Here is a 72,089-nt window from a genome sequence, read left to right on the forward strand (position 1 = left end):
ATCATCAGACTAGAAAGAGAGTCTCATTAAGGCCTTTAACTTCTTCTAATCAATGTTCCTGAAAGCATTTTTTGAATAAATGAATTCATATTTTACTGTGTGCTAAAATTATTTCTCCCTTCTACTTAGAAGAAATGAGTATGTTTTCCAGATTTTCCACTTTGCATTAAGTATATAATTGCTAATAAATTATTGTTGCTATCCTCTCCTGGTCATTTAGTTATAGATGTTATATGTTACATGTATTATATATTTTACTGATATCTTTGCATCATTTACTATATGTAATACACTGGAAGAGCTGGTACAATTCAGTGCAGTGTTTGATGCAAGAAACTGTGTATTAGCTCAAAATATTTTAGGAGATCAAAATACCAGGTAAGTATGTATAATATATGAAGAGATGGTAATGAAACCCAGATGAGATATACAAACATTAACTCATAAACTGCTACTGAGAATAGAAGCTGGCTACATTTGCTAGAATCTATTAGATTTCTATTATACTCAAACATAGCCATGCCATCCCTAAAAAGGACCCTCTCATCTGGGCACCGTGGTGCACACCTGTAATCCCAGCACTTGGGAGAAAGAGGCAGGCAGATCTGTGTGAGTTTGAGTGCAGCCTGGTCTATAGAGCAAGTCCAGGCCAGCCAAGGCTGCACAGAGAAACCCTGTCCCCTCCCCCCAAAAATGACAACAACAACAACAACAACAAAAATACAAAACAAAACAATAAATGAACAAACAAAAATAAAATACCCTCCCACTGAAACTGGAGAGAACGCTCTGTGTAGTTTTTTTCCCCCCCAAATAAACATTCTCTGAAATGATCATTAAATAAACAATATAGCTATAGAATATAGTATACCGCAATGAGAAGAGACCACTCCAGGTGAAAATATTGATGATTTTTCCAGGTGTGATGTTGACTGAAAGAAGGCAGACACAAAAGAGAACAAATACATCCACTTCTGTAAACATCAAGACTACAGTGTCCAATGATTCAAGAAGTCAGTTATGGTTGTGTTTCTAGGGACATCTCCGGCTTTCTGGGATGTTCTCTGACCTGCTAAGATCCTGGCTGCGCGCTAGTCTGCATAGAAGCTTAGTTTACAGAAACTGAACAGTTGATACTGTTGTGAACTCAGCCTGTGTAGCACATGCATCATACTTTTGTATAAAGTGAAAATACCCAGAAGGCATTGATGACTTTGTTATTGGTAGAGCTGGGTTAGAAGGCTCAGTACTGGGCAGTAGTTTTCTTTGACTCAGTCTGTGACCTTCAGTGTGCATGGCCACAATTCCATTTTTTTCCAGGCCGCTCCCTATTGTTCAGACTATGTATGTTATTTAAACTCATGGAGCACTTAGGAATAAATGATGGTGAGTGCATTCATTTACAAGTTCTTTACAATTAACTGGAGTTAACAGTAAATATCCAAGCCCTATGTGTGAGCAAGCTGTCTTGTGCTGCCGAAGCAGTAACTGGAAGTAGCTTCGGTTTACGTGTGGCATGAGCGGAGGCAGGGGAATGCTAGCGTTCAGGTTTTCTATGAGACATGCTGATGGTCAATGATTTCTATTGTTTGTGTTCAGTCTTTGCCTCCAGTGCCTGCGTTAGCATTTCCCAAAGTCTCTGAGCACATGATAGAATCAACACTTGATTCTTAGCATTTCTTGCTTCCTATTCTCAGGGTGACCGCCTTCCTTCTGGACATGCGCAACACTCCTGTCCCCCCGTTGCTGTCAGAAGGCCATGGCCATGTGCAGATTCAGGCCATCTGCAGGTGTACTTTCATCACATTTGCCTGAGACAGCACCAGATCCCCTTCTGAAGTGTTTGGAGAGTTTTAGCTTTTTTGGATTTCGGTCACAAATCTATTGATAATCTTCTCATGCAGATAATGGGTAGTAGTATCACGTGACTTCTGGAGTGTCCAAAGCTTCCTCAGTCCCCTTCTTCAGAGCCACTTTTAAGTCCTTAGGAATCTCTGATATTTCTGAGCTGTAGTTAGTCACAGTTGTATTTCTTTGTAACACAGATGCATACAACTGAAAAATAATATGAAAACAACGTGGCTTCTGTTCAGCTTTACTGATATGAAGTACCTAATCTAGATGAGAGTAATATATCTTTTGCATAAATATTTATAAGAAAAGGAATTCAGTTACTTATAAAGCCTATTTACCTTATGCCTGGCTTTGAAATAGAGAAGCGAAAGCAGTCTCACCCATTGTGCCGGCAACAACCCAATGAATGCTTTTAATGGGAGAAACTCAAGATTTCCACTTGTTTTGATAAGCACTTGAGAGGCTGAGAGCTCATGGGTGAATTACCTCTTGTCACCCATCCCTTTCTCACCAGCTTTTAATGTGAAGTCAATCTCGGGGTTAAGATTCAGAAAAATCACAGCCAAATGTACCCCGACGTGTTGCTGTTTTCTAAGTATTTGTCAGGAAAGATTCTTCACTGCAGTCCATCATCAGAGGCGCGCTCATGCCACGGAGCAGTCCCAGCAGGAGACATAGACTTGCTTTTCAGAACTAACTGTCCACACATAGAGTCCGATTCAGTGGGGGATGACAGAGTTATGCTCATGCCTGCTGACCTTGCTGCATTTTACAAGACAAAACTAGAGTACTAGTTAGAGACAAGTTGGAAACCAAGTCAGAGATGCAGCAAATGTGTAAGGAGCAGGCATGGTAGGTAAGGAGATGAAATATTTGCCTTTTATAGTATTTTCTTTTGAGTAGGAGATACTTTAGGTTCTCATGGAAGTTCATGATGGTACATGACCCTTAGCAAAGGAATCTATCTTAAATGTTTGGGTGCTGGAATACAAAACAAAATATTTAAATGGTGTATGAAATATTATTAAACTGATTTCCTGTTGGCTTGGTTATTCAGCTTGGTGGCCATGATTAAGCTACTGATGTTTGAGGCCATTGTACCATGAAAAAAATTCAAAGTATTGTTTGAAAAATATTTTATGCTTCTAAGAGTGCTGGACCTATAACTCCAGATGCCTAAAAAAAATTAAGGAAGCTTCACTTACTCATTTATTCATTCATTCATATACTCACTCATTCAGTGTTATTTTAAGTGACAAGATGTGTGCCACTGTGGGCAACATAGATGACTAAGAAACTATCTATGTGCTTTAGACACTAATGACTTCCTAAGTGATGCAAAGTAAGTTTAGAAATAAAACATATAGTCTAAGTGAAATTCATGTTGGAACTGGTACCTTGGTGTCCTGTAATGAAAGACAGTGCTACCAGGAAAAGAAGATGTTGAACTGAGTCTTGAAGGGTAGGTAATAACAAGGAAGATTCCAGTAGTAGTTTGTGGTCCTAAGGACATTCTGAGAGAGCAATGGCCAAGTGCATAGAGCCGTGTTACTGACATGATGTGGCCTCTAGAGGAAGCCTGAGGGTATTGAAGCTCAGTGCAGAATGAAGTGAGATGGCAGAGAGTTTCAGTTATCTGGTCTACCTGCTCTTTCTCTTTCCAACCAGAAGATCTCAGAGAATAAAATATTTTTGGTAAAGACTATACAATCAGGTTTGCTGGCTACGAGGCATCCCAGGCCACTATAGTTGATCTGTAGGTTCCCCCAGTTGGTTGATGTAAGAGTGGCTGCTACGTTGGGAGGCAGAACAGGAATCCCGGACAGAGATTATTGGTATGAAGAAGGTAAACATTTCCTAGTTTTGTAAGTAGCTGGTGACCTCACCTTGTGTCAAGATTCAGAGCAGCCATGGATGAGTGCACCCTGCTCTTTGAGTTTCTGTCATGCAATCCTTTTTCCTATAATGGCTCCTGCTCAAGAATGGACATCTGTCCCCACTGAACCAACATCAATTATTTTCTAGGTATGGAATTAGATGGATTTTAATGAAATCTTTGAGTAAGGGCCAGTGCTAGGATGCTGATGACTTAAAGCTAGCTGTAATAAGAAGTGGAGAGGAGGGCCTGAGGTGGCCCAGTTGCTGGTGAATTGCTTGAGTTCAATTCCTAGAATCTTTTTAAAGAAGCTAGACTTATGGTCCAGGCTTGGAATCCAGAGCAACCCTTGGTGATTGCTGCTCAGGCAACATAGTCTACTCAGTGAGTTCCAGGCCAGCGTGGGTAGACAGAAAAGAAAGGAATGACCTTCAGAGTTATGATCTGGCCTCAAAAAGTACAATTATATACATATGCCAGTGTGTATACACACACTACAGAGAGAGAGAGAGAGAGAGAGAGAGAGAGAGAGAGAGAGAGAGAGCTTAGTAAAGCAAAGGAAGAAAAGAGAAAAGAAGTGAGGAAAAAAAAAAAAAAAAAGGATACCCATCACCAACTATCTTCTGTCTTGTCCAGTGATGGCTCAGCTTGCCATGTCATGACAATGAGCTTGAGGGTCTATGATATGTGCAGTTGAAAGAGAATATCGCTGTGATGACTGGTAATTCCAAATTATGAATAACCTCCACTCGGCTTTTACTTTTGAAACAGCAAAAAGTTAAGTTCCCAAAGTCAAGGCATATCTTTTTTTGGGGTGTGTGGAAGGAGGAAATGCTTACTTTTTCCTTCTCACTTGGCTCTGCTGAGTCAGGATCTCTTCTTCTAGCAACTGCAGGTCAATAGATACTGTCAACAGATACAGAAGCATCCTTGACTCTGTCATGCAGCGGACAGATGGTAGGGATACCTCTGGAGCAGAGCATGGCAGCAACAAGGTCTCAGCAGCTTGCCTGCCTTCACTGGTTGCCAAGCCGCCTTCCAGTTGAATGATCAACTTGGAAACCTGGGTAGAGCAGTTATCCTTAGTAGTTTTCTTTGTTCCTTTCTGGCAGCCCATTATCATCCGAAAGGGTACTAGATCCTGACAGGTATGCTGAGATGAGCAAGCTCTGCCAGTAGGAAAAGACAGCTGCCAACACCATGCTGGGGCAGGTGCCAGGGAAACAATGTGCCCTCTGACAGGAACTTCTGTAAGGTAATGAAATCCCTCTAACTAGGAAGAATTTATGTATGTGGCTAGCCTAAGAGTAAATGTGGAAGAAGATGTGCATTTTCCTTTAGTAGCTCATGCCTTTTCAGACACATTACTAGATCATTGCATAAGCATGTTACTTGTGAGTATTGTACTTATAAGCCATAAGCATGGATTTAGGCTTTAACTTTCATGCAGATCATTTGGTTGAAGTAGCTTGTCCACTAAGAATGACCTCGGCTTCTATCTTTTTAAAGGTAAGCTTACATTCATTCTAAGTAGTGTATAAACAAATGAACAAGCGGGAAAAGAAGTTGATTTGGCGAGGACATTAAACAGTTCAGTGAGGGCTGGAGAGATGGCTCAGCGGTTAAGAGCACTGACTGCTCTTCCAGAGGTCCTGAGTTCAATTTCCAGCAACCACATGGTGTCTCCCAACCATCTATAATGTGGTCTGATGCATACTGTATACATAATAAATAAATCTTTAAAAAAAAAAAAACAGTTCAGTGAGCAGATTCCTCTTATTGGTGCTAAGATTTAGGAAGATCAGGAAACAGTTTAATCTAGTCATTGATGAAAGACCGTCTAAGGGAGCATCATTACTGGGGAGAAGGGAGGGTGCCTGACCAACACCCATGTGGCTCAGCAGCTCTGCCTTGTGTCATATAGGGCATGCCATGGGTTAATAATACTCAATAGCCCCTTTTTTCCTCTGAAGGAAAGAATCACCTTCAAGGCTCATTATCGTCATTACACTGTTGTCAATACCTACAGATCAAGGGCTTCCTATAAGCAGCTTTCATGAGAAAAATTAAAAGGCACTCCTGTAGAGTCCTGGAGCCCCATGGGCCCCCCACTGAGCTGTGAGTGATCTGTGTGGATGCTCCACTCTGCGCTCCTACCAGAACTGACCTCTCCCTGTTTCATTCAGCCCAGTCCCCCAGGTCAGACCTTTCATGTGTATCCAACCTGCAGCTCACTGCCAGAATGCCCCAGTATAGCTATGGAAACTTACTTAGAACATTACAAGTGTTTAATAATCAAAAAAACAAAACAAAACAAAACAAAACAAAATGACAACAACAACTCAGTAATGTGGTCGAGTGTGAAGATTGTAGGTAACATTGCTTTTGATGCAATGTCAAAAGTTTGGGCATGTCTACATGATCATATGCACAACTTTCCTTTTTTTTTTTTTTTTAATTCAAAGCCCAGCTCTTTCTGACTAGCTGTCTTTCTACCCTGTGCCATGGGGTGGAAGCAATGGAGGAGGGACTAGGCTTCAAATACTGACTTCAATATTTACCCCAATTCTCTAGGCTGTTGTTTATCCCATTGTGTTTCATTCTGTCTTTGGAAAGCAAGAGTGAAACTACATCAAGCGAGTGCTTAAGAAGTAGATACAATGTAGATCGTCTACATTTTGTGGATAGTAAGTCCCTTAAGTTTCTAGACATATGAACACAGGAGTTGAAGTTTGTTCATATGAGACAGTTGGTTTTTGGCTTCCAGGATGTCTATGGGAGTTCCTAGCTAAAAACACATGGCTTGGTTATATATTGGCTAATGAGCAAGTATGCCTGAAGAGTATATGCAAAACTCACCCTGGCTTCACATCCATTTACATAATTTCTCTAGATTTTATGGAGCACCCAAAATTAATCTCATAGAATAAGCTTGCTAACATGAGATTTAAAAGAATTATCTAAGAGCATTTGAACACACCCCACCCACTCATAGTTACAAGTACACCATGAAGTGACAGGCTGCTGTAAGGGACATTGCAGCCCCTCAGTTTTTTGTTGTCCAACAAAAGAAGCATCTGCCTTTCATGCTCACAGCATCTGCACTTGCTGAATACTAAAAACTGTAATTAGCAAACACTAATAATAAAAACACAACCCTAAGACTGTATGTCTTGTGGCATAAAAGGGAGTGTGAGTTTGTCAGCATAATGGAATTCTAAGAAGATAAATTTGGGTCAATTTAAAGTCACTTAGTCCTCACAAAGCTTTGCTTGGAATCTAATCTAACTCGGCCTAGACCTGCTGTAGATTCAGGGCTGTGACTCTTGATCAAGTGATTTAAGAGCAGATGGGCGGCTTCGATGGGCTTCAGGATTTATTATCCGAAGAGAGGTCTGCGGCTAATGGGAGAGAGATGAGCATTGCATTCATCTATCACCTTCCTTCACCTGGGGAATTAGAATCATAAATGTGTATGTCACAATGTCTCAGAGAGAACATGGTGTCCCCAGCTTGGGGAGTCTGAGGGACAGTAGCCTGGCTCGGGTTTCATTAATCACATATCAGTGATTTTAAGTAGATTTTTAACTTTTAGATTCTGTCATTTCTCTAAGAGTCTAGGAACCAATATGGGTTGAACTGCACCTCTCCCCAATTCACTTTTATATTAAACTAAGCCCCACCACCTCAGATTGAGCGTCTTAAGGTCTCTACAGAGATAATCAAGTCAAGGTGAAGTAATTAAGGAAGATCCTTAAGTTAGGAGAGAGGGAGCAAGTTATCCAGCCTGAGAGACAAGGAGAGAGGCTGAGGCTGATCTGCCCGACGTAGCTCTCGTCACAAACTAACGTGCCCAGCACTCAGACTAGACATCATCGATAGACTATGAGGAAATGCATGCCTGTCAGTTACACTCCCTTGTTTCATGGCTCTCTAGTGGCAACTCTGGGAAGCCAGCTGGACCTGGAAATATTACCTGTGTTCTTTTCAACCTTAGTTGCCTCCATGATAAGGTGGGGGAGCTAAGAGCAGAGGATTTGGCGTATTCTGGGGTGAGCTCTTAGGTTCGCAATGAGCTCTGAGCAAGTTGGCTGCCGTGCCTCCTTCAATGTTTTCCTTTGTGAAATGGGGACTGCCAGGATCACAATCCCTCAGGCTTGGTGCTGGGACCAAGTTAAGATGTGCAAAGCTTGTCAAGGTCTATCTGGCACTTGCTCGTGCTCAGGATGAGCGACTGTCTGTTTGCAGAGTTAGCTGACTGCTGTCTATGGAGCGCATAGCCATGCCTGATGCTTAATACTTGCTTACTATCCACCTCTTCATGCTAATCATCTTAGGTGGTTTGGATATTATAAAATGAAAAATGCTCCATTTAAGATAAAAATTTGAAAAATCAATATTTATAAAAGATGATAATGGTACAAGCTATCTGACACCTTTTGTCAATGGCATACTGCCTGGAAGTGTTAAAAACACTTCACACAATGTTTCCTTGTTTTTGAGCTCTTTCATGCTCATATTTTTGTTTTTATGTATTTCTTTAAACAAACATGCCATGTTTTTACATTTCATTAGGACTTCCTAGAAGTACTATTGCACTTAATAATGTCTTCAAAATTATAATACATGGAGGATGTTGGTTTCCATTGCTTTATTATTTTTACTTTTTCATCTTTTCTTAAATTCTGCTTCCCGAAAGTAATTTGAAAATTGAAATTTTTCTCGCCTACTCTTACAGGGTGTCTGGTGAAATTAAAATATCAAGACTTTCATGATTCATTAAAATGATAGTCTCTTTAATCAAGGCAAAATAGTTCTCAGTGACATCAGCTATCAAAAGGGAACTGACATTTAAGCTATTTCAAAAGCAACAGAAGACTATTGCGTTTGGTCGTTCAAAGAAGTTCCTTCAAAAATTCTCAGTTTTATTCATTAAGGAATTGTAGGTCTGGAGAGATGGCTCAGTGGTTAAAAGCACTTGGCTGCTCTTGCAGAGGACCTGGGTTCCATTCCCAGCAGCAAAGAATGCTGCCCACACAGACCTCTACTGCAGTCCCAGAGGACCTGGCACCCTCTCCTGGCCTTCATGGGTTCACATCTATACACTCAAGCACATACATATACATAAAATAAAGAAATAAGATCTCTCTTCTCATGCGAATGATATTCTAAGACTTCATAGTTCCAGTTCCAGGAAGTAGGCTGTGGTATAGTCAGTGGATGCTCAAGAGGATCACAGGCGCCACTCCCAAACACAAGGGGGAAGGGTGACTGTCCCACTTCCATTTCCTGTGCATGCACATGCTGGTGGCAGGCTAGAAAGCCACCTCTGTAGTGAAAAAGAGATAATGATTTTGTGGTTTATTTGACTGTGCACTGTTCTCATTATTTTAAACAAGGAACTATGATTAAGCAGGTCACAGTCTTAATAGCCATGAGTCACCTAGCGTCAGTATAGGTTGAAGTTGTGTTTCTAGGCATAAAACACCAAGGGGAAGGAACCCATTACCTGGCCATGAATGAAATACAACTAGAGTTGTGCCTGTGAACAAGGAGCCTTAAACAGTGCCAAGCTGCATTCTGGCAGGGAGGGTGCTGGGATAATGGCCTTCATCTGTTTGTGTTCCTATTTTCTGATGTCATCCCAAGCCCCCTAGTGGACAAATGCGGAAAGCCAGATAGCACAGGAGCCTAGTGACACTGTCCTAAAAATAAGGTCATCCTCCTGAGACACAAAACCAAAACAGACACAGTCAGGCTGACCAAGGGTCTTGAGAGGCAGCCCAACACCAAGTAGTTTGCGCAGGTTTGTATTAGGCCAAACTCAGGCAGATGCATAAGAGACTGGGTGACACGTTGCGTTGAGAAGCTATCGTTATCACTTAACGATAGAGGGCATTGGGTGCATTCTTTTATTCTGGGCAATAAATTTGATGCACAAAATTAATTTTTGTACCTTCTGTTAAAATGTTAGTCTCTTCATGGGCTATTGAATATAATGCAATGTCTGTTGCAACTTAGTGCTATGTCGGCCCCACATTTGCATGCTCCAAGTGGAATCACTCAGGGAAGACAGGAGAAGGCCACTGGTGTCAGCTCTACCACCCTCCTTGTGTGAAGTCAGAAGAAACAGAGGACGAGAACGATGCTTTTTTTGAGGAGGGAGAAGGGACATGCTGTTGAGTGACAGGTTGAGCATCGATATTGCATCAAGGCTTTCTGTTTTTTTAGTCATCATATTAGACTGATCATTCTAGTCTTTGTCGTTTAGCACGGAACTGCTGGGAACACTTAAATGTAACCATCCATATGGTGAGTGGTTAAGAGTGGGACTCCAGAGTCCCATTGTGACTATTTAGCTTGCAGCTCAGCTAGCTTGTGGCGCAGGCGTGGGCAGTGCTCATCAGTTTACAGTTTCTGATTCATTAGATAGATTTGGTACTATTGCCCTCATGATATCCAGTAACTACGTAAATGTAGAATACTTAATACAATTTTTGGTGCATAAAATAACTTTTTTTTTTCTAGTTTGGATTGTGATGACTAAGTTCCATAGACTGGATGACTTATAAACAATAGATACTTACTTCTTGCAGTTCTAGAGGCTAGCAGTCTGATATCAGGGTGCCAGAATAGTGGCATCAAGGTGAAGTTCCTTTTGTGGGTGGCAGGATGCTGACTTCTTGTGTTCTCACTTGGTGAGTATAGGACATGATAACTTCCTGCCCACTTCTTATGGGGATGCTAATAGTGGCCATGAGGGTAGCACCCTTATGACTTGATCATCTCCCTGTGACCCGTTTTTCAAACACTATCACACTAAGTTTAGGATTTCAACACAGAAACAGTCTGTCCATTGCAAGTGGTAGCCTCAAGAATGCACTAGGTTTAATCACTTAGACAGAGTCTGTGGTCAGTGTAACTAGAATTAATAGCTGGCCCGTGCTAGCTGTTAGGATACAGGCAATCCCTTGGCCTGCTCTTGGGACTTAGCAACTGTTTTGTCATTAGTGGCTGCTACGTGGTGTGCCAGGTGTGTGCTGTGGATTAAAGGGCCTGCTTGCCACTGCAGCTCTGTCTGTGTTCTCTCTGTCTCTGTCTCTCTGTCTTTGTTTGTCTGTCTCTGTGTCTGTGTGTCTATGTCTGTCTGTCTGTGTCTGTCTGTGTGTCTGCCTGTCTGTCTGTCTCTCTCTCTCTGCTATCATGACTCTCTAGCTGCTGTCTGTCTGTCTGTCTGTCTACATGCCTACTTGCTTGCCTCTATCCCTTCCCCAGGTCCCCACTCCTCCTCTCTCCCTCCAATAAACCTCTTTCACACCAGATCTGCTGTGTGGAGTAATTTCTCAGGGGTATACCTTGGCACAGGAATGCCGAAGGTACTACCCCTCTACCTGCATAGTTTTTTTTTATCCTAACACAAGCTATAAGGATATCTTTATATGAGATTATATGGATAATGGAAAGCTGTACCTATCTCTGTGACATCATGGAGTACAGTGGGAGGATGAGAGAAAAAAATTCTGGTGGGGAGGAGGAAGGAAGAAAAGGGAATCTCTCCCAATTAAAGAATTGCAGCTGCTGTTATTTACAAGATTCAACTCACCTCTCTATATGGATACAGAGATGGGCTCACAAGAAAAAAAGGGGCATGGAAATTCTTCTCCTGTAGGCCAGGCAGCTTAGATAGAAGGACTGGTTCCATTGTTACCAATGCTTCCACTAAGACATTTTTCTGAACTTCAGCTTTTTTTCATGTGCACATTGAGTTGTTCAGAGGTAGCACTTAAAAGAATGGAGTAAAACAAAAGGAAAGTGACTCTTTTTTTCTAATATTTTATTTCTTTTTCCTAATGAAATTAAAAAAAATTTTCATTTATAATAACTGGTAATATTTATGGTATGTGATTGATATATATTTATGTTGTATATTTCTTCATAAAGCCTTTTTTGATATCTATTAATATTCTATAAACTACTAATAATTTATTTGAGAATTTGCATCATTTCCATGTTTTAGATGCAGTCTTTGAACTTGAGCTTCATGACATGAGTTCTGGCTTTTACAAGCTCAGATTTATACACCAAGAGATTAAATGCTCTTGCCTCCTTTCTGTGAGTAAGGAGTAGATGACAGGACAACTCCTGAGCAGTTAATTTCTCTTCCTGTCCGAGACATTAAGAAAAATAAGAAGACAATTAGGTTGGATTCCATGAAGTGAAGCGGAACCCGTTTTTTGATGTTCTGCGGCTTACTGCATCAGATTCTTAGAAGAGCGTAGACCATGGAATGTGTATGTGTTTGAATAAATTGTCCTCAATGAACACAGAACACGTGAATAGCTAAACTGGTACTTAGTATTTGCCACAGTGTTTTAAAAACGTACATTTTTTTTTCCCAAGAACAGCTCTAATTTTCCTGGTGTGGGTACAAAATTGTTCCCGTTTTAGATGGCAACTGACCTGTCCATTTGAGAACGGCTCCTTTAATCAGAAACTGCAGCTGAAAGCATTCCTACTAATGCTTGATCCTGGGATGGATTCAAAGTCTCATAACGAAAGGAAGTAAGTTTATGGTACTAGACTTTTCTGCCTATTTTTTTTTTTTGCTAATAAGTAATAGAATTGTGTCTATTTGAAATAACTGATCTGAAACAGGTTCAGTGGCGTGCTCCTGCAATCCTGATACTCGGGAGGCTGAAGCAGGCAACTCCGGAAGCATTCCTTCATGTTGTGTCAGCCCTACCATGGAGTATTCTTTTGGCTCCATTGGTTGTCATTTTATCACTCAGGGAAGACACAGTGTTTTGTGCTAGTTGCTTAAAAGGCAAGATGAGTAGATACTAACAGTTGTTTCTGGGCATTCACAATAAGGTTAATTATGGTAGTCGTTAAGCATTGGATGGCACCTGGTGGTGTCAATAAAGTTCCTGGATGTAAATTAAAAAAAATATACCTTTGCTTATATCTAATTGTTCCTCCAGTTACGCAGAGAGGAGAACTGAAATATTCAACTTTTACACAGGTTTGGCATAATTGTCTACCTTCTTCAGTTCTGTGATTCTTTGCTTTGTATATTTTGGAACTGAGTTATTAAGTGCATATGAGTTTATAATTTTTATATTTTCTGATGTATTAGCCACTTTATCTTATGGAACTGACTGTTTCTTCACATGCTACTCAGCATCTACTGAAAAATTGACACCTACTGAAAAATTGACACCAAGTGTCCAGCTTATTCGTGGCTAGAGTTTGCATGTCTTTTCTTTTTTCTTTGTTTCATCTTTCTTTCTTACTTTCTTTCCTCTTTCTTTCTTTCTTTCTAAGTTTAGTTCAGTTCCTTATTTTTATTTCAGTAGTTTGAAAGAATAAGAACAATTTTATATTTATTCTTGGTCAATTTAATTAAGTTTTGTTCAAGCATCATTTTTTAAAAACTAATTAATTACTTTCAATTTATTGACCTCACTTATCAATTGTTATCCCCTTGCTTGTATCTTCCCATTCCCACCCTTCCTCCTTCTTTTGCCCTACTCCCCCTCCCTCGAGCTCTGACGGAGGGGCGTGGGGAGGGGCAAGGAGGCCTCCTCCCCCACTGTCTGACCACAGCCTATCGGGGTCTCATCTGGATAGCCTGCATCCCCTTCCTTTGTGTGCCTGCAGGGTCTCCCAGCCAAGGGGAAGTGATCAAATTGTGGGCACCAGAGTTCATATCAGAGGCAGTCCCTGCTTCCCTGATAACCCTGGAGAATATGCTGTCCATCGGTGACATCTGAACAAGGGGTTCAGCATCTCTGCATGCATTGTCCTTGGTTGATGAATCAGTTTCTGCAGGCCCCCCTGGGTCCAGATCCACCAGCCTTGATGGTCTCCCTGTGGGGTTCCTGAACCCTCTGGGTCCTTCCAAACTACACGCAATGTTCTGCTCAGAGTCTGAGTGGGAGTCCCAGCATCTGTCCCTATCCCCGCTGGGTGGAGTCTCTCAGAGGACATCTATGTTGAACTAATATCCACTTATAAGTGAGTCTATACCACATGTCGCTTTCTGAGTCTGGGTTACCTCACTTAGGATGATCTTTTCTAGACCCATTTGCCTGCAAATTTCAAGATTTCCTTGTTTTTAATATCTGAGTAATATTCCATTGGGTAAAAGTACCAGTGTTTCTTTATCCATTCTTCAGTTGGGAGACATTTAGGTTGTTTCTAGTTTCTGGCTATTATGAATAAAGCTTCTATGAACATAGTTGAGCAATTGTCATTGTGTGGTGGAGCATCTTTTGGGTATTTGCCCAGGAGTGGTATAGCTGAATCTTGAGGTAGTACTATTCTCAATTTTTGGGGAAAGCACCAGATTGATTTCCAAAGTGGTTGTGCCAGTTTGTGCTCCCACCTCAATGCAGGAGTGTTACTCTTTCTCCACATCCTTGACAGCATGTCCTGGCACTTGAATTTTTAAAAAAGATTTATTTATTTATTATTATGTATATAGTACTCTGCCTGCCTATACACCTGAAGATCAGAAGAGAGCATCAGATCACATTATAGATGGTTGTGAACCACCATGAGGTTGCTGGGAATTGAATTTATGACCTCTGGGAGAGCAGTTAGTGTTCTTAACCTCTGAGCCACCTCTCCAGCCATTCTTGTTCAGGGTTTTGTCTCCTGTGTTGCCATTTGTATACAGGAGGGCTATTGATTTTTTTTGAAGGTGTTTATCAGTAGGAGTTCTCTGGTGGAATTTTTGGAGTTATTTATGTATCCTATCGTATCATCTGTGAATAGCATCTCTTGACTTATTCTTTTCTGATGTGGATCCCCTTGACCTCCTTTTGTTGTCTTATTGTTCTGGCTAGAACTTAAGTACTATATTGAAGAGCTATGAAGAGAGTGGGCAGCCCTGATTATAGTGGGATTGCTTTGAGTGTCTCTCCATTTAATTCTAGCGTAGTTTAAAAAATAGAAATAGTTAAATCTTCATTCTCCTTTTCTTTCTCTTTCTTTTTTAAAAATATATTTTATTAACTTATTCATATTACTTCTCAATGGTTATCCCATCCCTTGTATCCTCCCATTCCTCCCTCCCTCCCATTTTCCCCTTACTCCTCTCTCCTATGACTGTGACTGAGGGGACCTCCTCCCCCTATATATGCTCATAGGGTATCAAGTCTCTCTATGGAATACTACTCAGCTATTAAAAACAAGGAATTCCCAAAATTTGTGGACAAATGGATTGAACTAGACATGATCATAATGAGTGAGTTAACCCAGAAGCAGAAAGAGTCAAATGGTATATATTCACTTATATCTGGACACTAGCCCAAGGGGCATATCACATGAATGTCTTCATTCTCTCTTTCTTTAATTAACTAATTTATTTATTTATACTTTCCTGTAGTAGCTCCCTCCATCCTCTCCTCCCGGTCCTACTCTTCCTCTCCCATATCCCCATCTCTGTTGGGAGCACGCCTTTTCTACTCATTTACTTTCTACCAGTTTTTGTGTACTTAGGAGGAGGCAAATAGTTAAGTCTTAGTCTTTATTTTGTTTGACAGTTTCTGCCATTTGAATAAGATATTTTTCCACTCATATTTAATGTAAGTGTTGCTATCTTTGAATTTAAATATTTCATTTTATTTTTTATGCATGTTTCATGCTAATGTTTCGCTCTTCTGTTTAAGAAGTATGTCGTTCTCTGCTATCTTATTCTTCTGTTGGTTTTTAATGCCACTGTTTGGTTCTGCTATTTATTATATATATTATATATAATACATATGTGTATACATACATATATGTATATATGTATATATAGTCTTATTCATCAGTGATGTTATTTTTGATAAAATATGTCAACTCTACCCAATTATAGCTCCACTTCTTTCCTTGTATTTTGTGGTAAATATAGCATGCCCTATCAGTAGCTCTGATACAAATATAATCTAATTGTGCTATAATTATTGTATTATATAAACTTAGGCATTTTTAAGAGCAACCAAAAGGCAAAAAGAGAAAATATATGTGTATGATATTTTATACTTACGTATTTTTCATTTGCAATGTTGTCTCTTTTTCTCTGTAGCTTGAAGTTATGTTGTGCTGTCATTTACTTTTATCTCAAAACATTTTTTTGGTGCTTTCTGTAAGGCAGATATAATAGAAATGAATCGTCTCCATGTTTATTTATGTATGGCTGTTTTTGTTTCACCTTCATATTTGAAGGGTAGTTTTAATTTGTTGACAGATTTTTTTTTTCTTTCAGCATTTTGAATGTGTCATTCCTTCACCTTTTTAGCTTCCAGTTTTCTAATGAGGAATCAACCATTAATCATATTGCTGTTTGCTGCCATGCTGTGAGACCTTTTTGTATTGCAGCTTTCATAATTTTCTCTCTTTCACTCTTAGCAGCTTGGCTTGGTGTTGTCGTCAGACATATTCTTTTGTGTTTGTTTCTTGAGATTCCTTGAAATTCTTGCATGTTTAACTTTTTAAAATTAAAGCTAGTAATTGTCCAGCAATTACTACTTTTTGTTTTTTGTTTTTTTTTTTTAAATTGTCTTTGTTCTAGTATATTTGTTTGTTTCTGAAGCAAGGTCTTAGTACATAGCCTGAACTGGCTTTGAACTCAAAATCCTGTCATAACTTCCTGAGGATTGAGATCACAAGTGTGGCTAACTGTGCTCAGCTCCAGCCATTGTTTCTTTAAAGAAAATGCCTTGTTTCTCCTTTTCCTTTCATTCTGGGGTTACTGTTACATTTATATTGGTACTTTTGGATTTGTTCTGCAGTCCTCTGAACTGCTCAACATCCCTCAAATGTCTTTCCTACTTGTTTATCAGCTTGGGCAGTTGCTTTGCACAAATCTGCATTATTGGGAAGCTAAAAATTGAGTTTCTCTCTGGAACCTGTATTTTCTTTTACTTCTTTCTTTTCACAATTTCTTTTGAAACTCAATAATTAGCGTTGGTTTGGAGATTTCCTAGGAACCTGACTGCCAGGGAAGCAGGTAGGTGGTGTTCAGACCTTCACTCTCCCTCTTTTTGTCCAAACCCAATCCCTAAGCCTCACCCACACCTCTACAGCAGACTACTGGCTGTGGTGACACCCCTTTCTCTGCTCACATCCCCAGTGAAGTATGTATATATAGATCCTGGTGCAACATTCTGCTTTCCACCTGTCTGTGGACCCCTTCATCCGTTCCCCTTCTAGTCCATCTCAATCACTAAGGGTCAGCTCCCAATAAGAAGAAACACATTCTAACCAGAACACCCTGTGACTATACCTGGCGTGATTTCAGAAGCATTCCACACCAGGCAACACAGCCACCACACTCTTCTAAGAAATAGAGAGGGCAACAGAAACCAAGGTACAGTATATCAATTCACCAATCAGCACTTATAATTATACTCTTCCAAACCCAGATATCTAGACACCAGCATGAAAACACAATCAGTAACAGCCAGGACAATATGCTTTCACTAAATCCCAGCATCCCTACTACAGTAGGCCCTGAGAAATGCACTGTAGCTGAATCAGAAGGCAAGACTTCCAAATAGCCTTTATGAATATGTTAAAGGCCCTTAAATGTGAAATAAATAAATCCCTTAAAGAAATTCTTTAAAACACAAACAGTAGAATTAAATGAAGAAAAAATTCAAGACTTGCAAGTAGAGATAGAATAAATAAAGATATAAACTGAGGAAAAACTGGAAATGAAATTTTAGGAACTTGAACAGGAACCTTAGAGGTAAGTCTGACCAACAGAATACAAGAGGTGGAAGAGAGAATCTCAGTTACTTAAGGTACAATAAATAATATGGATACCTTTATCAAAGAAAATATTAAATCTGAAACCATCCAAGCATAAAATATCCAGGAAATTTGGGACATTACCAAATGTAAAAATTGTAGGAATAGGAGAGAAGAAACCCAGCTCAAAGGCAAAGAAAATATTTCAACAAAACCATAGAAGGAAACTTCTAGAACCTGAAGAAAGAGGTACATATCAAGGTACAAGAAGCATAGACAATATCAAATAGACCAGAAAACAAAATTCCTATGGTGAAAACAATAAATATAGAGTATAAAGAATATTAAAAACTGCAAGGGAAAAAGCCCAAATAACATATGAATACAGACTTATTATAATAGCACCCAAATTTTCAGTGGAGACTTTAAAAGCCACAGGGCCTTGACAGACATTCTACAAACTCCAAGAGACCCCCAGACTAGAAGTTCAGAGTTGTACAAACAAACTGAATAAAATGTTAGTGTGTTGATTGCTTTTAACTGTCAACTGGATACAACTTAGATTTACTTGAGAAGAGGTTCAGTTGAAGGGTTGGCCCGTGGACATGCCTGTTGAGATGGCCTTGATTTTTAGGTAGAGGAAGAGCCAGCCCATTGTGGGAGATACCATTTCCTAGCCAGGCATTTCCACACGGTGTAAGAGAGAACAAAGCTATCAGCAGGCAAGAAACAGTTACTCATATTCTTTCTTTTCTTTTGACTCTGGATTTGACTAGCTGCTTGAGGTCGTGTCATGACTTCCCCTCAGTGATGGAATGAGGCATGGAGTTGTAAGTGAATGGACCACTCCTTTCCTCACCCAGTTGCCTTTTGGGTAAGATGTTTTATCACAGTAGTTACCTTAGATTGGTTCTCAGTGTAGCCTTGGGCTAATGTCATCTCTTCAAACTTGTGTTACCCTTTATGGGTGAATGGCTCCAGTGGAAGCTGCCTTGAGGAATCTTAACCACATTTAATAAGTAGTGACAGGAAGCCATTGATCAGAAGGCATCTCACTTTTGTTTAACCATGAGAGCGCTTGTAAGTTTATTTTGTTGTCTTGGCAACATTGTCATCTGCCAAATACTGACTTGATGCCAATGCTAACATATATGAGTTCTTATCAGCCATGTAAATCAATGCCAATGTGCATACATACCCACTCACACCCCCACACACATCCCCGCCTGCCCAATTTGTATAGTATAATGTTAGTTGTATATAGGTTTTGGGGGCTGACCATATTGGATAGCCAATCGGCATGCTCTTCCCTGAGGAGGAGTCTCTGGTTCTTTTTCTAGGGTGGAGGCTGAGTATGAAAGCCATATATTTTTAAAAGCACCAAGTTTCTGAATCTTTTGTTAAAGTCATTTGGAAACCCTTAGTGTGGAGTCCCTAATGTAGAACTCCCTCAAGAACTCTAATTAGAGGAGTTGAATTGGGTTTTACTCTGTTCGGGTTCCCTCAGAGGGTTTAATCAGCCTCTAGGCACAGTGCTCAAGTAACGTTAACATGTGATCTGTGTGTCAAAGGGCGTGGGAAAGACATTTCTCCTGAGAGGGACTGGCTTATCACAGGATGAGTTCAGAACCAATGAAGATCCAAGAGAAATCCCAGTTCTGTCTTAGTAGTTCCTGTGTCTTAGATGCTTCTGTCCTACCTAAACAAAATATTGGCATTATTTCAGTACACGCAGTTTGTAGGTCATGTATAAAATGCATGAGGCATAAATGATGTTTCATTTTTTTAAAAGTGTATTTGTATTAGTTCTTTGAAAATTTTGTATAACATATGTTTGTTCTAGTGCAATACTTCAAATCTTGTCACAGAATTACTCTCAAACATCGTTTCAGGACCACTCTCTTAGGTTGCTATAAAAATCAGAAGAATTACATCTTTTCCAATCGTGTTACACTCAATATTTGAAAATGATTACAAATAGACTTGTATATGTATCCTCATCTCTCACAGTCTCTGATACATCCATGTCTTTAGGCAGATTTTGTGCAGGTGCAGTTGTGACACTCCTTGGTAGCTGACCGGCTATGTGAAGTATATTCCATTTGGGGATTTGGGGTATCAGTATAGACCATTTCACAGAATTTAAACATTTTTGTTTATGTTTAATTTACTCACTTTACATCCCAATTGTAGGTCCCTCCCTCATCTCCTCACAGTTCCATCATCCCTCCTTCTTCCCTCCTCTCCCCTCCTCCTCGTCCTCTGAAAAGGGGGTGTCATCCTTCCCTACCATCTGACCCAGCCTATCAGTCTCATCAGGACTGCCTGCATCCTCTTCCTCTGTCTCATGGCAAGGCTGCCCTGCCAGGGGGCAGTGATGAAAGAGTGGGCAAGAGTCCATGTCAGGGGCAGCTCTCATTCCCACACGTTATGGAGCTCACAAGGAGACTGATTTCACAGAATCTTTCTCTACATGTTAGCATGTATGCCAACAGGAGTGAGGAAATCCAGAGGTTGAGTATTCGGCACAGATCAGCTCCTATCATTTGCCAGGAAGTCTTCATAACTAAGCCCACAGCCAAGAGAGGACTCATTCTGATTATCTGAGCAGTAATTGTTGGTGGTATATAAGACCTCTATCTGATTTTCCTCTTTCTGTTCTGACATAACTAGAGAGAAGGATTCGAAAATTGTTATTTACCCTTTTAAGTGTTTTGAAATTTGACCATGAATGAATAGGATCTCAGACTTCTTTTACAAGCTGTGTGTGTGTGTGTGTGTGTGTGTGTGTATAACTGTATGTGAGTGTGTGTCCATATATGTGTGTGTGTACCTGTGAATGTGTGCACATCTGTGTCCTTCTCTATCACCCTTGCCTTATTCTTTTGATGCAACTCTCTCACTGCACCTGCGGCTGACTGTTACATTTAGATTTGCTATCCAGCAAGCCCCAGACATACTCTCTACTCACCCCCATCCTCCTGCCCCATTGGGGTTGCAGGTGCTGTGTGATCCTGTCCAGATTTTCATGTGTGTGCTGGGGATTGAACTCAGGTCTTTGTGCTTGCACAGAAAACACTTGTATTTACCTAACCAATTTGACACCCTTGCTATCTCTTGCTGTGCTTACTATTTCTCATAGGAGGATATTGGGCAGTCATTGCATAGAGCTTTCTAAAGAAGTTTGCATGTTCTTTATTGTACACATTCTCTCAAAGTCCTAGGGTAAGTGTGGGTAAAGGAGTGAACAGGGGTTATGTCTGACTTCAGACACTTCTTGGTAGCCCTGGATTATTTCTCAGAATAGGGTTGCTACCTGTCTTTCTATTTCTTCTGTGTATTGGTGACCTGCCCTAGCTCTGCCCTTCTGATAGCCACATCATTTTAATTTTTTCATGCAGATGGAGCATTGCAAACCACTGTGCCAGGCACTGTGGGCAACTCATCTCACTAGTGCTTGTAACACCAGGAATTATTATATTTATTCACACAGTGGTCCTTTAAAGAGAAGATGATTTCCTGTCCCAGGGATGCATCTGATGGTCCTGGAACTCAAATCTACTTCCATCTCACATTGGAACTCCACAGTTCGGTGTTCCACTAGGCTGACTTCTATGTTGTTCTCGCTGTTGCAGTAACTCTCATCACGACTTTGCCCATGGGATTCTGATCTGGCATCTGGTGTGGGATCGGTGACTAGACTGAGAAGGCTGCTCCTGTTGCATTCTGGGAGGCTCACTTTTATTTCCCACTCCCAGGCATCATATTTCCAGTTGTCACACCTTGTTGGTTTTCTGTCATGTCCTTTCTCCCCTTTTCTGCCACTGAGAGTTCTTCCTCAGTCATATACTGACCAGATGGGTGCACCATGGCGCCTTACACAATCTCAGGTTACCTTCATCCGTTTCCCACTTAGTTTCCTTGTGGCTTCTGACCACAGTGTGAAATGAGTTGCTACAGTTTCAGGATTTCTTCCCTTCATGCTTCAAGTAAGTGTCAATAGGAGGTCAATCAATCCAGCATGATCAATTTAGGGCACGTTGGATTCAGAAAACAGGTCCTAGAATACATGTGGCTGCCAACTCAGTCCCTGGGTCAGACACTTCTAGGGATGAGGGACTTGAGAGCTATGTAAACACTTGGTGGGGAATCAGCAGGAAGAATTATATGCTGACTTTGAAAAGTACATGTTTCTGATACTGTTTAATCAAATCTACCTTGATAGGTATCATAGACAAGATAGAAATGAATGGAAAAAATACCATTCTGAAAAAATTTAGAAGGGAGCCAGTGAGTTGGCTTAGTGGGAAAGATGCCTGCTGCCAAGCCTCACACCATAAGTTCAATCCCTGAGATCTTCAATATGCCTACCCTCATGACTGTGACAACTAACTTGGTGTATGAAAACGAATTTTTTACTGGCTACACAGAATTCTCATAACCAGAAATTGGTTATTATGGTTGTTATACTTCTCCCAAATTTACTTTGATCTGCTGAAATACCACTACTGTGTCACCATCCGTATTCTCAACCTTCCATTCCTCTCCAGGGGATCTGTTCATATTTCATGGTACCAGCCCCCAACAGGGCATTTTGCATGAAGTCAAATTCTCTCAGTTCCTCTTTCAAGGCTCAGGGTGTCTGGGTCTTCAATATATCAAGTTCTCTGTTCAGCACTCCCCGTCAGCTACACTTTATCCAGGAGAACACTCATTGCCCTTCTGGAAAAAAGGGGAAAATGCACATCTCCCTTCAAATATCAGGAGTCCAGGCTTCCATTTAGACAGGTGACTTTGAGATGTGTGTAAACCACAATTTATTGCTACTTTCAACAATATAATCTGACAAGGGATCACTAAGTCACTTATCACAAACTGTGCAATCAATTACATCTATCTGCCTATCCATCTAGTCAACAGGCTTTTAGGGAGCTTCTTCCAGCTTGTTTCTTAGGATACAAAACTGAACCTCCATTATAAATGAGCGACTTCATGAATTGCCAGTGAGCTCTACATTATCATATACACAAGGAAATGATGATGCTCTGGGAAAAAAAAATGCATCCTTAGACCTGCTTTCATTAGAGCATCCATAAGGAACCCAATTAGAGACAACAGGTTCAGGCTGCCTGACATTGATCCCAGCTAGTACAGCAACTCGTAGATGAGAGAAAGTAGCCTAGACCTTGGTAATTAGGGGAAGATTAGTGGAGAACTTGGGCTGCATAGAAACCTTGAAGGATGGTTAGTAATTAGATTTATGAAGGCGGAGAGGGAGAAATCCTTCTAACTGGGAGGAAGCTGAGAAGAGATTCACCCTCCCCTAGTTCTAAGGTTGTTTTCTAGGCTCATGCAGGTTACAAACCATTCTGACTGGTTTTGAGGATCAGGGTCAGCCTGAGACCTGTTCTTTTATTTAGGTCCATATTTGTGGCACTATTGGAAAGGTACTGATTTGGGCTCTTAAAATTTTACTAACCACAGAGAAGATGCAGAGACCCCTGAAGCATCCCATGCTAACCCATGTTGAAAATGTTAGATAAGGGTTTTAAACTAAGTGCAGTGTAGCCTTGGCTGTCTTTTGTAGACCGGACTGGCCTCGAATTCACCTGAGGTATGCCTGCCTTTGCCTCAATGAGTGCTGGGATTACAGGCGTGTGACACCGCTGACAGCTGCTACCAATATTCTTGACTTTGTATTTTCCAAGAGAACAGAAACTTATGCCCACATTGTAGCCTCTCTCATCTGGGCATCATCAGTCATTAATCTTTTAAATCAAGCTTTTTAGGGACAAGGCCCCCACCCCATTGATTTTCAGCATTGGGCATCATATCTCAGGCATGTCAGCTAAGAGATTTTCCACTAAGCTACCCTACTCTGGTAGTGACTGTTTGAAATATGATCTTTCTTCAATATGGCTTCTTTCAACTAACTAGTAGATTTTTACCCAGTAATATTTACTTCGAAAAATTTTATTTAAGAAGTACATACTCTTGAGTCTGGAGAGATGGTGCATTGTTTAAAGTGTGTATTTTTTTTGTAGCTGCTTGGTTCTCAGCATTCACCTGTGGCAGACCACAATTACCTGTAAACTCCACCTTCAGGCATTCAATGTCTCTAGCTTCTATGAACATCTGAAATCGCATGTACACAAGCATACACATATTCATACGTACATGCAAATAATCATGCATATACACATAACTAAACATAAAATAAAATAAAACCACACTGTTTCTACAGAGCTTTTTGTTTGTTTTTGTTTTTGTTGTTTTGTGGAAGACACAAAATCTGGGCTAAATTTTTCATAGTAGAACCATGCATGAAGGAGTGCGGTATCTTTCTGATACCAATGATTAATGAGGCAAGTTTTTAATCTCTTTTTTTGTGGGTGTATACTAAGACCCTAACAGTGTCCACAGTGTATGTTGAATGTTGCATGCCTGGGCCAGCACACAGCAGCACACATGTCCACGTCCACGCCCACACATTTGCTGTGAAGGGCCAAAGAGGATAGTAAATGAAGAACTTGAGGGATCAAAATAGTGGAAGCTGTGGGCATCACCCAGCTTTCTTGTTCTACCTGCCATATGGCACTTGAAGGCTGTTGTGTTCTAATTTGCTGTACCTCCTGGGCTATTATCATCTCTAATGAAGTTTACTTACTAGATAAACTCGATTCCCCAGTTTGCTATTAACGTGCGCATAGAACAATCAGTTCTTTTGCTAGAACTTGCTCATTAGCTCAGGAAACTCCTTAAAACAAAGGAATTCCAGCTTGTGGTGAGAGGAGACCTGGGATTTTCCTCAGCATTTTATGCCTCCTGAACAGCACCTGATGATGAATTTTAGAGCAAACCAATGACCTACCAACAGGGTAAAGTTGTCACTTCCAGAGGAAGGTAGGGGGATACTGCTAAAATGACAACTATAAGATAGACCGAGTTGGAGTTATCTAGGGTGTGTGTGTAACTGTTTTATTGTTTTAACTCATAGAAACTGCTATTCTTCCTTGTGTATCAGAGCTAATAGCATAAATTGTTTTGCCAGATATGAAAGTTATGATTGCATTAATTACTGGTCTCTTTTGCTGTGATAAAATACCAGCATGAACTAATTCTAAGGAGAAAGGGTTTGATTAGGGGAGATGGTATATTATGGTGGGGAGGGCATGGCAGCAAGAGTGTGAGGCACCTGGCCCCATTGCAGAGATGGTTAGGAAGCAGAGTGGCCAGGAAGTAGGGTGAGCTATAAAACCACAAGGCCCACCCACCCTACTTCCTTCACTGAGACTACTTCCTGAAGGTTCTATAACTGTCCTGAGCACCATCACCGGTTAAGAACCGAATGTTTACACATTTTAGTCTGTGTTTTTTATGCAGAACAACACTACAACACTATTCAAAGTGCTCAGATGGGGTCATCTGTCTCTCCCAATAAGTGGTGCTATTTTTAATTTGGGACGCCTGCCTATTGCCCAATGGGAATGAAGGACTGATGGCTGAGCCCGCCAGTGGGTTCGTGGTCTGGTTGGACTACCTCCTTCTTTACCCAGTTCACTACGCTTGTATTTGTCCTATGAATTCGCTCGCCCTCTGGGATGTGATCTCAAAAAGACCCACTATAAAACGCTTGCAAGCAATTCCCAATCACTAATTTCCATGAGAGATTTTTATGCTTTGATCATTACATCACAAAGCATGTTTTACTCACACAGGGTCTAAGATGGAGGTTTTGAAATGAAGTGTAGTCTTTTGCCAAGCGATGTTTATCCTAACTCGGGTGAATTGGAAGTGGTGTAAGAAGTTATGAGGAAGAACCACGAGGGGCCCGACCTATTGCTTCTCTGAGGTGGGAGTTGTCACCAGACAAGGCTATTACCTTCTGAGGCACTCAGAGCATCTCCCCTTGATTGTGGACATTTGGGGTTGGTAAGGGGTGTCCTGTGTGCCATAGCTAGTGCCCTCTTCATTCAGGTTTGTCTCCATCCTGTTACACCAGGTTCTGCTGAGGGCTTTGGGAAGACAGAATTATCCTAGTTGTAGGGAAATTTTGTAATTCCCTGGGGCACATGATTACTGATGAATTGTTGGAGAATTTTTAACATTAAACAAGCCCTTTGCCCTAGAATCATTTGTAAGACACAAAGTCCTTTTAAATATAAGCTGATGTCAGACAGGAGAGCTGGATGGGTCTGTCTCATCTGGCTTTTGGATGACAATTGAGCGTATAGGATGTTTATAAAACTCTTCTCTTCGGAATGGATTGGAAGCCTCACAAATGACCCACTGGAGAGATTTCTGTCTAGTCTTGTACTGAAGTGAGAAGGTGAAAGAAAAGAAAGGATTGCTCTCCATAGCTTGTATGTAAATGCTGAGGATGAGGTGCTATCTTCTCCCATTGCAGCCCTTGTGTCTGTTTCTCCTCCTTGTAACATGGCCGATGGGACATCCATAGTTCTGCACTTTTCTCTCAAGTTCAGCATGTCAGTGGCTGACCAATGAAAAGCTTTTCTCCTGCTCTGCAATCTCAGGTCAAAGCCAGACTGTATATAAAACAGTAGAGAAGCCTGGGCCCAAGAAGACACCCTCTGGTTAATGCTTTTGTAGTTTTTTTTTTTTTTTTTTATAATCACCATGGTATCAAGTTTGAATTTAATAAATTGGCTTCTGAGAGCAAAGGCTGTCTGCAGTTAGTGACTGAGTTCCATGGCATTTACCTTCCTTTTTAAAAATCTCTAATATGCACAAATGGACGCAAAACACGTTCTCCCCTCTCATCAGACTTTCTTTATTTTTGATAGTTCTGTATTAGTCATTACACTATTTTATCACAAAGTTTTGCACCATGTCTTGATCGTAACGTTCACCATTGGGAAAATTTTAGTTACAGTGAAATCAATTGACACAGCTGAGGTTCTATACATGGGTTGTGATGAGACCCTGTCAGTGAAGTAGAAGTTGTTGGTATCTGAGAAGTTTTTAATTTAAAAGTAAGTGAAATGATCTGAAGATTGTTTTCAAAATGTGCTTGTTATTAGCCTCATATTGTACCTGTCATTCTAACTTTATTTTGAACTTGGCATTCATTTCAGCTTCCACACTGTAATTGCCACGCCAGACAATTGGAACCTTCTGTTCAATACTAATAGATTCACAAACTGATCATAGTGAGTTACTAAACTGAGAATAGGAGAAATGAGGCAAACATCTATATTTTTCAGAACTATGCCTGGTTCATAGTGAGCTATCGGTGGCCATGTTTTGATAGAAATGTTGAGTGAATTCATCTTGTGAAAAACAACAGTATTGAAAAATACTGAGCTTCCTGTCGCGGCCGCCATGGGAGAGCAGCAGCCATGGCCCTGCGCTACCCCATGGCCGTGGGCCTCAACAAGGGCCACAAAGTGACGAAGAACGTCAGCAAGCCCAGGCACAGCCGGCGCCGCGGGCGCCTCACCAAGCACACCAAGTTCGTGCGGGACATGATCAGGGAGGTGTGCAGCTTCGCGCCCTGCGAGCGGCGCGCCATGGAGCTGCTCAAGGTGTCCAAGGACAAGCGCGCGCTCAAGTTCATCAAGAAGCGGGTGGGCACGCACATCTGGGCCAAGAGGAAGCGGGAGGAGCTTAGCAATGTACTGGCAGCCATGAGGAAGGCTGCGGCCAAGAAGGACTGACGCCCCCTCCCTCAATAAACGTTTGTGCAGTTTTATGTGTTAAAAAAAAAAAAGAAAGAAAAATACTGAATTATGGAAAAGGCCAACAGTTTAGGGAATACCTCAAAATTCAGCATATTCCAAATAAGACCTTTAGCTATCACCTGGCCCAGAGAAGAATGACAGCACTTTAAGGGTGAAGAGCATCATGTTATTAGATGGTCACTGCAAATGGAACCCTGTGCACCTTGCCTTCTAGGTGGAACTGACCTATGGGAAACATCAAAAACGAAGAGTCATGGCTTGTAGAGGATGTGGAGAGAATAGTTATTCTTTGCCAGGTGATGGGGTCAAGGGCTGTAATGCTTTGTTTTTTGGTTGCATTTTCTGCAGATATAAAAACTTCCATCTTGGAGATCCTTCATATTCTTCTCCAGAGTCTAGTCTAGCAAGTCTGTGTGGCCTTCTCCTCCACTCACCCTCCACAACCTACCAGATCTAGATTTTTTCCCTCATCCAGTGCCCCAGCCTAGTCTGGCAAACCTTGCCTATCCCATAACTAACCTCTAGGCTTCTACCAGGATCTGCCCTGCCTGACCGCAAACCAAAGCCCCTCCTCATGCCCCATCCAACCTCTCAATGCAGCCCGATCTACCACCATGCTCTGGGCTTGGGCCAGGCCACAAAATCTGAATACCAACCTAGTCCCTCTGTCTACTTGACTTCATTTCACACCAACCATTTCCAACAGGGCCAGCCTGCCTGTGTATTCTCTTTTCTGCCTCAAGCTTAACTGTCCATATAAGACACAGAAGTTTAAGAAGTCCACATGCCCAGATCTCATCACAAAAATACAAGCAACATGAAATATCAAACCCCTCTGAAACCTACTTATCCTATAGAAGTATTTGCCAATGAGAATTATATAGATGAACCCCAGGACACAGAATTTAAGAAAAAAAAATCATAAACTTCAACCAATATTTTTTTAAAAAATATAAAGAAGGCACAGAGAAACAGCTCAAAAATCAAAAGATTTTGATGATGTGATGATGGCCGAGAAAAAAAACCAATCAGACATAGGGCTGAGGGAAATAACAAATACAACCAGGATATGAACATGAAATTCAATAAGTAGATAAAAGAATTGAAGAGGACTCAGGCTGAAATGAAGATAGAATTATAAAACCCAATAGTCCAAAAGGAAATTATAGTAGAATGACTGAAGTAGAACATAGAATATAAGGACTTGAAGATGAAGTTTAAAACAACCTAGACCAAATAAACAAGGATTATGAAAAATTAAAAAAAAACCCAAAATGCTACAGGAATGGACATACGGGATGTCTGTGGCACTACACAAAGAAAAAAAAATTGAATTATAGGCAAATATGAAGGAGAAGAATCCAAAGTCAATGGCATAGCCCATATATTCAAAAGCTCATGGAAGAAAAATTCTCCAAATTAAGGAAAGACACACCTATACAGACACAAGAATTGCAAAAGAACACCAACTAGATCAGGGTAGATAATAAAATCTCCATAGCATACCATAGTTAAAACGCTAAGTGTATTGAAAGCTGCAAGAGAGAAAAAAAAAAAAAAAAACAACAAACAACAAAAACAAAAACAGAAATCACATATAAAAGAAAACCCATCAGAGTAACAATTGAGTTCTTGATGCAAACTTTGAAGCCAGAAGAGCCTAGAGCAGTGCATTCTAAGGCCCACAAGACTATGATACGCAACCTTGACTAATATACCCACCACAACTATCTGTCGTAGTTGAAGTAAAACAAAAACAAAAACTTTCCACAATACCAGCAGTCTAAAAAAATTATATCCAACAAACTAGAGTTAAAGAACACAGAAAGCAGTATTTCAGGCTGAAGAGAGACATGAGCATAGCCCAGAAGCTTGTGAAAGAAATATGAATCCATGATTCTTAAAATACAAAGTACCAATGAAAACACAAACAACAAAAGTCAACAACACAATGACCACAATTAAAACACATATTATTAACTACCTAAGAGCACCTGTAGTACCCCTACAACTGTACAAACACGCACACACACATCCACACACACACATCCACACACACACAAACACACACACAGAGTTTATATGAAAATTTCTCATTTGAATTTACAATGGTCCCCACAAGAGCTATAGACCATCTATAAAAATACAACCCAGCATCAGGCATGAGGAATTCTCTTTTGAGTTGTTGGTCAGAGATATGCTCCCAAAACATTATAAGTTATTGTTACTGTCCTTTGTTACCCCCCCCACCCTGAGGTGGTAGATTTCTGTTGCTGAAGAAACAATGCACTTCAGACACAGGACCCAGAGGCTCCTGATCTGGAATCGACCTGAAAACCTCTTCCTTATGAGCTGGCTTTCATGGGACCAGAAAGTGCCATGCAAGCTCCCAAAGGAAACCCAGTTAACTGCCCATGGCTAGTGGATACATGGATCTTGGAGGGGAACCTATAACCACCACTCTACTAAAACAGTACTATCCTTAACTACATTCTAAACAGTTTCCTTATCACACAGATAAGTAGTGTTCACCCCTCATCAAATAAACTTCTCTTTGCAACAGGTGGAGCCCACTACAGAAATCTACAACCAATCAAGACATAAAGTTGGGGAGCCTAGACCCAACAGATATACTTCCAGCTAAGGTTAGGAGATCATTGTGGGAGAGGTGGGTAGAAAGATTGTAGGATCCAGAGGAACAGGAGTTTGCTGTGAGACTGTGTCCCCAAAAATGTTAGAAGCTAAATTTATGAAATATCACCAGAATGGCTGCTTAAATGTGGCTTGAATAAAGGAGACACCAAGAGATCAGCTAATATGGAAAGAAGAGGAACTCATTTCTTTTTAGTGAAAATGCCCAAAGCCCCTCCTCTTAGCTTTGGAGAATTATATAGCACATTGTCATTAGCTAGAGTCACCCTATTTTAAGCACCAAGCAATGTGTTATTTAAAGGCTATTGAGAGATGGTGGCCACTCTGATCCTGGGAAGTCACTGGAAAATTGAAGAGCAAATGATGCACATCTGCTGTGAAAGAGAAATGCAACTCCAGGCACAGAATTAAGCCTGTATACTATACCCCACACACATTGGACACAGTAAATACCTGTCTGCATGGAGTTCTCACTCAGAGGCATTAAAGAAACTACTACAAAATTATATTCACAAAAATTTAAATAAAACATTCAGTAAGTCATTTTTTAAATAGAAGGCAATGTGAAAGCAAGTTTGCATGTAATACAAATTAAATATTGCAATGCATTCATAACGTGTGCAGTATTTTATTCTCCTGTCAGTTTTAACACTGTGCCATGTCCTTCAAATATCAGGTCATCTGCGTTTATTTTAGAATTCAGTTTCTCTGCACATTGCTGTCATTTTCCCAGAAGGATTGTTTGAAGCCCATGTTCAGCAAAGGAATGTTTCTTCTTTCCCCAAAAGACACTAAATATATATTTTAAACTATAAGCACAAGAAGTGATTGGAGCAGATAATGATGAGGAACAAAGGAGGAAGGCGTTGATTTAGGTGAGAAGACTAAATGTGTGCTTAGTGCAATAGAAACAGTTTCTCAACCTCGAGTGGATCCAGATAGCATAGACTAAAAATGGCTCTGCAAGTTTAACAGACCACTGGGCAAAATAAATACTTCGGATGTCAGTCGCAGGAGCCGGGGAATGAATTCTCTGTAAACCAAGTGAAAGTTGCCTTGAATGAAAGGCTCCCAGGGAAATTAAATGAAATAAAGCTGCTGTTTGAACAAGATAGTAGTAAAAAGTTAGAGAGGAATTTAAATAAGTGGCTTGAGATTTAATTTATAGCATGCTCCTTGTTAAAGCTTGTGCCTGAAATAGCGTAATAGGAAGGGAATGCCCCGGAGATGGGGATTGCATTTAATTATCCAAGGGGGGGGGGTCTCAGAAACCAAGCGGCAATGGAAATGGGAGGTGGTGGGTGGATTTGGTGTGAAAAGTTGGCAGGGGAAACGAAAAAGCCTGTCCTAATACTACTATCCCTGGCAACATTTCTACAAAGTTGTGTTACGTTATTTATTTTGTGTGTGTTCGCATGGCGAGGGCATTGGGGGAGGGCACACGTGCCATGGCATGGGTGTGGAGGTCAAGGGGCAAGTCTGTGGAGTTAGTTCCTATCTTCCTTATGTGGGTTCTTGGGAATCAAGCTTGGACTAACAGGCAGTCTGTGTAAGCCTTTACCTTCAGGGCCATCTTACCAGCTGTTTGTTTGTTTGCTTGTTTAATAAAGTCTTAACATTTGTCTTATTCTTTTAGCCTCGGCTATAATTTCTGGGTAGTTTAATACCTGGAGAGAATGAAGCTAGTTGCTAATTGATTCTTAGCTACCGTCCTTTTGGCATTTCACATGGCCTTTTAGTCCCCAACACTGTCAGAGAAGAGCACTGCCTGCATCGAAGAGGAAGAAGTGTCATTTCAAGTGCTGAAGTGGTTAGATCAAAGAGAGGCTAATTGATGTCAACTGTATATTAAAGCTTAAAAATGTAAAGCTCCCTGCTTAGATCAATAAAACAGCCGATGGCCAATGTTTGAATAGTTATGAGTTTTTGAGACATCCTTGCTTGAAGTTTCAACCTTAAGGTTTAGATTAATTTTGGAGTGAAGACATGTGTCTGAAGCTGTGATATTCCTTTTTATTTGAGGGGTGGGGGCTGTAGACTTAGTAAAAAGATATGAGCACTGTGGTTAAGGGAACAAAAAAAAATCCCACTTCTCTCCTCTACAATGCAATTTCATCTCTTATCTCCCCAAATCAGAGTCATTCAATTAATTTTCTATCTGACCTAATTTTTTCCCAAGGTGTATTTTTTTTTTTCATTTTAGTCTCTTAATTACAGATTTGAAAGTGCCAACCTGAAACTGTTTGAATGGTGCACAAAGCTGAGCTCTTCTTCAAAGCCTTTGGAGAAAACAGTGCCTTCACTGTCTAGGGTAAAATTGAGCATGAAAGTACCTGGTGTGAGGATTTTGGTGATAGTAAAGGCATTATTATAAATTCTTTTTTAAAAAGTTCATTCGCTCCCATGAAGAAGAATGATTCAGGGGCTAATGCAGACTTTTCCTTTGATAAACACTTTTTCTTTTTTTCTTTTTTGATAAACACTTTTTCAAATGCAATATTTTAATTAAGTCTTTGAGAATTTCATATATGCATGCAATGTATACCATGCTATTTTTGTTCATATTTACCATCTTTCCTCTACTGGGCATCCTCAATCCACTATTAGCCCCTTTCAACTTCCTGTCCTCAATTATGACAGAATTCAGTTTGTGTTACCCTTACACTCACGGGAGTGGGGTGTCTACTGGAGAAAAGGCCTGTCAAGGGCCATATCCTTAAGAAAACAGCTAGGGGCAGAAGATCATGAGCCTCTCATTGCTCTGTGCTGGAGTACTGAATGTTTTGAACTTGTGTAGCTCTTGATGGGCAACCAAAGCTAAGGGGAGTTCATGAGAGCACATTTCCAGTCATGTCCAAAACAGTATCAGAATATCCAGCAATTCGTCAATCCAGCAATAGCACACTCAGCAGCAGGAACTAACAACAGCTGGGCCCAGCAGCATTAAGGGCAGCAGAAGGGGGAGTAACAGCTGCCACAGGTTCTCTCTGGACACCTCCATTTATACCCTCTAAAAGTTCCTGGAATTAAATTATCTGTAGCTGACACAAGTTGAACCCCTCCTAGACCACGAGACAATCGTAATTAGTGGCTGTGGACAATCTGAAACAGTCTCATATGCCAACCATGGGATTAAAACAAAAACATATTTACGTAGCATAACTGGGTTTGTTTTTTTAAAACCAAAATTCTCACTACACTTGTCTGTTAATATTTGATTTTCAGAAGTGAATGATTTGTGATCCTTCAAGTTGAGTTTTGATTGGCTAGCTGGCCGGATGACTTGAAAATGAGAATGACAGAAAAATGCCACTGGTGCTACTCATTAAGAATGAGCAGAGGTGAGGCACCAGAGTACGTGAGAAAGTCATATCCCACTCTCCACTCAACTGTGGAGAATGTTCTGACCATTGGCTAGATCTGGGAAGGGGTTTAAAGTTTACCGCCTGTATTGTCCTTGGCTGGTGCCTTAGTTTGAGCGGGACCCCTGGGCCCAAATCTGCCTATTATAATGTTCTACCTGTAGGTTTCTAGGACCCTCTGGATCCTTCTACTTTGCTATTCTCCCATGCTTCTCTCATTTAGAGTCCCAATAGGATGTCCTCCCCTCTGTCCCAGTTTCCTGGTAAGTGAAGGCTTTCATGGGACATGCCCCTTGGGCTAGTATGCAGATATAAGTGAGTATATACCATTTGATTCTTTCTGCTTCTGGGTTAACTCACTCATTATGATCATTTCTAGCTCAATCCATTTATCCACAAATTTCGGGAATTCCTTGTTTTTAATAGCTGAGTAGTATTCTATAGTGTATATGTACCTCAGTTTCTTTATCCATTCTTCTACTGAGGGACACTTAGGCTGTTTCCATGTTCTGGCTATTATGAATAAGGCTGCTATGAACATGGTTGAGCAAATTTTCTTGTTATGTGCTGGAGCATCTTCTGGGTATATTCCAAGGAGTGGAATAGCTGGGTCTTGAGGAAGCCCTATTCCCATTTTTCTGAGATAGCACCAGATAGATTTCCAAAGTGGCTGTACTAGTTTGCATTCTCACCAGCAATGAAGGAGTGTTCCTCTCTCCCTACATCCTTGCCAGAATGTGGTGTCGCTTGAATTTTTGATCTTAGCCATTATGGTGGGTGTAAGATGGACTCTCAGAGTTGTTTTGATTTGCATTTCCCTGATGACTAAGGAGGTTGAGCATTTCTTTAAGTGTTTCTCAGCCATTTGATATTCCTCTGTTGAGAAGTCTCTGTTTACTTCCAAGCCCCATTTCTCAATTGGGTTATTTGGTTTGGTGGTGTTTAATTTCTTGAGTTCTTTATATATTTTGGATATTAGACCTTTGTCAGATGTAGGGTTGGTGAAGATCTTTCTCACGTACTCTGGTGCCTCACATTTGACCATATCCCCTGGAGGGGGAGACCTGGTGGCACTCAGAGGAAGGACAGCAGGTTGCCAAGAAGAGACTTGATACCCTATGAGCATTTACAGGGGGAGGTAATCCCCCTCAGGAACAGTCATAGGGGAGGGGAATAATGGGAAAATGGGGGGAAGGGAAGAATGGGAGGATACAAGGGATGGAATAAACATTGAGATGTAACAAGAATAAATTAATAAAAAAAATGAACAGAGGGAGGAGGTCCCTTCCTGTCATTGGCCTAGGGGAGGGGAATAGGGCAAAAGAAGGAGAGAGGGAGGAACAGGGGGATACAGTGAGGGGATAACAATTGAGATCTAATCTGAATAAATTAATTAAATAAAAGAAAAGGAAAGCCAAAACAACAACAACAACACAATGAGCAGAGATCAGTGTTGGAGTAGGGGTCACCTCTCCTGTGTAGGAAGGCATTACCCAGCAAGGGCTGTTTTGGCTGAATCATGATGAGAGGGAGGGAGGGGATATGGTTCCAGTATGGAATATCCCCCGGAGGCACATGTTCTGAGCCACTTGGTCCTGAGCCGTTGGTGTGGTCTGGCTGAAGTATGGCACTGAGACAGACCCTGAGTAATACGAGGGGGAAAAGAAGCCTTCCCAGTCCTGTTTACACACAGCAGTTGTGTTATGAGTACATCTGTGTACCCTGTGGGGCGTGCAAGCTAGTGCTTAGAAGCAGCTCCGAGCTTGCGAGCTTGCTTTGCATAGAACAGAGCCATTACTGATGAGCTTTGTATATATTCATTGTTGACTTAGGTGATGACTCCATGAGTTTAATCATTCCAAACGTCATCACTGTGTGCCCATTTAATCCTGCAATTCACTATATGTTAATTACATTAGTAAGGCTGCTTTGGGGATGGGGCAGCAGTTAAGGTCACTTTGCTCTGGCGGAGGACTGGAATTCAGGTTGCAGCACTCCAATGACAAGTCAGAACCACCCATAATTCCAGTTCCAGGGGATCCCACACTTCCTTATGGCCTCTAGAGTGCCAGCACTCATGTGCACAAGCCCACACATAAATACATAGTAAATAGTGGGCATAAATAATAAAATATTGGGGGAGTGGAAGCTTCCTTTTCAAAAAAAAGAAATTGTTCTGGGGATTCAAAACGAATTATGATTAAGAGTCTGAAGCAAAGATTTGCTTTATGAAGACATTAAAACATACCTCTTTACCTTTTTACAAACCTCTTTGTAACTATAGATGCTTAAAATTACAAAGAAACTACTATTTGGAGATGTGTTTTGTTACAGTTGTTGTTGTTGTGATTTACACTAAACCTTTGAACTTGATATACTATTTAAAAAGGAAAGTAGAGGTCGAGGCTGCTAATTCAAAATAGCATGTTCATGTATTTAGCTTGTATAAATGTCTTTTCTTCTGCACAAATGAAGAGGCCCTGGGATATTGGCAGGAGCACCCACACCACTCATCAGAGTTGAATTGTGCAGCTAGCGTGGCAGAGAGGGTCAGCAGTGAGTGAGGACGGCCTGGGTCAAAGAGAGAAGTGGCCCGAAAATCACAGTGTGCACCTTGTAAATACCTTATAGCTATAAAATGGGCTGAAAATTGGCTAAAACCTTCATAAAACCACTTTCAGGGACATCCAAGGGGACAGTCTGCCCTGCTTTGTCATTGTAAGACTGTTTTCCAAGCTCCCACTCTCGTTTGCCCTAATACACTAAAAATACTTTTATAAGTAGATTTTTGTACAATGTCATGTAAGTCACTTCCTTCTAGAACCTTTCTTTTAGTTTTATGGCCTCAGATGTCAATGAAAGCATGACCCTTAGCATCTTTAATTCTCCATTTTATGTAATCGACTCCCCTCATCACAGAGAGTTTTAGGTCTATTTTGGCGTTTATCCTTAGTGACATCATCTCCTCAGGTCACTGACATTCTCTAAGCTCCACAGGGTTTTTCTTTCTCCTTAACTTTAAGTCTTTTCTGATGGCAATTTCCTGCTGATTACAGCCTTATTTGCGTATATACTCAGGTTGTATGTGTCTGGTTATGTGATCTCTCCCTCTTCCTCTTGGTGGTTTTGGTGATATTGGTAGTGGTGGTGCTGGGTGGGGTGTGCTGCTGGTGGTGGCCATGGTGATATTGGCATTACTGGTGGTGGTGGTGGTTGTAGTGGTGTGTGCATATTTGTGTGTGTGTGTGTGTGTGTATGTGCGCGAACACGCACACACACTCTGAAATGAAAGACTGTGCCACACAGGACATTGACTTCTTGTTAGTGGCTTAATGTAGACGTTCAGTAGGAGGAAGTAAGACGGTAAAGTTGAGAAGATCTTTGCTTTGGATAGGTATTTGAAGTTTCTGTTCCTATTGAGAAGGTGGGTTTGCAGTTGCTCTTTCATTTTAAGAGGCAGATGTGTTCTCTGGGAGTAACAGTTCCCCTTCTCTTTGTTATAAGCAGTCCTCTGTCTCTCACAGCTTCATGCATTGGCCCTACACACCAAGGTTGTCAGGAAGGGACCTGTACTGTTCCCATGGGACACCTTGGTCATCTGTGGTGCTTTTGTTGTGGAAGTGATGAGGACAGGCTGTGTTTCAGGTTAGAGCCTGGGAGGAGCAGAAGTGGTCAGGGATGCATGCATTTCTTCGTTACCCGGAAGAATGCCTGTGTCCTCTCAGACGCTGCTGACTGCTACTGAGGAGTCTTGCCAGGCACATGCTTGTCACCATTCATAGGGCTAAAAATCTCTATCTTTTCTGCAATGGCTTCCTGTCTCCGTAAGTGTTCCTTGTAGACTGCAGGATGTGCCAGAGAGTTCTTGCGGCCAGTTAGTTCTTACCTCAGTACCTCAGATGGTAACAGCACTGCAGTCACTCAGACTCCCTAGTCCACACTGGGACAGGAGACACACTTTAATTGGAAGTATAAGGACACAAGCGCAACCTTTGCTATTTTTATTAAGAATAAATTGCGACCTGCACATTGTGTTCCTTCTAGAATTATACAAGGGTAGCCTTGGTCGAAATACCTTCTCAATCTATTGCCATCAGCCAAAACTAATGAGCTAAACTGCACTGGAACTTAAGTTGTTAGTTAACGAGGAGCTCCCAAACAGAGGGAAGAAGGTTTTCTTTGTGTTGAGGAGTTTAATTGGTCTGGCAGAATGTCCTCATGACCGAATCTGCTTGACTGGCCAAGGTTTCTTTGATATTTTGATAGAAGATAAGGTGGTTCGGCAAAACTGTAGTAGCAGAGAGGGGAAAATGCATTCCAAAATCTTTCTGCCCCTGGCTGAGTGATAGCACGCAGGGATGGCCAGGACTAGCGTTTGCCTACAGGACTCAACAACCCAAAGGGTGCTTTATCTCACACACTGCTCAATATATGTACCTTGATTTATCTCTAAAGTGATTCCCAAGAGGAAGTCACAGGCTGGATTTCATCAAGAATGAAAACTGGGCGAGGGGTTAGTGCATTATTCATAAAACACTTCAACAACAAGTTTGAACTGCATCCTCTCCTCTCCCACTCCTCTTCTATAGAGCAAATATGAAAGTGATAGAGGGATTGAGATGTCCAAGTTAGATCCTTTGGTAGCAGCATCAAACTCCTACACTTTAGTACCATATACAGCTAACGAGCACCTCCGTGTATTGTGAACAGTATCTGAATTGGACAATAACTTGAACAATTCTTTTGACATTCTGTGGACTATTTACCTTTATTTTCATTGCTTTATATACGATCACGGTGGAGAAAAATCAACACTTTTTTTTTTCAGACACAGAGAGAGCAAGTAGCAGATCCCATATTCCTTCCCCATGGACACATCTGAGCTCATAAGTACGAGAGGGCCCTGTGTCAGTGGGTTTGCTATGGTTGGGAATGCTCCTTCCAAAGTGGAAACTAAGCAATAGACAATTACAACATAATACCAGTAAGTCTGTAGTCAGTTTTAAATAACTTAAGAAATTTTAAAATTCTTTATAATGTATCCAGATTACATTCTGATTGTTATCCCCTCAATTGTATCTTCCCATTCCCAACCTCCTCCCCTTTTCTGCCCTATTCCCCTCCCCTAAACCTCTGACAGAAGGGGACCTCCTCCCACACCATATGACCAGGTCTCATCCTGATAGCCTGCTTCCCCTTCCTTTGTGTGCCCACCAGGTCTCCCCACCCAGGGGAAGTAATCAAATTGGGGGAACCAGAGTTCATGTTAGAGGCAGTTCTCACTTTCCCCACAACTGTGGGGATTGGGGCTGTCCATTAGCTGTATCTAACAGGGGGTCTAGGTTTATTGCATGCACTGCCCTTGATTGGTGCAACAGTTTGTGCAGGCACCCCTGGGTCCACATCCACCAGCCTTGATAGTTTCCTTGTGGGGACCCTGAACCCTCTGGGTCCCTCCATACCCCTCAGTGCTCCACCAGGAGTCCAACCTCGAGTCTCAGCATCTGTCCCAATCCTCCGCTGGGTGTAGTCTCTCAGAGAACATCTATGTTGCGCTAATATCCACTTATATATAAGTATTTACCATGCATGTCTTTCTGGGTCTGGGTTACCTCACTCAGGATGATCATTTCTGGTTCCATCCAGTTTTTTTATCCATTCTTCAGTTGAGGCACATCTAGGTTGTTTCTAGATTCTGACTATTACTAATAAAGCTGCTATATACATAGTTGAGCAAATGTGCTTGTTGTATGGTGGGGCATCTTTTGGGTATGTGCCCAGGAGTGGTGTGGCTGAGTCTTGAGGTAGCACTATTCCTAATTTTCAGAGAAAGTGCCAGATTGATTTCAAAGTGGTTGTACAAGTTTGCACTCCCACCAGCAGTGGAGGAATGTTCCCCTTTCTCCACATCCTTGCCAGCATGTGATGTCACTTGAATTTTTTATCTTAGCCATTCTGGTAGGTGTCAGATGGAATCTCAGAGTCATTTTGATTTGCATTGACCTGATAACTAAGGACACTAAGCATTTCTTTAGGTGTTTCTTGGCCATTTGACGTTCCTCTGTCGAGAATTCTGTTTGGCTCTGTTTGGCCTTTTTAAAAAATGGATTATTTGGTTTGTTGATGTTTAATTTCCTGAGTTCTTTATATACTTTGGATAGTAGCCCTTTGTCAGATGTAGGGTTGGTGAAGATCTTCTCCCAGTCTGTAGGCTGCTGTTTTGTTCTGTTGACAGTGCCCATTGCCTTAGAGAAGCTTTTTAGTTTCATGAGGTTCCATTTATTAATTGTTGACCTTAGAGCCTGAGCTGTTGGCGCTCTGTTCAGGAAGTTATCTCCTGTGCCAATGAGTTCAAGGCTTTTCCCTACCTTTTTCTTCTAAAGGTTTACTGTGTCTGGTTTTATGTTCAGCATGCAGGGGCCAGAGCTCAACTTTGATTGTCTGAATATTCACAGATGCTGTCCACCTTTTCTTCTGAGTCAGGGTCTCTCACTGGCCAGGAACTCAACAAGTAGACTAGGCTGGCTGTCCGATAAGCCTCAGAGTTCGGCATGTGTCCTCTTTCACAGTACTAGGGATACAGGAGTGCGCTGTACCCTACTTTCCTTGAACTTTAGTTCTGGGAGATTAAAACTCAGGTCCTTGTGGTTGTCAGCCAAGAGTTTACTGACTGAGCCACCACTCTCTCTCTTGTCTTCCTCCTCTTAGAAGTGAGGTGGAGCTGAGTTCATGGATAGTTGATGGGGATGAGCAAGGGAGTGTGCTTCGAGCAGTGGGATACCATTCAATACCTAGCTTTTCACTTTGATTCTTATTTGCTGGGTATTTCACAGACTTTCCTTACATTCTCACTGACCCACATCTGTGCACGTTGTGACACATTCAAGGATTATTTCCTTTAGAAAAATGCATTCCGCAGCAATTCTGGAGAAAGTAGTACAGAAATCGAGGACAAGGCATTCATTTTTGTTCAACTGTGTTACAATTAGTGTAAGGCAGAGAGAGAGAGAGAGAGAGAGAGAGAGAGAGAGAGAGAGAGAGAGAGAGAGAGAGAGAGAGAGAGAGAGAGAGAGGCGTGCTGTGGCAATACATGCAATCGAGGTTAAATCGTAATGGATGGACCTTCAGCTCTCATTACTCAAGCACTTGGTATGAATGTCTCTTGCCTTTTATTTGACCTGAGGATCTACTGTATCTGATTCAGCTATTTTGTTTAGACTTTTCAATGTTGCTATCTCCTTCATTTCCTCTACCAACATCTAACACAGCTTCAATAAAATGAGTGCAGATTGATTTAGCACTTAGGAGAGTGAATTCTAATGGACTCAAAAGGAAGGAGGGCCATGGAAAATTGGATGTCTAGGTATTGGTACCAGTCTATTATGAGCCTCTGTTGGGCATACCTCAGATTACCATCTATGTCAGTGGTTCTCAACCTTCCTAATGTTGTGACACTTTAATACAGTCCTTATGTTGTGGTAACCACACAACTATATTTTGTTGGTACTTCTTAACTGTAATTTTGTTACTGTTATGAATCATAATGTAAACATCTGGTATGAAACCCCCAAAGGGATTGTGATTGGAGAACCACCGATAGAGAGTTTAGTGAGATGGCTCAGCAGTTAAGATGATTTGCTGCTCTCTCAGAGTGCTGTAGTTTGGGTCCTAGAACCCATATCAGGCAGCTCACAAACATCTGTAACTCTTAGCTCTGGTGAATCAGACTTTTTCTTCTGGCTTCTGCATGAATGGGTGTGTATGTGTACCTCCCACATACACACATAAAGAAAGATAAATCTTAAAAGACTAATGTATAGTATATTAAACAGTAAGGTCTGTGTGGGGATAAAAGCCTTTCTGAGAAAAATAGCATAGGCATTATTTAGCTGTTTTCATCTATAATAAAATATTTTCCTGATTACCAATTTAATATCTAATAACAATTTGACTTGTAGTTTGAAATATGTGAATATTTATTTTTATTTTTATTTTTTTGAATATTTTAATATATTCCAAAAGCCATATTTTTAAGGTGAACCAGGAGAGAGTTTCTGTTTTGCATTGTCATGATAGCCGACCACAAGTACATTTTACATAAGCATCTGTCTTAGCTGAACTCATGAATGGACACATGGTTTGCTTACATTCTAGTCATCCAGGGTGGGACTGAGGCTACTAGGTCATAAGGCTCAGGCACCATTCCCGTCCCAGTTCCTGAACGCATAGTGAGGGAGGAGGGACAACCTTCTTTTTCTGGAAGTCACATGAGATTACTCTGCTTAAATGGCCTAGCCTGACATGCCCCACCTACCTACAAGGAGAGATAGAAAAGGAGTTTTCTTTTAAGTGGTTGAATACTGACCCAAAAGGATGCTTCTCCATTTTCCTATAGAAGGAAGAGGAAGAAAAGACAATTGAAAATGAACTTACCCGACACATTTTCATGAAGATTTGTGGCAAATGCCATTAGCATTTCAAATTCTCCAGTGGTATCCTAACCTCTCAAATTGCTTACTTGACATCCTCCAAACTAGTTTAGGCAAGGAATAAATGGTGAATTTTGCCTGAATGAAGCTTAATCCAGCTGAGTTTCACCAAATTTGCACTTGAGAGTTTGATGAAGAAAAAAAGAATCAAATGAAAGTGTAAATTTACTGGGATGGAAGTTTGTAAGTGTTGTTGAACCTGGTGTGGTTGAAATTATATGGCAATGCGTTTGTTTTGCTTTTTAAATCTGTGTGCTCGCGCGCGCGCGCGCGCGCGCGTGTGTGTGTGTGTGTGTGTGTGTGTGTGTGTGTGTGTGGTGTGTGTTGGGCTTGTGCGCATGTGCATGCTTGAAGCCGTAATAGGCTATCAGATCTCCTGGGGCTGGAGTTACAGGGGTGCTGGGAACTGAACTCGTGTCTTCTGTAATAAGAGCAGTAATGTACTCTTAACTGCGGAGCCCTTTCTTGGTCCCTGAAAGCAATGCACTTTGAGAAAAAAAAAAATTTAATCAAGAACTATGTGGCAGATGCTTACATTGCAAACTTGAAAGCATGCTTAACTTATTTTTTTTTCAAATTGGAGAAAGAAACTTGTGGCCTCAAAATTTTAGGGATCTTTGTTTCTCTCTAAATGATAAGTAACAAGGAACAGATTTTTTTAAGTAAATTAATGTAAATAAGGGCTTTTTAACAGTGATGGCTTTTTCAATGCTGATGGCTCTTTTGACAGTTAAAAAAAGAACTCAAATGAAATAGAGAGTAACTAATCAGAAGTGATATTAATGAGGATGGGAAATCCTTACTTCCTTCCTAAAAAGCTATCTAAGTGAGTGAGAAAAGTATTAACGTAATGCATATTGGAAATGTGCTTCATAGGAGATTTAAGACATTATAGACTGTCACCTTAGGGAAATGGGCAATAGGATTTTAAGGCAAGAAAATAAGTCGGCGGCTTTGTAATTTTCTGAGAATACTACGCAAGCAGCAGCAGTCATTTCAGGAGATTATTATGAACTGTGTGAGCCCTGAGGGCACTCAGTGATGTGGCTGTCTGTGTGTAAATGCATTGCTCATTATATACGGGGCTGCTCAGCCAGCCTCAGCAGCTGTGGCTCTTCCCCCTTCCTTTCTGGCCAGCACAGCTTCTAAGTTGGATGAGACAGGGAGGATTGTATGGAACAATCCTCTGAGATTTTGGAGACTTTAAAAGTTAGAGAGAAGAGGCCCCAAACCTGCCATAGCAACACCCCACTTCTCAGACTGGCCAGTTTTAGATGGGTTAACCAAGTGCTTAATAGTTGCACAAATTTAATACACTAGAAAAAAAAAGTAAAATAGACACTGTAGTTTATCTGTATCCGAGGATATATCACAATGATGTAGTATTTTTATGCCCCAAATTGCAGCCTGATTTTCACTTTCAATTTATATTTTTCATCTTGTAAGAAAATTACGTCTCCTATTTAGCCTATACCCTAAGACTATGAATTTGAGCTCAGAGCAATGGTGTTTGCTCTTTTGATTTGGTTGAAAGTTGGAAAAACAAAATAATAATGTTGAAAACTAACAACTTTTATGATGCTTTTAAGATGTAAAAACCAGAGCACATCAGACACTGGTAACCTTCCCAGGGTGAATGCCAAGGGAACTCTGCTCTGAGTGCTGGTCTACCTGGCATTGTATGCCCACGAGGGGTGTTTAAAGGGAGAGCTTTAAGTGTAAAGGACCCTGTAGATGATGCCATGGCTAGGACCACACTGAGTCTTGGTTCTATGACTCAAGCACTTATGTAACAGCTCGTCTCCTGAGGGCACACAGTTTTATGTCTTGATTTCCAAAATTAATTTGTTTCTAATTATAATTTATGCTCAAGAAGCTAACCAAGGTCTTATGATTAAATAGGTCGCTGCAGCAAATGTTCCCTCTGTTAGCTTGCTGAGAGTTTTTGTTGTGAATGGGACTGTATTCTGTGAAATGCTTTTGTGCTATCCCCTTAGTTTTGATAAGTGCTGTCTTAATTTTAACTCATCTAAAAATATTCTTAGATTGCCCTTGAGATTTTTTTCTTGAGCCTGAGTTGTCAAGAAATATGTGGCTTAATCATCATGTATTTCTGGATCTTACAGTTAACCTTTCCATTGAATTCCAGCTTAAATCTACCTTGGCCTGGGAGAATTGTATGATTGATATATTTTTTTAAAAACCGTCCTTGAGATGCATTTTCTGGCCTAGAATGTGAGCTAGTGTGAATGCTGTGTACATCCACAGTACTAACAAAGAGTATGTGCTTTGTATCCCGGGGAGCCCAAAGCTGGTAAGGAACCCAAGATGCCCATGGCTCCTCGGTGTTGCTTCACAGCAATAGTAAAAGCACTTGCTTTTTAAGCTTTTCCATGGGAAGCTGGCTGCAGACTAAAACAAATAAACCTTGTGTTTCCTTCCTCTTAATATATTTAAGAAAAATTAAAGGCTATAGAAAGTAGGTACCCCAAACATAAGCCCCATTTCCCTTCATACTATGGGAAGATCTTTTCATCTTTATTGGGAGGCTAATAGCTTTTTGAATTAATATGGTAGGGTAGAAAACCATATGAATTACATGTATAACTTACATAATGAAACTGAACTCTCTCTATGATGCTATGATATGGAAATTACTGGATTTCTGTTGCAAGATTTAATCTGTATGATTGGGAACTTATGAACAAAATATTGGATATTTGTTATACGTACTATTTATATCATTCTGTCCCCAGGGCATTAGAATTAGGCTGGGCTATTGGTGGCATCAGGCATACATTATCTGTAGCAATTGGAATTGTATTCTGTCCATAAAGATATCTTCTTTTTATGGGCTGAGACATTTCCTATGTATGTGTTGCATCTTGAGAACTTGCCACTATTTTCAAGTCATGAAAAGTATCCACAAGAAAAATCAAATTAAAGTCAACATCCAAGTGTTGTAGTAACAAAACTGAGATGCTCATTAACAGAAATGCCTAGACGTCATTTGGAGTGTTCCAAAGGATGGCATATGTAAGGGTGTGTTTCAGCATCCTCCACTTACTGTGTTTTCTTTAAGTAGCTAATTTGCTGCAAAATGAACACACTGCCCATGGAATGTCAGCAGTATTGATCAGGCACGGAGATGCACAACACGTGCTCACCTACAGGGGCTGACTTGTGAGGGGGCTGCTCTGCCAACAGGCACCTTCAAATTGCAAGAGACAAACAAAGAATGGCAGAAGGAATTAAATCATCTTTGCCCTCCACTGTAGAAAAGCAAGCATGTCATTAAGCAGAAAAATGATGTGAGGCTATATTAATTATTAGGACAACCCAACGACTACAGTCCTGTCTGTAGTATATTAACATCGTAAGTGCAGTTTAAAATATTCATGGATCATTACAGATTAATCCTTGAACAGCACTGGCAATGCAAGCAATTAATGGTGGCAGAACCGCTGATTGACACATGCTGAACTCACATTGGATCTCCGACTCTACCCTAAGAGCTTGATGGACTTCCTAATTACCATATACAACACAGCAAAGATTTGAGGAGCTGAGTCACTTGCCCACTGTTGCTTTTTGGTAAATGTTATTTCGAGGCCATGCTGATCACATTATACTGGCTTGCTCCCTCGCATGCCTTTCTTTGGATTTTTGTGACCACAAGGATGTGAAGAGGAGTGTTAAGTACAGGTGACATACTAGTTTGTCTCCTTTCTGGAAGCCTCCTTTCCACATCTCAGCTACCACGGTCGATTAGAGTAAAATGCTTTGAAAAGTGTCACACTCACCTAACGTTTTATTAATTATATTGTTAACAATTAGTTAATATCTTACTCTACTTGATTTTTTAAATCAAACTCCATCATCACTGTGTATATGGGGAGAAAAACCAATTAGTGTATTTAGATTTTGGTGCTATCAGTAGCTTTGGACAACTGCTATGGAGTTTGAAAATATTCTCCATGTTAGGTAGGCTAGAGGACTCAATAGCCATGGGTGATATTTGCAAATATGGTGTGTGCAGGAAACATTAATGCTGTTTAATGCACCAAAGCCATCCTGTGTCTTCTATTCAGTCTCATCAAACCTATGTGGTTGGGAAAACCATGCTGACAAGTAGACTATGTGATTTTTAAATAGATGTTGCTTCTCCAAAAATGCAAAGAACATTCTAACCATCTGTGGGAGCCGTCTGGGGAGTGGTAGCGTATAACCTATATTTTCCCACTTTTTATCGTGAAACAGAGCTGAGCAATCCATTTAGTTTGCCCTATGGTACTCTCCCATCCTTTGTCACACTGAGGTATATTCCCACCTACTCTGTCCAGAGTGCATTATGGTACTCTGCCAACTTGGTCCCACTGAGGCAGATTTGTACATGTTTTTGTTTTCCTTGGAAGTGTTATTCCTTACAGTCTGTAGTCATCTGTTCTGTGGACCGCGTGGAAGCACTGGATCGCAGCCCAAGGACCCTCTACGAGGTATATCACTGTTTCTCTCTCTCTCTGCTCTTATTTCCTCTTCGACCTGAAACCATCAGGTGATAATGCTCATGTGTTTCCTTTCATATAAAAAAGAAAAGCTGCTGCGAGTCCAGGGGCAGCATCAAGACACCATCTTCATTTGTGTCTCCCCAGCAGCCATCACACACTCCCAGACATGCTATAATGGGAAATGGGGAGTCGTTAGTTGGTGCAGTTTTATAAATTGTGCTCATTTAAGAGATTATTTTGAAAAGCCAACTCTTCTATTTTGTCCTTCCTCCCCTGTAGAAGCTTTAGGCATAAGTCCCTGGTGACTTTCTAAGACCTCATTCAACACGAGATTGAAACGTCACAAAAAGTAGAGATTATTTGTATTAAGAAATGTCTTTAAAAATCGATGCAATTTAAACCTCATATTCCCCCTTTCCCATTTTCTCTTGCTGAATGTGCTGTTAGTGTCTGTTTGTGCAGCAGGATGACCCTCATTCTCTGTGTTCTTTTCACCTAAACCGTTCACAGTATTCTCTTCATATGCTGTCTGTCCCTAGGCAGAGGCAGTCTGTTTCAGATGAACACTTAACAAGATAATCTTCAACGAAGAAGATTATTCCCCATTTCAAGTGGGTTCTTTTTTCTCCCTGATTCTCTGGGCCTTGTATACAGAACATTCATATACCCGCTCTTATTTCAATATATATTAGTGTTTCACTTTCCAGCCTGCTAGGCTAGAAAGCCCAGAGTACGTCATAGCCCAACTTTGTAAGTGCTGATTGTTTTTTGATTTCTTTTTCTTTTTCTTTTTCCTTTTCAAGACAGGATTTCTCTATGTAGTCTTGGCTGTCCTGGACTCACTTTCTAGACCAGGCTGGCCTCGAACTTACAGTGATCCACCTGCCTCTGCTTCCCAAGTGCTGGGATTAAAGGCGCTCACAAGTGTGCTTGTGTGAAGGAGCTCTGGCACCCTCTTGGCGATCCCTTCCTCCTACCATCATCCAGTCATGGACTCTCTTATGAGACACAAACTTTTCTAAGTTAAACTTGTGCCACTGAGAAGCCTGTCTTCTCACAGAGCTGACATTTCAGTGGGTCGCGTACCTAAGGACAGAGATGTAATGTGTAGGACTCTACAGTTCTACAGTATGCATACTTCTGCAATTAAAAAAAGTGGGAAGCATGTTTTCTTCTGCCTCACTGACTGACAAAGGCTGACCTGGATGCGTGAAAGAAGTTTATAGTGCTTATTCGTCATATTTTGAAGCTTTTCTTCCTTGAAATGTAATCTTTTTGCATTATTATCCCACCCACTCTGGTATCTTTAAAATAACATTTGGATGCATGTATCTGGCCTTATGATGGGAACCTTAGCATGCTATTGCATATTACATCTTAGGAATGTAATGCTTCTTCCTTCAAAATATGCTTCAGAGATATGGAAAGGTACAAATCCTTAAATGAAACCCCTTGACTCTAACAACTGTTGGGACGCACAGACAGGTAAGTGTTTATAGTTGGGGAGTCTAAGTCAAAATATCAATTTTGCTTTTCTCCTTTGCAACCAATATCACCGCATGGCCCTAATGGCAGAGTGGAGAAGCAGTGGGCTCTGTTGTATTTCTGAGATACGATCTCATAGGCCATCAGCAGGGACAAGATAGCTTGTCATAGACTGGGTGTACAGCTGGTCTCTATATTTTCCTGTCTTTCTTGAGAAGAATATTGCATTTTTAGCATTTGTGAAGTAGTTTTGAAATTTATTCTGAAAATGGTTTTTCTCTACAGCAAAATTCTTTCTTAGCACTGAAGCCAGAATATACCAATTATCCAAAGAATGCAAGGTGTTGGGATCAAGGTGACATTCTTCAGTATCTGTCATTAGAACAGGGTGCTAGGCTCATGTCATAAAAAAGATATGGGCATTTGTAGCTAAAACCATCCTTTTTTTTTTCTCAAAAAATATGTTCCTCGGTTTTTAACATTGAGTTGTATATTCATTTGTGTAATTTTGGGATACCTTTATGAATCAATTACTACAATTCATCTCCTCTTCCTGATAAATCAGAAATAATGCTGTGTACATTTAGATTGTGAAATTTGAAAATCACAGGAAACTCCCAGATGGTGAACTCTGACCTCTCTGGAGGAAGAAGGTCTCTGCAGTGCCCATCAATAGTGTTTACTTAAGTTTCTTCTCTGCATTAGGAGTTCTTTTAGGCAGATGTGCATAAGATTTGCAATTTTTTTCTGAGAAAAAAAGTCTAGGAGTCTGGCTACTGGAACATTTTCTACCTTTCAAATATCCATATTTGGTAAGAGAAGTTCTGATTCTAAAAATGCAGACAGATAGTATAGATGAACTTCAATATTGAAACCATTGTCTGTTTGAAAATATAAGTTGGCATGAAAGTGTTATATGAATGAAATAAAGTACTTGAACCAATGTCAGATGAGTTGATGAGGAGGAACAGAAAATAAACAGATACCCAATGGTCAGGACATTCTCCACAGTTATGTGGAGAGCGGGGACTGACTCTGACATGAACTCTGGTGCTCCATATTTGACCACGCTCCTTGGTGGGGAGGCCTGGTGGCACTCAAAGAAAGAATAAGCAGAATACCAAGATGAGACTTGATAGCCTATGACCATATAGTGGGGGAGGAGGTCCCCCTCAGTCATAGACCTAGGAGAGAGGAATAGGGTGAAAGAGGGAGGGAGGGAGGAACGGGAGGATACAAGTGATGGGATAACAATTGAGTTGCAATCAGAATAAATTAATAAAATTAAAACTAGAAGAAAAGAAAAGAAAAAGAAAAAAAGAAAATAAACAAAATGACACAAACAGGCAGAGACCACATATGAGGCCAATTTGGCTGCTACATTAAATTTCCTAGAGATTGGAGAACCACTAATAAATGAATGTGAGGCTGGAGACACGGCTCAGTTGTTAAGAGCACTTGTTACTGTTGTAAAGCCCCAGCACCCACACAGACGCTCACAGCTATCTGTAACTCCAGCTCCAGGGGATCTGGCTCTCTCTTCTAGCCTTTGAGGGCACTGAACACATGTGTTGTACGTACACGCTTGTAGGCAAACACACAGGGTTACACGTGCACGCGCGCACACACACATGCGCACGCACGGTAATAAAAATAACTAAAAGTTAAAACCATTACATAAATGAGCATGGTTGTTGCAGCAACAGTGTTCAGGGCAGAGCTTTCTCTTGTCATCTGCTGTTCTTTGACACTTGCTTTCAGAACAAAGCCTGGGCCGATACCTGAATGGCAGTGAATGAGACCTAGACGCAGTCTCTTTAACGATTAGTGAAACAGACTTTGCAGAATCTGCCCCTGGAGCCTGAGACTTTCTTCCTGTGCCTAACCAGTAGCAGTGGTTTCAAATGGCAGATTGGCTTTGAGCACTACTTTCTAAACAGTTGCGTGGGAAGAGAGAGGTGCTGTAATAAGAGAGGCAAGGTTCACCTCCTGTGTTTTGATTTCTCTGTGTTTGTATTCCTACTTTGCCCTGAAACTGTTTTTGTTTTGTTTTCAACCAAAAAAATAGGAAAGAACAATACCTTATGTGGCCGTTTTTGAAATTTGGAAATACCTGTAAAATTCTGAACACAGCAATAGTTGCAACAATGAATTCTGGACACTACACAATTCAGCAGCTACAAACAACCACAATAACCCGGTATCATGAACTGGAGGACAGCCCAGCTAGCTGGTCATGGCTGGGCTTATTTTTGCGCCGGTGCGTTGATGAGATCAGCAGATCCTGGTCTTGACTGGGGTCACTTAGTTCTGTCCCACTTCCCTCATTTTCTAGGATATGTGTTCTTCTGTGGTAACAGTAGCACAGATACAGTTGAAACCTCCCAAAGACTCTTGAGAAATTAGCTCAACGATGGTAACTGCCATCTTCCCCAGATTGTGTTAGAAGGGTACATGCAAACCAAGATACCCAAGCTGAGAAAATAGCCACTTCTTTATGGAGAGGAAATAAAAAAAGTCAAGTCAAAGGGTATTGGAGGATTTAGAAGAAAGAAAGGAAGGGAAGAAGTGATGTAATTATATTATAATCTGAAATATAAAATCTTTAAATGGACATGGGAGTGGGTAACACAAATGAATGAGGAGGGACCGAGAGAAGGCTGTTGGGTCCAGCGGTGCAGAATAGCATTCGTGTTGTATATCACTCGGTAGGGTGATTACAATTGACGACAATTAACTGAGCATTTCAGAATCATCAAGTGAGAGGATTTTCCGTGTTCCTAACACAAAGAAATGACAAATATCTGACATGATAATTAGGCTATTTCCTGATCCAACTGTTAAGTGCTCTGTCAGTGCACTGAGATACCACACTGTTCCCTGTGCATCCAACAATGACTCTGTTCTAATTAAAGTTAAACTACAAAGAGGAAAGAGGCGTGGCCATGGCTGTATTCAGTCAGCCTGGGTTAAAGAGTTAAGGAGTTAGTGTTTAAGAAATTCTAATTGCTACTCCTGTAGAGCATAGGTGTTCAATAAATCCAATGGTGAAAGTTTGTCAATTGGTTTGATTATTTTCTATGAAAAATAGCTTTCTTGTTCTTGTCATTGTAACTTGTACATATTTTTTTCTTAGAAGATATCTGGTTTTTTGTATAAAAGAAAAAAAAATTACAAGTCTTTCAAGGCATTAAGATGACCCAAAGTGGAAGGCAGACACTGGCTTATGCTCCGTTACTGTAGGTCTGGACTCCCTGATGTTCACAATAATCTTTATGAACCTTTGTGGGAGCATTGTTGCCTTTGTCCTCTTGTTGCTTAATCCTGCATGTTGTTAGAAAAAAAAGATAACAAATTCAAGAGGTGAATGAAAGGGAAGAGCTTTTAATATGCCGCTCTGCAGGAAAAGACACAACATAGAGAAAAAGGTAAAAAGTGCTGGCATGCTTACCAGGTATAGGATAGTGGTTATTTGAAAGTCTCCAGATCGAGAAGAAAAATCCTGTCCTCTGCTTCCATAGGCCAGGACTTGCCCCTTTCCTAATTCTTCATCCTATTGGTTTAGGAAGCAACGCTTCATCTATTGAATAGTTTTTGACTTGAGACTGCCCCCCTTTTGTTCTGCTCTCAGAGTTCTGAGATAGGCAGGAGCCAGCCACCGGCTAGGGGACAAATGGGGACCAGTGCTTCCTACTTATCTGTAACGCTGATGGCTGATGAATTCTAAGCACACCTTATAGTGAAAATGGACCAGAACAATTTGTTTCTCATAGTCCTTTCTAGGAATCGTAACTAGGAGTTCAACATTTAGGATCTTTGAGCAAGATAAGTAGAAAATGTTCACTTTAAAGAAAGTTCAGTGTGCTGGGACAAAGAAGGTAAGAGGAAAAAAGGATACACTGTGAGCCTGGTAAAGTCCAAGGGGACCAAGCCATCTATGATTTTATAAACCAAGGTCAAAGTGTTGGAGTCTATTAGAATGAGAAACTATTTATCAGCAGAAGAGAGTAAAGAGATGTGAGACTAAGGCTTCTCTGGTTGCCCTGTGGGGATGATGAGGAAGGAGATGAAAGCTGACAGGAAAGCCCTTTGTGACATTGCTGCAGTAGTCTGCTTATAGGGTACTCTCCATTGGGGGATAGAGTCAGTGTAAATTCACATAGTAGTAAGGGAAAAATGTTATCTGTTCCAAAGTAGTCTATAAAGTTGTGTGTTGATGAGATTTTCACACACTCAAGGGTCCTTGCACAAAAAAGCGAAAAGAAAGAAGGCTTGGTATGCTTTTACTTGCAGCCACAAGAGGTGAAAGGACACAGGAGGCAGGAATACTCAGGGGACACTTGCATGAGGCAGGCACTGTGGAGAGCGCTGTGGACAGGGCTCCTTGTGAATCTTTACATCTAACTTTGCAAGTATAAGAGGAAGATCAAAATAATAAAACAAGAACAATAGTAGGCAGAATAATCCCTGTAGCCCACACAGGGGGAAAAATAGACGAAACATAGTTTTAGAGGGGAACATGTTTGTTTTTAAAAATGTGCTTGACATATAGAATCTTCAAGAAGCAGGTTATCAGCTTATACCCACAAAGCTTAAATACATTCTTGTCATACCGGATCAGGTGTTTTTTTTTTCTATTGCTGAAGGTTACTGGGGCCCTAGCGGTCTTGTATCTGTGTGCTGTTGAACTCTTCTGTCTGTTGGAGATGTGTCAGGAGTCTGAGTTTCTTACTCCTTTCCAACTTCAAAAGATCCAGCCCCATCTTCAAAGGCAGTGTTTGCCCTTCTCTCCTTGAATGTCTTGATCTCTTATATTCCTTCCACTTTTATTGTGTGAATTTATTGAGCCTGTATAGATGCCATTAGATCATCTCTTTATTTCTTAAAAGTCTGAGAAACAGCCTTTATTTCATTTGTAACTTTAACTCCCTTTATATTTTTTTATAACATGTTGATGGGGCAGAGATTAAGAGTTAGACATCATTGTCAGACCTTTAATTTGTCATTTCTACTCCTCAGCATATATCCAGGACTATGGAAGCAAATGTCTGTCTAAGAATGTTCACAATAGTTTCACAGCACCCTGTTTAAATTAGCCAGAGAATGAGCACAGTCCTTGATATGCATGCACTGATGGGAACAGTGTGGAAACAGAAGACACGGCCCTGATGTACATGCAGTGCTGACGGGAACATTGGGCGCATCCTTGATGTACATATACTAATGGGAATGACTGATGGAAAGGAGTGACATCCAGGTGTTGTGGCTCTTAAACAGAGAAGTGCTAACACTAGGTGTTAGTATGGAAACCACAAATTGCTTCATAGAGGAGCTAAGACATAATCTGAACCTTAGAAGAAGGGAAGTCAAACAGCAATACAGTGATTTTTTCCCCCCACTGTAGTTACACAGCATTTATAAGGTGTCACACAAATTGCTCCTTCAGTAAGTCCCTTAGCAAACATTTGCCACTTAGGCACAATTTCAGTCTCCAAGAACATGGTATACTGCCATTATCAATAAACTGAACCATGCTTTCTGCTCTTAGAATGTATGATGTTTTGGAACCCAGAGCTGGTATGTACATGAAACAGTTTCATGCCATTTCCTATCAGATTAAAAACTGTGAAGGGCAGACTTGTCATTACAAAGGCAGAATCTGCGCTTTCTACTGTGCATTACAATGACTGACTTCATGTTGTTATCAAATATTTAGACTTGCAGATGGTCATTGGTGTTGGTGTTTGTGAGACCTTTGCTCCTCTGACTGATCAACTCTAGAGAAAAGGTTTAAAGGTAGAGGGATTTATTTGGTGCATGACTTCAGAGGTTCCATTCACCACTGGGCATAACCTGTGTTTTAGGACCATAAAAAACATTATGGCTGAAGGGTGACATGGAGCAAAGTTTCTTACTTCATGGTGGCAAGCAAGCATGAGGTGGAGCAGGAGAGAAGGAAGACAAAAATAGTAGGAAGAGAAAGGAATGGAGGAAGAAAGGAGAAGGAAGAAGTGAAAATGGAGGAAGAAAAGGGGAGAAGGAGTAAGAAGGAAATAGAGGAAGGAAAAAGGAGGAGGAGGGAGAAGAGAAGAAAAGGGAAGAAGGAGAAAGAAAAGGAAAAAGGAGGATGAAAAGAGGAGGAGGAGGAGGAAGCACCTATGGACAAGAAACCCCACAAGGACATGCCCCCACTTACCTACTTTCTTAACCTTCTAAAATTTCTACTGCTTCCTGAAATAGTTCCACCAGCCAGGGACATGTGAATGTGAGGAGAACATTTCATATTCACACCTGAGCCATAAATCCTTGTGTTTTATCCTCTTTACTCATAGACACTGTACTTATATCAATTTATCCATAGTCATTGCATATTGACTCTTTTGACTTCTATACCATCACTCACTTGTGTTTGGTCTTCAGTAATGTTGACATTAGTGCTCTTCTATTCCTTTGATAAGAAAACAACATACTCATGTATTTCATAGACTCTCACAAAGGGTGAGTGTGTGAAGATTTTGGACAACTATGAACATATACATAAAGCTCATAGTCTGAATTTGTAAGTCAGGAGTTGGTAATAGCTCTTTTATGTGTCTTCCTTGACTGGTATTGGATTTGAATCCTGTACTATATGGTAAAAGCTTCATCGACATACTTCGTCGAACTAGAGTTGGAGCAGGAGTGGAAAGAGCCCGCAATGGTGTCTTCTCTTTGAGAAATGGAGACAGTTATTATTTCTGACACATTTCCTCACCCTGCAGAAAACATAGACTGTGTGTTTGAAATCCAAATGAGTCCCAAATGTTCCTCTTTGAGGGTGGTTGAAGAGAAGGCCCATCAATATGCTCTGCCTCTGTCTAAAGATAAAGAGAAAAACCTCCATGGGTAGATTAAAAAACAAAAAAACAACAAACAAACAAACAAACAAACAAACAAAAAAAACAAAACTAGAGAGAACTTTACCTGACAGCTTTAGCAGGCATAGTCTATGCACCACAGAACTTTTGCTGACTGCAGTCAAGTTTGGCCTCTCAGTAGGACAAGGCTGGATTCCCAGTGCCAATCACTAATAGTACTAAGAAGGGATGAAGCCATTAACAATGAATTTAATAATGCAGATTCAGAAAGAATCACTGGGCATCAGTGTCCTAAAATGTTCTATTGTCTGAGTGGATTAGATCATGTTCTGAAGATCAGAGATGCTCAAATGATGCACACATGGAAGTGTGTACCTGCTCAAAGACAGAACTAAACAGGAAGGGAACAATGTGGTGCATGAAAAATTTCTACAGCTGTGCTAGAGAATTGAAGTATCTGGACCCAAAATCAGGAATCCAGAAATATGACGAATGTGTTAGATGATAATTTAAATTTGGCTTGTTTTTCTGTGTATCCCTCAGTATTTGAGGAAGAGAGAGTAATTTAAGATACTTTTTTTTGCTCCCTCACTGTGTGGCAAGTGATGTGATTTTATGTGTATTGTGCCTTTATGTCTTTTTTTTTTTTTTTTTTTTTTTAATCATTCCTACAAGGATAAAAAGAAAATTTATTTCTTTTTTTTTTTTTTATTATTAATTTATTCTTGTTACATCTCAATGTTTATCCCATCCCTTGTATCCTCCCATTGATGAATTAGGCCCATAGACTGAGAGAGCTCATGGACAATGTGTTCCTGTCTCTGTACAAGGAGACCCAGTTCAATGTCAACTCTCATAACCAACCAGAAACTAGCAGCTAACATTTAACTAGGGACTTTCTACTGGGTTGCTATAAATAAAGATCCCTTCACTTGAGTATTGGCCCTGTGATGCTTGTCATTTGTTCCTTTAAATCCTCTCTGTCTTAGCTTGCGTTTTATTGCTGTGAAAAGGCACCATGACCTAGACAACTCTTATAGAGGCTAACATTTAATTGGGGATGATTTATAGTTTCAAACGTTTTATACATCATCATTGCAGAAAGCATGGCAGTGTGCAGGCAGACATGGTGTTGGAGGAACCAAGAAGTCTACATCTTGATTTGAAGGCAGCCAGGAGGAGACACCAATTCTACACTGGGTGGAGCCTGAGCATAGGAGACCTCAAAGCCTGCCTACACAAAATTCTACCAGAGACTTCCTACAGCTGATAAACATCTTTAGCAAAGTGGCTGTATACAAAATGAACTCAAAAAGTCTATAGGTAGAAAAATGCAAATAGATCATATTTTTCACCCTGTACAAAACTCAAGTCCAAGTGGATAGAAGACCTCAATGTAAAACCAGAAATACTATTTTGGGTCAAAGTGTTGTGGATGGGTTGGTGTTCCCCTCCCTCCACTAGGAGTCCTGTCCTAGTTAGAGGGTGTCCTCTTCAGTCTCCGTGACTCCTGCTATGAGTAGTCTCAGCCAGAGTCACCTCATAGCTTCCCAGAAACTCACCCTCTCCTAGGTCTCCAGTTTGTCGCAGAGATGCCTGTGCCCATAATTTCTCTTCTCCCTGCTCTCTGTCCTCCCATTCCTGCTCTCCCCAGGTCTGATCTCCACCCTCACTTCTATGTTTCTTCTCCTACCTTCTTCCTTTTCTTCAACCGCTTCTGCTATCTATTCTATTTCCCCTTCAGTGTGAGATTTAATCATCCTCCCTTGGACCCTTTTTTTTACTTAGCTTCTTTGGGTCTGTGAAGTGTAGTATATTTATCCTATACTATGTGTCTAAAATATGCTTATATGTGAGTATATGACATATGTGTCTTTCTGGGTCTGGGCTACCTCACTTAGGATGATCTTTTCTAGTTCCATCCATTTTTCTGCAAATTTCATGATTTCCTTGGTTTAAATAGCTGGATAATATTAGTATACCCTGCCCACAAGATGTGCAGGGATAGAGTAGAGATTGAGGGAATGTCCAACAAATGACTGGCCCAACCTGAGAACCACCCCACAGGAGAGAACCAACACCTGACATTATTCATGCTACTTTGCTATACTTGCAGACAAGAGCCTAGCCTAGCTGTCCTCTGAGAGGCTATACCTCGCAGCAGATCCAAACAGATTTGGAGACTCACTGCCAAACATTGGGTGAAGCAAAGGGAGTCTTGTGGAAAAGTGAGTGGATAGATAGAAGGACCTGAAGGTGACAGGAGCCCCACAAAGAGACAAATGAAGCAAACTAAGCAGGGTCCAGAGGGTCTTGTGGAGACTGAAGCACCAACCAAGGACCATGCATAGAGTGGACTTGGACCCCCTAGACAGATGTAGCAGATGGCAGCTAATGCTTCATTTGAGCCCCCAGTAAGGGGAATGGGGGCTGTCTCTGACATGAACTCAGTCGTGTGCTCTTTGATCACTCCCTCCTAGATGGACTGCTTTTTAGGCCACAGGGGAAGAGGACATCATCGCTTATGATTTGACTTGGGGTGTCCCCTTTTCTGAGGAATAGGAGAGAGGCAAGAAGGAAGAAAGGTGGGACTGGGAGGAGAGGAAGGAGGAAGCTACGGTCAGGATGTATAGTGAATAAATAAATAAGCAAATAAAACACTAAATCTAATAGAAGAAGAAGTGGAGAAGAGCCTTGAACTCATTGGCACAGGAGACAATTTCCTGAACAGAACACCAACAGCTCAGGCTCTAAGATCAACAATTAATAAATGGGACCTTATGAATCTGAAAAGCTTCTGTAAAGCAAAGGACACTGTCAATAGAACAAAATGCAGATTGGGAAAAGATCTTTACCAACCGTACATCTGACAGAAGGCTAATATCCAAGATATATAAAGAATTCAAGAAATTATACAAAAGCCAAATAATCTAATTAAAAAATAGGTTACAGAGCTAAACAGAATTCTCAACAGAGGAATATCAAATGACTGAAAGCACTTAAAGAAATTCTCAACATCCTTAGCCATCAGGGACATGCAAATCAAAATGACTTTGAGATTCCATTTTACACATAACAGAATGACTAAGATAAAAAATTCAAGTGACAGCACATAAGGGAAAGACTTCTTTATTGTTAGTGGAAGTGCAAACTTGTACACCCACTTTGAAATCAATCTGGAGCTTTCTCAGATTTGGTAATAGCTCTGCCTTAAGACCGAGAATACCACTCCTGGGCATATACCTAAAAGATGTTGCACCACCTGACAAGGAGATTTACTCAACAATGTTCATAACAGCTTTCTTGGCAATAGCCAGAAACTGGAAATGAAATCATGCAGTTTGCAAGCAAATGGATTGAGCTAGAAAATACCATCATTAAGTGAGGAAGCCCAGACCTAGAAAAGCAGATATGGTTAACCATCTTATACAGGATAAACACACTAAAATCCAGGACCCAATCAAGCTAAGTAACAAGGAGGGCACAAGGGAAGATGCTTGAATCTCACTCCAAAGGGGAAAAATCTATATCAGAAGTAGATGGAGAGTGAACTTGGCAGGAGATGGGGTGGGGAGGGAATAAAGGTGAGGATTAAGTGTAGGGAGAGTGAGGGTGGGAGGCAAGAGGGCTGGGGGAGAGAAGGGAAATTGATGGGGAGGAGCATCTCTGGGACACATTGAAAACCTGTGACAGGGTAGGCTCCTGGGAGGATATGGGCATGACTCTAGCTGAGAATCCTAGAAGTGGGGGATATGGAAAATGCAGTAGCTTCCTCCTATAGCCAGGCAGGCCTTCCAGTGAAGGGAGGAGGACACCAAACCACACACAAAACCTTCCACCTTATATTTACCCTGCCTACAGGATGGGCAAGGATAAAGATGGAGCAGAGATCGAGGGAATGGCCAATCAATGGCTGGCCCAACTTGAGACCCATCCTATGCCATAGAGTACTGACACTATTAATGATACTGTGCTATGCTTTCAGATAGGTTCTTACCATAAGTTTCCTCTGAGAGGCTCTACACACCAGCAGATTCAAACAGATGCTGAGATCCATGGCCAAACATTAAGCAGAGCTTGGGGAATCATGTTGAAGAGTTGGAGGAAGGATAGAAGGATCTAGAAGGGACATGAACTCTACAAGAAGACCAACAGGGTCAATAATCAACCTAGGCCCATGAGGACTTACAGAGACAGAAACACCAACCAAAGAACATTCATGGATTGGACCTATTCCCCCTACACTCATGTAGCTGATGAGTAGCTTGTCCTTTATGTAGGTCTCCTGAAGAACGAGGGCCATGTCTGACATGGATAGAGTTGCCTGCTTTTGGGTCATTTTTCCCTAGCTTGGCTGATTTCTCTGGCTTTAGTAGAAGAGGAAGTGATTAGTTCTGTGGAGACTTGAAGTGTTGGAATGGGTAGGTATGAGGGGTGCTTCTTCTTTTCTGAGGAGAAGGGGAGGAGGAAATGTAGGGAGAGGATGGTAGGGTGGCATCAGTAGGAGAGGAGGGAGGGGCCTGTAGCCTGGATGTAAAGTGAATAAATAAACTAATGAGAGAGAGAGAGAGAGAGAGAGAGAGAGAGAGAGAGAGAGAGAGAGAGAGAGAGAGAGAATATGAACTTGAGCAAATCCAAAATCTGTAAAAAATAAATATAAAAGCTCTGGGGTTGAACATTCTCTTTGCAGCAATGAGAGATGGAAGTGGACGTGTGGATCTTAGATGCTGGTTTCCGGGCCAGCCAAGAAACACTAACTTTGGGCTCCTGGAGAAACTACCTCAGAGGAATAGTCTAAGCGTGTTAGAGGAGGGTACTATCTTTTGGCCTCTGTATTTAGGAAAGCTCCATCATGTGCCAACATGTGCATGAATGCACAGGCTCACCCCCACGCCCCCAGGATACACTCACAAATCACTCATTCAATTAGTAAATCAATCAGTCAGCCAGTCAGGCAGTTCTTGGACTTTTCCTAGTCCCTGGCCTGTATTCATAGAGGTTTTTCAGGACAGCCATGTCTGATTAGATTGCACTTCTATTGAAGTAACAGTATTGACAAGCCTGAACTGTTAGTTGTGAGTCTTACTGTATTATACTCAGACATAACACGAGTTCTTCACTAGATGTTTCGTATCTGAACACTCTGGTCTGATCAGGGAGGAAACCAAGCTCACACACTTGAGCAGGAGTACCAGTGTTCGCATGATTTGTTTTGATTTGACTTGAATAGCCGTGCTTAGGGGAGAGAGCTCAATCCTTTTCACCTTAATTGTGTAAGTCAGGACCAAACTTTTATGACCTGAACAGGAAGTTCAAATCCTGAAACCGTTTAACAACTCCCTGTGTATGGACTCTGCTTCATTTTCCTATTATCTTCTTGGGGAACAAGATGTTATCTTCATGCGAGGAGCCACTTCAGCAATCAGGGGAAAATTGAAAGCTCCAAGTTTAGGAGTGTCTCAGAGAGTGATCAGAAAATAATATCGCTAATGTGCTTTGTGATCACAAGCTCCTGCTGTAGATGGAAATCAAATAGCAGCCTTTTCTCTCTCTACGTGGTTGTTGTTTCCCATGATGGGTATACTTAGTACCTCTTACTATCCTTCAGCAGAAAAAGAAACAGGATACATTTTCTCTAGAGTCAAAGGTTAATCACCGTCAGGACGACTAGCATAACAAGGTAATGGTGTTATCTCTTCCTTGGAAAATGCAATGCTCATATGTGATCCCATTTCCACCATGGAGCATGGCTCCTGAAAGCAGATACACATTGGATGGTGATGGGATGGGATAAGTTAACTGGAGAGGTATGCCCCCTATCACAAGCAAACAATAATTGAGGAAAAATTATTTCGAAAGTTTGCCTGGCATATAATTACCACTCAATGAGATAGTACAGATACTTTGGATTTACGTTGTTGGAGGATGTGGTAAGAATGGGGCTTATGTCACAGGCGTTGGACTGAAAGACACCCACATGTCATGACCCAGACTTTAGCCACTCTGTGGCCCAAACCAAGTTCCTCCACCTTAGTTGCTGTCTTATTACTATGCAATACCACAGGAGGTATAGGTGTATTGTTGAAATAGGCACTTTGTTAGCTTAGTTTGCACTGAGGACTATAACCTAACCTAACATCTGTTCCTATTCTTGACTTGTTCCAGATTTCTCCTCAGTTATTCTATGGGATACGTGTAAAGGTTGGGGGGGGGGTGTCACATGGCTTAGGAGAGGCAGTAGTCAATGTAAGAGGATGACTCCAGAAAATGGCATCCATACCAGTCCCATGCAAACCAAAATGATATTTTGTGGTAGTTTTTACATCTACTCTTCTATCGTCTTAATCCTACACCTTAGCCTATGCAAAAGCATTATTATTATTATTATTATTATTTTTTTGTCTTACTGATATTTCAGGGATGTTATTTGCTCCTTTGTTGTTGTTGCTGTTAAACTAAAGATACAGTGTCAGCTTTAGGCTCTCTGGGAAGTATTGCCATATTTGAATTCCCTGTACCAGGTACCAAAAAGCATAGTTGTCCCAGGAAAAAAAAAAAAAAAAAGGATCACATCTGCCTTCCTCAAAAATCAAGTTCTGGGATCAACCAAATCAGGCCCTCACGTCACCCATAACCTTTTTATTGAGATCTATTCATTGAAGTAGATTAGGCCCACTTCCTGTCTGAGGCTTTGTCACAGTGAAGGTATTGTATGAACAGCTACCTTTTCTTTGTGTTTATGTCAGGTGGTTTCTGTTGCAATAGTGACTTCTCCAGTTCAAATTATAATACAAAACAAAGGAGCCTGGGCATACCAACCAGAGCTAAACACTGACTTAAACATAAATTTATAGTGGTGGTTTTATATTCATTGTCAGCCTTTGTATTTCTGTTCCTCTGGTCTACTGTCCTCAACAGCTTCTTATAAAAAAGAAATTGAGATGAATTTTCACAAGCACCTGCTTTTCTTTTTCTTGCTACTGTTTAATACCACTGGGAACTAAGTTGTCTCTGTTTTTAGCAGCAGCTGTTATCAGAAATTTCACTTGATTACTTTTTAAAAAAAATTATTTATTCACTTTACATCCTGGTCATATCCCCCTCCCTCTTCTCTTCCCAGTCCCACCCTCCTTCCTCCTTCCCCTGCCCTACTCCTCAGAAAAGGGAGCCCCCCTACCCACCTACCCCAGCTTATCAAGTTGAATTAGGACAGAGTTCCACCTCTTCCCTTGTGACCTGGAAAGGCAGTCCTATCAGGGGGAAGTGATCAAAAAGAGGGCAACAGAGTCCATGTCAGAGATATCTCCTTTTCCCCTTACCTGAGCTGTCCCTCAGGTATATCTTTACAGAGGACCTAGGCCTGGTCCGTGCATGGTCCTTCGTTGGTGCTTCAGACTCCACAGGCCCCTCTGGGCTCTGGTTAGTTGGCTTTGCTGGGTCTTATCATGGAGCTCTTGTCACCCCTAGGTCCTTTTATCCTTCCTCCTACTTTTCCACCAAACTCCCTATGTTTCACCCAATGTTTGTCTGTGAATCTCAGCATCTGTTTTTGAAGTGCTGCTGGGTGTAGCCTCTCATAGGTCACCTCACTCAGGATGATCTTTTGTAAAGTACTGCTTAGAGATCCTGAACATAGTTGCTCCTCTTTATTTTCTTTTCATGGCAAGGTCTCTTTCCAGAGACAATGTCTTTGCAGTTGCCCAACTCACAGCCCTTAATTACTGCATTGCTCAATTTCAAGGGAACTTGCTTAGAGTAATTCTTACAGTAACTGCCTATGGATGCGGACTATGTCTCCCAAACTGCCAGAGTGCACAAAGCCCACAAGTTTACTGTATATATCTCATGGGGCGGGGCTAAAGACCACGGAAGTCAGCTAGTGATACAGTCTATTGTTGAAACAGGCAGTTAGTTCTTTTTACAGGATACTTTGGAGATGTCACTTCACTGGGCATGGATATTAGAGAACTTGTTGGAGTGGCTACACACTCAGATAGCATCAGTAGTAAGAAGTTCAGGCAAACAGAGAATCAGCTCACTAGGACCATTCTGAGACTGGTGGTTACGTTTTCTGCTTTTCAGCCAAGGGCTCTGTTCAGCAAGCTCTGCTTGACTTTGAAGGACAAGTTTTGGTCTTCTGTTTGTTTGTTTGTTTTTTGAGACAGGGTTAGATCAGGCTGGCCTCAAACTCACAGAACTCTTTCTGCCTCTGCCTCCCTGAGTGTTGGGATTACAGGCATGTATCACCATGCCTGGCTCATGTACCAAGTTTTAGGGAAACTAGATGAGAGACAAGAGGGATGGCTCAGCAGTTTAGAGAGTGCACTGCTCTTGCAGACCTGGTTCCCAGCATGCACATGAGAGCTCACATCCATCTATAGCCCTGGTAACATGGATTCTGATGTCCACTTTTGGCCACAGCAGGGCACTACGTACGTGTGGCTACAAACATACATGCAGGCAGAGAGGGCACTCATACACATAAAAAAAGCAATATATATTAGATGAGCAGTCACTTTCACGCCACGTTAGTCTTTCTGCTGTTAGGGTAGAGGCTCAGGTGTTTTCCCAGATAAGTACTCTCCTCTCTCATTGTCTGCCTGCTCCTTTTTCCACTTAGGGAGACACAAGAGCTCGTTGCCTGATACTAGGAGTAGTGTATAAACATATTCTGAACAGAAATATTCTCTCTGTGTTGGCTTCTCTCACATTCCTATGACTCCTGACAGTCCAAGGCTAACCCCCAAAGTTTTAGTTTGCCCCACCCAGTTGGCAAAAATTAAATCTATCAAAATCCAGTTACCAGATTGATAATTTCTGAATAACTTATTCAACTTTTATACTCTTTAAACACATGAATATTTGAAAATAACTTTTCCACGACAGAGTCTCATGGAGCCATTGTAGGCTGTCTATGTGGTGTGGGTAGCTTGAACTTCTGATCCTCTCTGTAGTCCCTGCCTCCCGAGTTATGGGATTATTGGCATGTGCTACCATGCCCAGAGGATACAGTATATTGGCTTATTTGACTTTTGAAGATTTTAAAAGCTTTTCCTAAAGCTTAGTCCTCTGCTTCTCATTTGATCTTTCTAAAACCCTCAAGGTATGCTGTGTTCTTCCCCCTATCATCGCCCCACAACCAAATGTGAGTGCCCCACAACAAAACGTGAGTGAGAGTGGCTGCTCACATCTGATAGATGGTGCAGAGTGAGAGCCAATCTGTAGACCAGGCAGTTAATGACCTGCACATCTCGTAGATTGGCTCTTGACAGATTAGCTGCCTGTGAACTGGCCTGCTCTCTGCAGTTTTGAGACTGGATTCTGGAGAGTTTCCTATTGCAGTTTACAAGGCATTTCTTCCCCAGGGTGAACCAGTTTCCTAGCAAATAAAGTGAGATCTCACCAGAGGATGCGGCTCAGACGTGCCATGGTTACCTACAGTTAAGCTAACCCTGTGTCTCTTGCTAGATGGAGGTCTCACCTAGAAGACTAGTTCTCAACCTGTGGGTCATGACCCCTGTGGAGGTGACAAATGAACGATCCTTTCACAGGGATCGCATATATATTCTGCATATCAGATATTTACATTACAGTCAATAACACTAACAAAGTTACAGTCATAAAATAGCAATAAAAATAATTTTATTGAGGGGAGTCACCATAACACGAGGTATTAAAGGGTCACAGCATTAGGAAGGCTGGGAACCACTGACCTGGAACCATGTGCTTCAGGGCACAGTGGTTATGGAGATGGTAGACAGGACTTAGCATGACTTTGGCTGGTGTTTAAAAGGACACTATGAGAGGAATACTACAAATCCTAGCAAAGATGATCCTCGGCTCATAGAAAGGCAGGATATTTTCCATTTAAAAGCCATATTTCTTCTGCTTGGGAAAGCAGAGTCTGATGGAAAAGTGACAGTGCCAAGCTATCTAGGAATCAGAGTCTGTCAGAAAGTCACAGCTGTCGCTTGGAGTGAGAACTCTGCAGACACAATCAATCAGAGTTTGTTCTGTCACAACAGCTGTGAAAGGAAGCCCTAGCTGTTCTGACATGAGAGCAGTTCCTGATGAAGGGCACACACGCCAGTCCTCTTTCTTCCTTTTTCCAAGTAAGTTACCAGTGTGAGGCTAGTCACCATCTGTGTGCAAATGTGCGCCCTTTCCCCACTGGATATGTTATTTATATATATATATATATATTCCACTCTGGGTGTTAGCCTCCTCCAGTTGCAGTCAGAGGCTGTACAGAGGCTTTGCTTGTCTCATTTAATTTAACTTGGCATGTTGAAAGACAACGTCCTCCTCACCCTGCTGCCTACCCTCTCTTGTCTCCTTGGTGGGTTGTTTATTGTTCTGGCGGTGGCTCTGAGGACTTTTCTCATCGTCTCTGCAACTTGTGAAGCCCTTTAGATGTTTTATGTACCCCCAACACCTAGCATTTTGAATTTTAATGGCGTATTTATTCTCAGCTTACTTCTTCTATCTCCTGAAGAGTGTCTCACGAAGAGTTATGGATCTAGTCATAAAATTCAATAAAGATGTGTTCGCCAGACTGATTTATTTTCTGAGCCCTCTCCCTGTTAAATTCATAAGAGGAGCCAGATTTCTGCAGATATTTGACTACTGTAGTGGAAATGATAAGAACAAGAGCCACCCAGGCACAGATATTAAAAAGAACCACAGAAGAAAAGGCTTCGTCGCTCACACTAAATTGTTCTCTCTCAAAAACTGAGGCAAAGGCTTAAGTAGAAGAATGACTCATAAAGCATGTTAAATCACCAGGCATGAGAAAAGTTGGGTTTTATGATTCAAGATAATTAGTTTGGAGAACGAGATGGCGTAGCAAAATAGACTTGTGAGAACTCACAAGCGAGGTAATTTTATTTTCAGTTTCCAAAGTCAGAGCAAGTACTTTACCAAAAAAATTCTCTGGGATTTAGTTGGCTATTAATATAAAACCTGTTCTTGCCAGCTAGAGCCAAAGAAAGCCCAGTGGTATGTTCTGTCTCACTACGTGGAATGTGAGCAAATGGCTCTGGGAAGCACTTCAAAATGAGGAATGAGTCTGTCCCCAAGTCCTCCACTCCGACTCCAGGTCACAGTATTTCCACAGAGGTCATTGTACCTCTTCCCCAAAAGTCAGAGTTGAATTTGTGTCTTTCTAGTTTGGAAATATCTCAAAGCCACCTCACTTACAACAACCTTGAGCATCAACTTTTTCTCTGTTTGTTTTCTCTTCTCTGCCCATATTCTGGACCTCATCCCTCCATCTCTGGTCTCACACCCATTTCCAGGAGATGAGTGCTCCTCACACATCTCTACTCTTACCAGATTCACTCAGACATGAAGATTTCTTTCTGGAAAATGGGCTCTGCTGCCACCCATGATGGGCATCAAGGCGTTTCTCTTGCCCAGCCTTTCTGTGTTCTTTCTTTCTGTTACAGAGAGTTCATTGTCACGGCACTGACATAGTCCTTGCTTGTCAAAATTGTTTTTTCACATTATTCTGGCCTGGGCCAGAACGTAAACTGAAGGGCACCATATATATGAAGGACTGGTCTTTTCAACCTCTTACATTTTTCTCAAACAAAAGTATTTACATGATTTTTTTCCCCTTTGGCCTCACACAAACCCCTATTGTCTCACCAGGGGTAGCTGTAGCCATTGGTCTTGCATGACCCATTGCTAGAATGGAGAATTTCATTGCATTTTTTTGCTTTCAGTCACACAGTGATAAAGACTAAGAAAATTCAGTTTTCTCGTGGACACAAAACTGAGTTCTGTGCAATCTTCATTCTGTAACCATTGCGACACAAAGCCCAGAATTCTTTCTTTTTAAAAGGAAATCTTTTATTAAGATATATTAAAGACTTTGTAGTTTATTCTTCCTCCCATTAATGATCATATGAAAATGTGGCTTTTCACAAATGTCCTTGTTTTTTGTAAACAGTGCAATTCATTGCTATATATTATATAATATACATAATATGTTATATATTATTATGATGCTTATTTCTTCATGAAGCAACCTAGATCTAATTTAAATATGATGGATTTATAAATGCTAGAAACTTGGTATAATGCTTATAAATGTTTTGGGCTTTTATTTTGTTGAAAATATTATCTAGTTAGGAGAGCTTTGCCTATTAGAATTTTGATGATGAGGAGATGAGGGTCTTAACCTATGACTGCAGAGAAAGACAATGGCTTTTATAACACTTTACTTCATCAGTGGGGCGGGGCTGGAAAGATTGCACAGCAGCTATGAGCACTTGATACTCTTGTAGAGGACTCCTGATTGGTTCCTAGCACCCACAGGGCAGCTCACAGTCATCTGTAACTGCAGTGACACGGGATATGATACCTTCTTCTGGTCTCCATAGGCTCCACAGGCATGGATCAAGTGCACACATATACACACAGACAAAACACTCATACATTTAAAAAAATGATTAAGCAAATCTTTCAAATAGTTTATCACAGGCACTGTGAATTTGTGTTTCTTTGAGTGGACTCATCTAACCCTTTGAGGATTTAACACATATTCAAGATGACAGGTGTTCTTTCCCCATGTTACAGATTCTTGCATTATAAGGAGAATGAAGATAACAGCTCTCTTGTTACTCAAGCACATGTGTAAAACAGAATTATCTAAATTTAGTCCTTAGTCACATAATTACTAATAACCCACTATGTATAGACATTTTATGTCTTTGGAACTGGGACCATATGTACTTAAAAATCCCCTTCAAAACTGGAGGAAATTAGTTTTGAGATCATCTTAAAAGCCAATTTTGTATAAATTTAACTTACCCATCTTTGAGTTTCCTATGATTTTGCTATTTTCATTTAAAAGCTCATCGTGACAGTTGATTAAAATGCTGTCTGACTGCTGGGTTCTGGATGGCGCCCTTTGTACCATGCTAGACAGTGTGTGAACTCGCTTTCCTTTCCCTGTGCTTTATATTTCAATTGTCAATTCCCAATTATTTGATTCTTCTTGCTCTGACTTACGATTTCAATTTTCCTTCTTTTATTAGCTTTGTTTCAGATTATCTATTCCATTTTATCTTGGCTTTTGTTCTCTTTTTTTGATGAATATTTCTTTGAAACGTTCCCAAGATCAAGGCAATAACACTTGACTTGATAGCACAGAGAGTGGTTAGAAGTCTATTTCTTTTTGAAAAATGGCCATTTCTAGAAAGTATTGTTCATGACAAAGAAAACCAGGCTCAGGCAGAAGTTAAAATGGCAGAGACAAATTTTATTGGGTACTATTGCAATAAGGGGATGCAGACTGGCATAGAATGGAATCCAGTCTCAATATATGAGGAATAATGGGGCCTTTAAGGCCAAGGAATGAGTTGGTGGATGGAAAAATTGTTCAAATGAGACATCATACCAGGTGGGTGGGTGTACCTTCATCAACCTAACAGGTTTCTCAGTGAAGAGAGACCAGGGTGACCAGATGGCAAGGGTAATGAATGAGAGACTTTTGACCTTCAGGGCCAGGGGAGGGTTCTGACAAGTTACTTATTCAACATTAATTTCTACAATTGGATTTTACAAAGTATTCACATATGACTATTTCAGATTCAAAATCCTGATCAATATTTGGTCAAGTCAAGAGTCTTTATTATTAGCTTTTACTGAGACACAATCACTATCTTTGGGGACCATAAAGCATTATAATTTGATATTCAGTATATAAAGATCAAGTTAGGAGCGTTTGCCACTTCAAATGAGCCCATACTTGCTCTTCTGTGATTTATTTTCTGCTCTTTAATTAAATATATTTCATATCTCAAATTAAAAACATTATTTGTTTTCTTTGTCTAAGAGAAAAGGTCAATTAAAATTTATTCTAGAACCTAGTATGAGATGTACTTCTTTTATGTTAGACTGAGGAAATGAATTTCTGATTTGTTAAGGATCAATCGTAGCATGACCCAATTCCACCAACAGATATATTTTTTGTAAATGTGAGTCTTAAAGAAATAGATGTAACTACATTTTGGGTTATCTTGGAACATAATTTAAGAGGACTAACTCAAATTATGGTATCTTAACTTCTCAAAAGTAGTAAATATGATTGACCGAAGATTCATGGCAAGATATACCAACTTTATCTAATCTACCCATAGCCATAACTTTTGACAAAATACTTCCTTCAAAACTGTATTGACTTTTTATTGGATTCTTTATGAGCTCAGAAACAAGAAGATAATTTCTTTCACTGGCATGCCTGCTTCATAGGTGATGTTCTTATAATGACTTAAGCTACAAATTAAAAGGAAAATACATAAAATGTTTCAAAATATATAAATTTGACATGATAAAGACAATCTGTATTCAAAAGGGAATTATTCTTAGAAAATATGAAGCTTAACTATGTATGAGGGGCTGGGGCTTTGTCCAAGGATTGAGTGCAGGCAGCATCTGCAGGATTTACTTTTGAATTGAGTTCCTCTAATATAGATGTCATTGTTCCATGCTTATTGTGGTCACATTTGTCTTCTGATAGCTACCACAATGGTACTTTAATGTAAACATTGATTTGGAGTATACTATTGAGGAAGCTGGATCTGTGCTCTTTGTAGATGGAGGGACATTTGAAATCAAGCCATGCTTTTTCCTTAAGCTTCTCTTGTCTACAGTTCCCATCATGAGGTAAAGTTTCATTGATATTTCTCCCTTTCTCCAACCTTCTTGCTCTGGCTTTCCCATCCCTCTCTAACTGATTACTACAAACAATTTTGAGTTACTTAACATGAACATGATGTGAAATCATCTCTTGCCATCATATTTTCAGTCTATCTCTATGCCAGTACCATACAGTTTTTAATACTGTTTCTCTGTAGTGTAGCTTGAAGTGAAAGATTTACTAACCTCAGATCATTTTAAACAAGATTTCCCAACTGCATGATTTGGGTAGCTTAAAAATTAATATTCATTGTAGCAGATGGAAAATAAAAATGGGAGGGTAATAAAATACCATGACTGTTCCAATATGAGCTTTTTACGCTCTTCTGATTCTGTTTCTACTCAAAACATCTTTGGGAGCTAGTAAGAGAAAACTTTATCCCCATTTTATAACTAGTGAAGCTGACATAGAAGATACTCATGACGAGCCAGGGAACATCACAGAAGGGAGCATGGAGGTATTTTAAGAACCAAAGGATGGAGATGTAGGGCTGAAAACTGGCCACGCAGATGTGGCATTGGTACCCCAACCCTGAGCACACAGCAGCTATGGGTACCTGCACTCTCCTTGGACCCAGCCTCTGCCTTTGTCTTTCCATCATGGGTAGAATAGGCACCCCTGAGGCTCTGGCCCCCACCTTAGGAACTAATGACTGTTAATGGTCATTCTTCTGGTGAGGGGTGGCATTTTCTCTAATGATGTCGCCACTGGTGGTGTAGTTGAACAAGGAGGGATCAGAGGGAAGAGAAGAGAGTACTAGAGAGTGATGAGGGGCGAATACAATCACATATTATATATAAAATCATATATGTTTATATGTATATATGTATATATATGTGTATATATATATATATATATATATATATATATATATATAAAACTGTAAAAAAGAGATGAAAAGGTATACAGGTAAAACAATATTCTCTGAGGTAAATATGTGTTGGAGTCTGCTTACCTTAGCAATAAACCTTAATAACTTAAAAGGTATAGTGTGTGTGTGTGTGTGTGTGTGTGTGTGTGTGTGTGTGTGTGTAGGGTGCATGTAGGTATGTGTGTAGTGTACATGCATGTGTGTGCATGTGTGTGTGTGTGTGTGTGTGAGTCTGTGTATGAGTGCATGTGTGTGCATCTGTGTTTCTGTGTGTGTGTGTGTTTCTGTGTGTGTATATATGTGTATTACATAAATGGGCTTTCCTCAGAAGAGAAAGTGTCCCTGATAGTATTCCTAGTACAGTGAGAGGTAAGAGCTCTCCTCTTTTAGAACTGAGAGTCAGGAGCCAGAGGTGTATACAGTCACTGACCTGATAGAAGAGGTGGGATGTGGGAAAAGTCCAACTCTCTGCATTTCTTCAGCCCTTAGGAAAGGGGATGCATTGGGGTTGACACCCAGTGCAGGGGAATCTGCTTGCTATGGAGTCCTTCCATAGTTACTGGGGCACAGCTGGTCTGGGCTCAGTTGTGAGTTGACAGATTGACCTCATTGTTTCCAGTGAGTCTTGCTTTGGGGGACTGCCTCTGACATGAACTCTGGTGTTCCCGATTTGATTACTTCCCCTGGATGGAGAGGCCTAGCAGCACACAGAGGAAGGGGAAGCAGGCTATCTGAATGAGACCTGATAGGCTGTGGCCATATGGTGGGGGAGGAGGTCCCTTTTGTCAGAGGTCTAAGGGAGAGGAATAGGGAGTAAGAGGGTGGAAGGGTAGGAACAGGAAGATACAAGTGAGGGGATAATGTTCAGGAGGTCATCTGAATAAATTGTAATAAAAATGAAAAATAAAGTCTTGCTTTGAAATGTGTCACTGTCCCCTCATTACCCATGTAGGAGACTGACATTTGATTCGGTTACTCCAGATTTCAAACACTTCCAAGATCATCAGCCTTTGAATGAAGCTAAGTAAGAGGCCTCCTTTCCAGCTCCTGGGTTTCCATTGTTGCGTGTTTGCCTCATGTTTGCCCCGTGTTTTTGGAATCCCCTTTGGGCAGAAAAACTCTCCAAAGGCTATGTCAGCAAGAATAGAGGAGGGGACTTTTCATGAGGCTGTGAAAGAGAAAGTGGGTTTTAATACATCAAGATTGTTTGGGGAAGTAAAAGCTTAACATAGTCCCATTAGATTTAGTTATTCCATATAGTGAATTATTAATCATTCTATTTTATATTCTAGTTAAAATGTAAGTTATATTTATGTAATAAGCACAAATTTACTTATCTGAAGACAAACAACCCTTTCCACATTTCTTAAGACTTGGTTAAAGCTAAATGTAAGAAAATTGAAGATTTTGAGGGGCTATATACCACTTTTCTTGTCAATTTAAACATTTTTTTGACAAAATAACTGCAAGCCCTCTTCAGAATAGGTGAAATTATAATTTCTTCCTCCAAAGTGGGAAGATTCCAGGCTGTAATTCCTTTATGAAATTTCTCTTTGAAGAACTAATTATGTCAAGGGGTATAAGTCACTGTCTTCATAAGCCCTTTTGCACTTCTGTGTTGGTTTTGATAACCTTAATTGTTTCTTTTTAAGTGGTGTTTTTGATGGATTCGTGCATTGTCATTATTTATTAATATGAATGAATCTTTGAATGTCAGAATCAGGATTGCTCTTGAAAGTCATTGGAGTTGTTGTCTCAGTTAGATAGCACGGAAACTTCTGTGTGTATGTAGTGTATGATTGGCTGCACACATGGTAAACTTTGTATATGTTTTCATGTACTTTTGGAGAGAAAAAGGCCATTTTACCTGTTCTTCCTCTGTCAACATTTTCAGTTTCCATTGACAAAACATTTCTTGAACCATTAAAGAACATATCAGAAAATATTTTTAACTCCCTACACCAAGTCCCCCAAAACTGAGATTTTA

General features: G+C 40.8%; 1 protein-coding gene across 1 annotated transcript; it reads left to right on the top strand.

Annotated features, from left to right (window-relative positions):
* The first annotated feature begins 26,799 nt into the window (after nt 1–26,799).
* Nucleotides 26,800–27,170, top strand: LOC127195194 (60S ribosomal protein L36-like). Its single transcript, XM_051152601.1, has one exon. It carries the CDS (start codon nt 26,830–26,832, stop codon nt 27,145–27,147), a length of 318 nt encoding a protein of 105 aa, XP_051008558.1. The 5' UTR covers nt 26,800–26,829; the 3' UTR covers nt 27,148–27,170.
* Nucleotides 27,171–72,089: the final 44,919 nt, after the last annotated feature.

This window comes from Acomys russatus, chromosome 11 (genome assembly GCF_903995435.1).
Source record: "Acomys russatus chromosome 11, mAcoRus1.1, whole genome shotgun sequence".
Taxonomy (NCBI): Eukaryota; Metazoa; Chordata; class Mammalia; order Rodentia; family Muridae; genus Acomys; species Acomys russatus.

Excerpts from the sequence above, each read along its gene's own strand:
- LOC127195194 (XM_051152601.1), top strand. The coding sequence starts at position 26,830 with ATGGCCCTGCGCTACCCCATGGCCGTGGGCCTCAACAAGGGCCACAAA.